Raw genomic sequence first — 72089 nt, forward strand, 5'->3', positions numbered from 1 at the left:
GAGAAATTGGAACTCTTATTCATTGTTGGTGGGACTGTATAATGGTTCAGCCACTATGGAAGTCAGTCTGGCAGTTCCTTAGAAAACTAGATATAGAGTTACCTTTCAATCCAGCAATTGCACTTCTCGGTATATACCTGGAAGATCGGAAAGCAGTGACATGAACAGATATCTGCACGCCAATGTTCATAGCAGCATTATTCACAATTGCCAAGAGTTGGAAACAACCCAAATGTCCTTCAACAAATGAGTGGATAAATAAAATGTGGTATATACACACGATGGAATACTATGGCACTAAGAAGGAACGATGTCGTGAAACATATGACACCATGGATGAACCTGGAAGACATAATGCTGAGTGAAATAAGCCAGGCACAAAAAGACAAATATTATATGCTACCACTAATGTGAACTTTGAAAAATGTAAAACAAATGGTTTATAATGCAGAATGTAGGGGAACTAGCAATAGAGAGTAATTAATGAACGGGGAACAATAATCCAATAAGAACAGATAAGCTATCGTGGGTAAATTTAATGTTCTGGGAATGCCCAGGAATGACTATGGTCTGTTAATTTCTGATGGGTTTAGTAGGAACAAGTTCACAGAACTGTTGCTATATTAGGTTACTTTCTTGGGGTAGAGTAGGAACATGTTGGAAGTAAAGTAGTTAGCTTAGGTTAGTTGTCTTTTTCTTACTCCTTTGTTATAGTCTCTTTGAAATGTTCTTTTATTGTATGTTTTTTTTAATTTTTTTAAATTTTTTTTATTTTTCATAAAGTTGATTTTAAAAAAAAGTTAAAAAAAAAAGGAAAAAAATATGCAGATCCCCCTTGAGGAGCTGGTGGAGAATGCAGAGGTATTGGCCTGCCCCACCGCGAGCGTTGCTAACATGCCCACAGACACAGGGGATTGGTGGTTTGATGGGTTGAGCCCTCTACCACAGGATTTACCCTTGGGAAGACTGTTGCTGCAAAGGAGAGGCTAGGCCTCCCTATAATTGTGCCTAAGAGCCTCCTCCCGAATGCCTCTTTGTTGCTCAGATGTGGCCCTCTCTCTCTAGCTAAGCCAACTTGGCAGGTGAAATCACTGTCCTCCCTGCTATGTGGGATCAGACACCCAGGGGAGTGAATCTGCCTGGCAACGTGGAATATGACTCCCGGGGAGGAATGTAGACCCAGCATTGTGGGATGGAGAACATCTACTTGACCAAAAGGGGGATTTGAATGGAAATGAAATAAACTTCAGTGGCAGAGAGATTCCAAAAGGAGCCGAGAGGTCACTCTGGTGGGCACTCTTACACACAATATAGACAACTCTTTTTAGATTCTAATTAATTGGGGTAGCTGGTGGTGGATACCTGAAACTATGAAACGACAACCCAGAACCCATGAATCTTGAAGACAATTGTATTAAAATGTAGCTTATGAGAGGTGACAATGGGATTGGGGAATCCATAAGGACCACACTCCCCTTGGTCTAGTTTATGGATGGATGAGTAGAAAAATAGGGGAAGGAAAAAAACAAACAAACAAAGGCACCCAGTGTTCTTTTTTACTTTAATTGCTCTTTTTCACTTTAATTGTTGTTCTTGTTATTTGCGTGTGTGTGGTAATGAAGGTGTCAGGGATTGATTTTGGTGATGAATGTACAACTATGTAGTGGTACTGTGAACAGTCAAATGTATGATTTGTTTTGTATGACTGCATGGTATGTGAATACATCTCAATAAAATGAATATTAAAAAAATAAGCAGAGAGATACAACTGTTGGAGAAAATGTGGAGAGAGGGAAGTAACTACTGCTGGCAGGAAGTAGAATGGTGCAGTCCATCTGGAGGTCAGTGTGATGGTTCCATAGGAAGCTAAGTATGGGGTTGCCATATATTTTTGCAACCTTGTTGGTATACACTTGGAAGAACTGAGAGCAGGGACATGAGTGGAAATTTGCACACAGATGTTTACGGTGGCAGTATTCATGAGTTGCAATGGATGGAGGTGACCTAAGGGTACATCAACTGATGAATGTGATGGTGAACTGTGTTGTACACATACAATGGAATATTGGGCAGTTACAAGATGGAATTAAGTTCTGTGGTGTGCAACTAGGTGAATGGACCTTGAGGGCAATATGTTGAGTGCAATAAACCAGAAATGAAAAGAAAAACATTATAAAGCTCCAGTAATGCAGACTAACTATAATGTGCAAAATCTGAGATTCAATCTGACTGAGAGTATATGTTATCAGGGGAAAGCTTATGGTACAGTTTCCTAGATTGTAAGCTCTTGCAGCAGTTACATCTATTTCTGAGTTGTAATGGCTGCTTCTAAATTCTGAGATGCTGAACTCCAAAGAAATGAAGCAAATAAAGTTTCAGTGGCTAAGAGATTTCAAATGGGTTTGCAAGGTCATTCTAGAGGCTATTCTTAAGTGTTATATAGATAGCCCTTTTTATTTTTAGTGTATTTGAGTAGCTACAAGTAAATACCTGAAACTGTTGAACTACAACCCAGTAGCCTTTATTCTTGAACATGATAGTGTAACTATTGCTTACACAGTGTGACCATGTGATTGTGAAAACCTTGTGAGTCACCCTCTCCTTACCCAGTGTATGGGAAGATGAAAAGAATTGGGACAAAAATTAAATGGATACCAGGGGGTGATTGGAGGATTGGATATTTTGCATGCTATTTTTACTTTTATTTTTGTTCTTTTCATTAGAATAATGAAAATGTTCAAAAATTGTTGTGGTGATAAATGCACAATTATATGATATTACTGTGAACAACTGATTGTACACTTTGGATAACTTTATGGTATGTGAATATATCTCAATAAAATTTAATAAAAATATAATAAAACAAAACAAAACAAAAAAGTACTGAAAAAATAGAAAACTGCTGGCAGACTAATCCCATTTTCCCACTCTCATTGGAGTTTTAGTAAGTTTTAGACAAAATAGGCATATTTCATCTCATCTAGACTTGTCTTTCCTCAGTAGTGATAGATGCAAGAAATAGAATTCTCAGACTAAGACTTAAGTTTTTGAGCTTAGCGAGAGAGTTGAGGAGGAGAAGGATATAAAATGAAGGGTAAAATGAAAAGAACTTGGGTGGGGAAGTCACAGAAGGAGGACTGGAAAAGTCTGTAGCTTCATAAATGTAGAAGAGTGGGATGAAAGTCACACACACACACACACACACACACACAAAAAACACTGATGCTCAATATTGTGAGTATATTCCTCTTCCTTCCTCCATCCCCCGTTCTTTCCCCACATGCATTTCAGACTAAATCTGTCTCTCTAATCCTTGCTGTCATTCAGTTTAAAGCTCAGATCAAATTTTGAATGACAGCAAAATGACTGCATTGCATCATTTTTATATAAAGAGCAATTTTTAGAATTTGCCAGACTGAAAGCAGATTGAAATACCGAATTGAATTCCTTTGCTGTGTTTCCCATTAGTGTTAACTTCTTGTAACTGTTTCAATTGATGTGTATCCATGAATATAAACTACATTATGCTGACAGAATATGGTAAAAATAGTTTCAAATTAAAAAAAATGCAAACACTTGCCAGAGACTGGCTTAGTTTTTAATTATCTCCAGAAAAGGGGATTGCAAAGCAAGTTAATATTTTAAAGAGAAATGCTTAAATCACTGATTTAAGTTCTTCTGAAACCACTTTAACAACCTCAATTTCCTGGTAAATAAATACTTAAAGCATTGTACAACTTCAAGGAGTTTCAGATATTATCTATTCCAATCCCCTCATTTTATAGATGAAATTGAGAGCACTTTTAGTGGCAGATCTGGGAGCAGCACGCATGTCTTGACTTCCAGTTCATTGGGTATTTCCACTCTTCCATGCTGTCCATTTAGAGTCTAAATACAATTTTTATTAAAGGAAGTTCATGATTGCCAACAATTCATTTGTTGTTTTGTTTGTTTTTCCATATTATGCTACTTGAAGATAATCTAGCTATATTTCTTGTTAAATGTATGTGATTTAGATTTTTTATTAAATCAGAATTACCTTCTTCCAAATATTCTTAATTACAGAAGTTTTGTCTGTAGATGCATTTTGAAGCTTTGCTATTTCTCATAGCAAGAATTTAGCAAACATTAGTAAAGTGTTTTTTTTTATATTTGCTATCCTGGTATTTTTTTTTCTTTTTTGCATTTCATTATTTACTTAGATGTTTAAGCTCTCACACTAGGTTTTTTTTTTTTTTTATGTGTTCAGTGAGTATCCATTCAGGAGCCACATAAGCATTTATTTTTATTTTTTCAAAGTGAAGTAGCACCCCTACCCCCCATTATATGTTCCAGTTTGCTAATGCTGCAGTTATACTAAATATCAGGAATGGATTGGCTTTTATAAAAGGGGGTTTATTTGCCTACAAATTTACAGTTCTACAGCATAAAAGTGTCCAAACTAAGGCATCATCAAGAAAATACCTTCACTGAAAAATGGTCAATGGCGTCCGGAGAACCTCGGTCAGCTGGGAAGGCAAGTGGCTGGCATCTGCTTGTCTGGGGTTGTGTTCCAGCTCCTGTGTTTCAAAATGGCATCCTACAAAATGTCTCTGGATTTGTCTCTCTTAGCTTCTCCAGAACAAACTCTGGCTAGCATCTCTTAGCATCTCTAAGCATCAGTGTCAGCAAGCTCTAGGCCTGTGTGACTCTTTTTAAAGGACTCCAGTAAACTAATCAAGACCCGCACTGAATGGGCAGGGCCAAATTTCCATGGAAACATTCAATCAAGAGGTCACACCCTAATTAGAAAGATTAATAAATCTGCCCCCACAAGATTGCATTAAAGAATACAGCTTTTGGGGGGACATAATACATCCAAACCAGCACATTATATAAGTATCATACTTATGGTCAAAAAATCAAATATTACACAAATTTTTAAAGTTGAAAAAAATCACCCATAATTCTACTCCCCAGAGATTAACTGCTATTAAAATATACTTTCAGAGTTTCTGCTATACACAAATATGTACATTTCAAAGGGGCTTTCTGGAGACCCATGGAGATCTCTCAAATTGAGATCTGACAGTGGGAGTTTCCAGTATGGGGGATGGGGAAAAAAGCTTGTAAAGTGTTACAAAATTGCATGCATTCGATTGAACCATATGAAATTATTGATAATTCAGCTATTTTTGACCTCCTCAAACTGCAATTTCATATGATTCAACCTAATGTATGTGAAGCCAGAACTTCTAGGCCCATAGAAACTTTCAAGTCTATTTCATTGTACAGAAGAAGAAAAAGGATCAGGAAGGAAGTGTCCAGCCTAAAGTTACACCTAAGTGGTCAGACCAGAGCTGATTCTTTTTCCACTGAACCACGTGTCTACTTTCCATACCTGCTTCTTTAAAACAATAATCTAGGAGCAATGGGGAATGCTTCAAAGCAGATTTCAACTTGCTATCACGAAAATTTCTCTCAATCAAAAAACCAAAATGGAAGAGCTGCATTGGAAGCAGTGAAGTCCCGATGACTGGAGATATGGCCTGGGCTGGAAAGGGCACTAAGACATGGCTTGAGAGGCAGATAAACCATGGAGCTAATGAGGCTTGACATTCAGGGCCCTGCACATGCACAGGCTCCTTCTTAAGGCCATAGGAGGGGCCCTAGCAACGTAGTAACATGGTGATATATTTTTGTAATATTTGCAAAAGTAAGACATTTTAAAATTCTTTTTCTTAATGAGGGTCCCAGAATTGTAAAAGCTTTGGGCCCCACAAAACTGGATTCATTCCTGTGTGGCAGTTTTGAAAAGCACTGGGCAAGAAGACAAGAGGTCTGGGTTCCAATCATGGCACCATTCTGGCCCAAATGGGCAGAATGGCACTTGTCTTGCTTACCTCACGGGGGTAAAAATCACAGATGGTAAGTGTGTTGAAAAATATAAAATGTGAACAAATACAAATAAGTAATAGTCCTCAGATTTTCTATCTGTGATATAGAATAATCATTGCTGCATCTCGTTGTTGAAGGTGACGCATAAAAAAAGATGTCCCCAGTGCATTGTCCTGTTTCCGTTCCCCTCTGTTATACCCTCCTCCAATCCCCTCCCCCAATACTACAGCCACTGGAGCAGTCATTAGTCATTATCCTTTCCAACATCTACATGCTTGTTCACGAGGCTCCCACTGTCTACAAAGTCTGTGTTTGCCTGGAAAAGTCCTTATCCATAAGGCCTAGCTCTGCCAGCCTCCCTCCTCTCAACCCCATGATAACTTCTCTAAGCACTGTTTCGTGATGACCTAACAGATAGGGACATAGATCTGATATAGTCCCTGGGTCCCTAACATCAGATCATAGACACACGGTTCTTGATGTACATGTGATAGGGATCACTGCGTTTGTCCACTTTGTGGGAGCGGGTGTAGCCCAGGATGAGGCTGCCCACAGTGGCAGCAAATAGAAACATGACAAAGAGAATGTACATGTAGGAATTGTCATCACGGCCAGGTAGGCTGGCCCGCTGCTCCTCAATCTGGTTGTCGAGCCCTGGCCCTGGCCCTGGCCCTGGCTGGCGGAGCAAGTTGTTGTGAAGAGTGGCATTGAGAGCCTTGAGCACGGCGTGTAGGCTCTTATACAAGGTCTCGGTCCCATTTGTGGTCTCCATAGCAACAGGGATTGAGGTGGGGGAAGAATCGGAGGATGCTCAAACAGCAGGAAAATTCTCTGGCTCTCAGTTGGCTTTGGGGGTCTCCCTGTGGGCACTCTAAGGCTCCTCAGCTGCTTAGGCTCTTCAGGATGTCTTTGGGTATATCTGGGGTCTCCGTCTTGATTTCAGGAGCCAGGAAGGCCCAGAGCTGCCTCTCGGCACGGCTCCCAAGGGGCGCCGGATTGTTCTCTTGGACACCGCGCGCTAAGCTCTGGGGGCGCCAGGACGCCGCGCACCTTTGCATCCCTCGGGTACTCTCCGCGCCTCGGGCGCCTAGTACAGCCCCACGCGCTCTCGGCTCTCACACTAGGTTTTTACAAGCTGGTGAACACTAACAAATTATTTGTCCCACAGAACTATAACCACACATTCCCAGAGAGTATAAATATATGGTTGAACTAACATTAATACACATCACCATTTTATCAATTGCATAATAAAATAAATCAAGCATCCAAATATTAAGTTACACAGCTCAAAATGCATATAAAATATGAGATGTCTGATGAATCATTAGCAGAAACCTTTCTTTTTTTGCATGAGAGATTGGGAAGAGAGAGAAAAAAAATCTCACATCAAACAAAAATAATGGTTGGTAGCCAACTTCCAATAGATATGGAAAAAATTACAAGAATTTCAGAAATTTTGATTAAGAATTATTGTAGTTACCCTAACAAAGCATCTCTACTTTTCAAAAAATATTTACTAAATTAAAGAGCATATTGTACATGTTCTGCACAAGATAAAAGCAACATTTTACTAAAATATTTTAATAGCCCCCACTCCTGTTCATTTGTCAGGCTTTCCCAGTTAACTTGCACCCCAAAATGTGCAAACATTAAATTAACTGTAAGGCTTTTTTGTCTGGAGACATTAAAGACGTGCTTCTGTACAATGTGAATTTTCAAAACGGAGGTTTTCTCTAATGTCACAAAATGAGATTTATAGATAAAACATTAAAATCCAACAAAATTCCATGGCTGAGCAAACCTGATGTATACCAGTAAAAATGTGGGAGATGTAAACAAAGCTAACAGGCAAATAACAACATAGGCCCTACTTTTAGTGTTTGAAATGACTGAAGGAATAAACCACATAAAGTCTAGTATGTTCATAGTCCCTGGGATTTTAAATTCTGTATGACACTAAAAATATAATACAAGTATTGTGTTGGGTATTTTGGCACCTAATCTCTCTAATTTTTTTATATATTAATTAGATTCTGGCATGGAAATAGATTTAAAGACTTATAACTCAATACTGCAGGATTTCAGGAAAGGTCAATTGTTACAAAAGATAAGCCCATTTTAAAAGCTGACCAGCAATAATCTTTTGCTAAGTTTCCAAATAGGCTGATTGTAACCCAAACATAGAGTTTGTAATTCTGTCAAACTTGTAGCATAGTAAAACTGCTTTTTAATACTCCTCTGGAAGCTTCATTAGACTTATTCATCAACATGTTGGCTTATGTATGACAAATTAGATCCTTCCTCTCTCAAGTTCCACTTCCAAGGCAATAGCATCAGGCACCACAGTTTCACTTAATGCAACAGTTGTTTACTATTGGAGTCTTGGAAGTACAGACACATTTTAGGATGATACTTCTCCAAATACAAAGGTTTCTTGCCATTATATGCTCCATGCTGCTTTTGTCTTATGAACTGTACTGCATCTCCATATTTCATTCCACCTTCAGTCAATGCTAGGGCAACAAGCACTGGAGCTCTCCCAAGACTTGCAACACAATGAACAGCAATGCAGCAACCAGACTCTTCACAAAACTTAATTTTTCCAAGACTTAACCAATCATCAACAATCTGGTTGGATGGTGGTGCACCAGCATCAAAAGGCCAATCAAGAACATGGATGCCTTCTTTCTCCACAAGAGCAGTGTCAGAAGTTGCTTCACATACTCTTACTATTGTGGTAACTCCATACTTATTAAGTTCTGCTATAAATTTGCTTAAGCTTGCATTGGTTGGATTGTGTGTAATAAAGAATCTCATGTTCTTGTATGTGAATTTCACAGGAGCTGGGCGGTTCATTCGAGCCATTTTAATTTAGTTAAAAACACACAAAAGGTTATGAAAGAATTTTAAATATTGAATACAGAAATGCTGTAAAGAAACTGGTCTACTTCAATATACACCACTTGAAATTCTCAGTGCCTTGAGTATGAAGTTGGGAGTAATGGGAAATGAAATGAACCTACCAACAAGAAGCAGTGATTCTTCAATCCAATAATACTGAGGCAATATAAAGAAGTTCACTGAGGTTTACCCCATCCAGGTCAGAACTCTTGTAAAATGCTCTGCAGATTTCAATACAACACTTTTTTGTCCAGGTTAACCACTTTTATTGGGGTTTCTTGGTGGAGTAGTAATGAGTTTCTACAGTTCACTTGTCTGCATAGAGGCCATGCTGGGCTTGGCAGTAATTTCCACTGCCCTTCAGAAACTCCATTAATGTGTGACCAAGAACACCAAAGAAAGGAATATGTTTACTCATTGAATATTGTGGCCTAATAATACAGCCAGTCCCAAGGAGGTGGCAAAACAGGTAGTGATGGTGGCAGCAGCAGCAGCCACAGGGCAGGGGGCAGTGGTGGTCATCACCAGGCTGCAGCAGAGTAGGAGTTGGCAGTGGCACCAGCTCTACCATGCGGTGATAGCCTGGTAATTTAACATCTCAGGAGAGTTAATAAAGCAGTGTCCCTGCACAGATTTTAAGGAAATGTAACTAAGAAAAATGATTTTTAGAAAAGAGCACTTGAAGCTTTTTTACTTTAGATTGTGAAGTTATTTTATTCCCATTATCTGATTTATGGAACATATTTTTAAATTAAAGTTTTTCAATTAATCATTCTCCAAAACACATTAATGGACTGTGCAATTCAAAATGTCAAAATACATAAACACACATAGAAAATAAGCCTATTTTACATTTATAAAAATGGAAATCTTCCTTGAATATTTAATGAAGGTTTCTTTTTTGGGGGTGAGCATGGGATTACTTACACTCTGATCAATTTATATGCTAGCTATCTCTGTTTTTATTCCAGTGTCTCATGAAGCAGGCATGCAGTGTCATGAAGCAAGCATGTAATGTCCTCATGCTTCTTTTTGACTATTCAACATAGATTATGCCCTTGTTCTTTTTTTCTTGTCAAAGTTTACCTTGTGTTCTAGTTTGCCAATGCTGCAGAATGCAAAACACCAGAGATGGATAGGCTTTTATAAAATGAGGGTTTATTTCACTACACAGTTACAGTCTTAAGGCCACAAAGCGTCCAAGGTAACACATCAGTAATCGGGTACCTTCACTGGAGATGGCCAATGGCGTCCGGAAAACTTCTGTTAGCTGGGAAGGCACATGGCTGGCGTCTGCTCCAAAGTTCTGGTTTCAAAATGGCTTTCTCCCGGGATGTTCCTCTCTAGCAAGCTTGCTCCTCTTAAAAACGTCACTCATAGCTGCACTCCGTTCAGTCTCTCTGAGTCAGCATGTTTTATATGGCTCCACTGATCAAGGCCCACCCTGAATGGGTGGGGTCACACCTCCATGGGAGTATCCCACCAAAGTCACCACCCACAGCTGGGTGGGGCACATTCCAAGCAAATCTAACCAGCACCAAAACGTCTGTCCCACAAGACCACAAAGATAATGGCATTTGGGGGACACAATACATTCAAACTGGCACACCTTGTATGTATTCCATTCTTTAGGACCTGTTAAATTATTTGATTATTCTTTCACATATACTATATTCCATTAATTCTCAGATATACATTTTCTTTTCTTTTCTTTTTTTTTTACATTCTAGCATCTCTGAAATAGGGGTGATCTTAAAAATCTTTGGCATTTTACCACAAACCAGATGAGAGTTGTTTGTTCTTGTCTACATGTTGAAATTTGGTCATAGTTGTTCATATGATCATCACTTCCTTTGTAATTTTATCTTCTTGGTACTACATGCACTGTGTTTAAAATATCACCAATAACATTATACTGTGATTCCTTACTAGGTTAAAAATTACTGTATATGTAGAAAGGGACAGAAACAGAGCAGAGAGAATGAATTTGATATTAGTGATTATGGTAGGCAGAATAATGCCTACTCCTTAAAGATGTCTATTTCCTAATCTCCAGAACCTATGAATAGGTTACCTTACATGGCAAAGTGGAATTAAGGTTGCAGATGGAATTAAGGTTGCTAATCAGATGAATTTAATATAGGGAGATTCTCCTGGATTATCTGGGTGGGCCAAGTATGAGCACAAGGGCTCTTAAAAGTAGGAGAAGGAAGCAGAAGGAGAGTCAGAGGGAGAGGGAGTTGTGACTACTGAAGGGAGAACAAGAGAGGTGGTAGTTTGATAACTTGGCCTGACATTGATGGATTTGAATGAAGCCAGAAGCCAAGGAATGCAGGTTGGCTCTAAGAGCTGGAAAAAACAAAGAATTAGATTGTCCCATAGAGCCTCCAAAAAAAAACACAGCCTGCCAACATATTATCACAATGAGACCCATTTCAGACTCCTGATTTCTATAACTATAAGAATATAGGTTTGGATTGCTTTGAGCCACTAAATAAGTAGTAATTAGTTATAGCAGCAATAAGAAATTAGTCTAGTAATATTAGTGATTAATGGAGAAATTACAGCAATTTCTAGTTTTCTTACAAAAGGAAAAACAGAAGTATTATAGAATTTAAGAACTAAAGATACCTACAGGTAGAAGGACCTGCATTGAACTACCTTACATTCTTACTGATATATGTGCAAAATGATTAGTGTTTCTTATTTCTATAATTATATGCAATCCTGAGGCAAATAGAATAGCTATATAAATCAGTAACAATAGTATCAGGCACTGGCTTTCAGTACCTTAAGCTATGAAATGAACAAAGTGAGGATTTTGGTAGCTATAGATTTTAGTAGCTGTAGCATACCAAATAAGGAATAAAATAGCATGTTAAATCCATTGAGAATCACTTAAATGTGTTCATGCAAAGTAGAACTAGAATTTCTGAGTCACTGATGACACCTTGGCCAGGAAAATGTCTTCTTATATTTAAATGAGGTTTGAACAGGTGGATAATGCCATTTACTGCAAGGTGGAGACACAGGGAAGAAATTTACCTTCCTGCCTGAAACAAACAAAAAATGACCAAAATATATAAGACAATGGTTATCAAGACACTGGACATCAGACAATTATTCAGGGCAGTGGTCCCTGAAAGACAATAAACAAGCAAGGTAACCATGCCTCAGTTTGCTGTGTGAAGGAGTTTCTAGGCCATAGTGCAGGGAAGGGGAAGCCAGACAGAGTCTTGTGGAGTCCCTGTGTTGAGGAACTGAGAGTCTTGGGAAACCTATGTGATTATAGTACACAAGAAAGAGCACCTGAGAGGAGAGAGCTTTCATAGAATGAATGCCAGGAACATGAGAGATTTGAAATCACTTCAGAATATATGAATATTAAAGATACTTTTGAGCACCAAAAGAAACCCAGCCAGTTTAAACCAACCCTTAAGCATGGCTTCTTTTATGCATACAAAGACAGAACTCCAGAATATGGAGAAGAATATTGATTGGATCATGTGTGTAAGGAAACTACCTGAAACAGGGTAAATAATCTTCAGAAAATATGAGAAAGAATAGTGGCCCTCACTCAAGACTAGGAATAGTCCCAACAAGTCATACAAAAATCCTCTTAGTTCATGGAGTATTAGGTGGAGTACTCAGAAGGGTTTTGCTCATTAGTTGAGAATAAATGATGCCAAGCTTCACAAATCACTTCCCACCAAACAATTCTTAAAAGCAAGACCTGGAAGGATCAAACCACTTCCAAGCTCTGGCATCCTATAAAGAATTGCCAGGTATGGAAAGAAACAGGAAAACATGCTCATAAAGAGGCAAAAAAAAAAAAAAAAAAACAAACAAACAAGCAATTTAAATTGACCCAAATATTAGATAGTAGCAGACAAGGATATTAAACCAGTTGTTATGATTTTATTGTATATGTGCAAAAAAGTAAGAAGAAGCATGGACTATATTTTTAAAAGACTAAGTAAAAATGTCTAAGGGATGGAAACTACAATGTACAAGATTAAAAACTCAGTTGTTGGGATTAATGACTAGGCATTGGAGATGAAAAGATTAATGAGCTTGAAGACATATCAATAGGAACTTTCCAAAATGAAACAGTGAGAAAAAAAAATCCAGGTAAAGGAAAGGAGAACAGACCATCAGTGAGCTGTGAGGCAATTTCAAACAGCAAAATATATATATAATTCATGTCCATAGAAGAGAGGAGACAAGGAGGATGACAGAAAATATATTTGAGGAAATACTGGCTGAAAAATTTCCAGATTAAATGAAAACTATAAACCCAGAAATCCAAGAAACTCATTGAAGCCCAAACACAAGAACAAGGCACATCAGAGTCAGATTGCTCAAAACCAGTGGTGAAGAAAAAAATCTTTAAAGCAGCTGGAGAATAATGAACAAATTTGGAGGGCTAACACTGTCTGTTTTCAGCATTCATTATAAACTTATAAAATGTGTGATTTTATCCTCAAGATTGATGTATAGACCAATGGAACAGAGTAGAGAATTCAGAGATCAACCTGCACATGGAAAACTGATTTTTTAAGGACAAAATGTCTGATTTAATATTTCTTGTATTTTTTGAAGAAGATACTCCATTTGTAAGTTCAAATTTGGCTGGCCCTTTTTAGTATTTTTGCTCAATATTTTTAACACTTCCATTTTTTTCTTTTTTGTATAGCCTCTGAGCTTCTTCACTCTTTTTTTCTTCTCTCAAATTCTTGTTTGTTAGCAGCATGTTTATATTGTACCTGCTCATATTCTTTTTGTGCTTTTTGTTTTGATGTTTTCTTTTAATTTTTCATTGAAGTAACAATGGAGTTTACTGTTTTGCTACTTTGCCCTGCTGGAGGCTGGTCAATGCAACATTATTCTTCAGACAAAACCTGATGAATGCTACATTTTTCTGGCAAAGATTGGTCAACTTGTTCTTCTGACAAAGTTCAGTCAAATTTTTAAGTTGCTTTCTAAGTCTTTCCTCTTCAGCGAAATAGAGATATTTCAGATGATCTGGATATCAATCTGTGATTTGGGATTCTTGTGAGGTTTGAGCCTTTTTTGTCTTCCATAGCGATTTCTTGTAATTTTGCTGAATCTTCAGTTTTCTTTGAAATGCAAAGCCTTGCCCCTCATGGACAGTCCAAACATACCTTCTGATGGTTAGGAAGCCACATCTTCTGTTCCATGTTTTTATTCCTGAGCCCAAACTGTGACTCTCTTGTCACTCACCCCAAAATTCCCTGCTTGCCACCTTTTTGCCAGCCTTTTAGGTGCCATAGCAGAAAACCTGCATCCCTCTGGGCAACTGAATTTTGACAAAGGTACAAAGTTAAGTCACTGGAAAAAGGATAGCCTTTCAACAAATATTCCTGGGAAATTGGATATCTAAATGCAAGAAAATGCATTCCATACTCCATATGTGAAAATCAACTAAAAATGGACCAAAAATCCAACTCTATGGCCTAAAATTGTAAAAACTATAAAACTGAAAGGAGGGGCTGACAATCTATGGTCTGCAGACTGGCTGCCTGGTTTTGTAAATAAGTTTATTGTAAAACAGTTCCACCTATTCATTTGCATATTGCCTATCGGTGCTTCCATGCCACAACATCAGAGTCCAGTAATGCAACAGAGACTATTATAGCTCACAAAGCCTAAAATATTTACCATATCACATTTGCATAAGTCATTGGCTGGCCCCTGTTTTAAAGGAAAACATAACAAAGAAAATCTTTGTGAATTTGGGATAGACAATGATTTCTTAAATATTATACCCAAAGCATAATCCATAAAAGAAAAAAAAATGGATAAACTGAACTGCACCAAAATTAAAAGCTTCTGCTCTTCAAAAATACTGCCAAGAGAATGAAAAGAAAAGACAGGCTGAGAGAAAACATTTGCAAAGTCTATTTCTGATATAGGATTTGTATCCATTATATATAAAGAACACAGAAAACACAGTAATAAGACAACAGCACAGAAAAAACCTAGGCAAATGATTTGAAAAGATACATCACCTAAAAAGATATACAGATGTCAATTAAGCACATGAAAAGATGCTCAACATCATTATTCATTAGGGAAATGTATATAAAAAGCACAAGGCAATGTCAGTACATGCATATTAGAATCAAGCTAAATTTTAAATGATTGCCCATACTTAGTGTTGGTGAGGATGTGGAGGAACTGGAATCCTAATAATACCCCGCTGGGAAGAGTGTAAAATGGTGCAGTCACTTTGGAAAACAGTTTGGCAGTTTCTTAAAAAGTTAATGTGAATTTATCATATGATCCAGTAGTCCTACCCCGAGGAATTCACCTAAAAGTAAAGAAACTAGAGTACCATAATTGTGCATGAATATTAATATAAGCATTATTAATAATTTTCAAAGAGTGAAACCAACCCAAAGGTCCACCAGCATGACTGGATAAAAAACTGGTACATCCATACAATAGAATGCTACTCAGTACTGGAAAAAGAATGAGCTATTGATACACAAACAAAATAGATGTATCTTGAGATAATTATGCTGAGTGAAATAAAGCAGCCAAAAACAGAATTCATATTGTATATTTCTAGGTATATAAAAGTCAAGAAAATTCAAACCAACTAGAGTGAAAGAAAGCATATTAATGGTTACCTGGGCAGAAGTGGAGGGTAGTGAGGGATGGGAAGGAACATTCACAAAGGGGCATGAGAAAACTTTTGGAAGTGATGTTAACTATCTTATTGTGATGGTTCCACAGGTGAATACATATATCAAAACTTGTCAAATTGCAAACATTAAATATTTGAAGTTTATGGTATGCTATTAGATCCCAATAAAGCTATAAAATATAAATTTTATATCAGTGAATTTCAACAATCTCACTTAAGATACAGTAAATATCTATTTCATGTAAAGTATTTCTATTTCATGTGAAGTGTTATGGAAAATAGAAATTGAAAATGCATATTTCTTTCTTTCTAGTGGTCTGTTTGATATTGTAATGTTGATGAGGCAATAAAAATTACCATTTATTGAAAGTATTGAGAAGCTGGTAAATGTTACATTATCACATTATATTTTCCATACATTTCAAAATGCCCTTTGAAAGAAGCATTCTTGTGATAAAAAGAAAATTTATATTTATAAAGAAAAAGTGATTTACCTGCAGTATATGTCTAATAAAATGCTGAGCTTAAACTTGATTCTACCTAAAAATTAAAATTTTAAATGCTGGACAGGAGGAAGAAGGTGGATTAGGAGAGGCAGGACAAAAAATGTCTCCATGAAAAATAGTAGATAAAAGACAGAAAGTGCTCCAGAATACCATTTCCAGTGATGCAACAGCTGGTCAAGTTCTGCTAAATCCACAGGGACCATGAACTTGGTGAATCTGAGAGTCTACATTCTGAAACAAGTGAGTGAGTCTGCTGGGGAACTGGCAGCCACACCATGGTCTGGATTAGTTTAAAAACCCAAAAGAGCCTGCAGAGCTGGCAGCAAGAGCCACACAGCCCAGCACAATGGGAAGTCCTTCCTGCAAAACACACACATGCCTCAGTAGCTGGCATGGATGATAGCCTTTTGCACACCCGCTGCTAATTGTCCCAGAGTTAGAATGGTGGAAGTCCACAAAAAAGGGAAAATAACCATGCCCCACAGATACACTTTTTCAGCAGGCTGGGAAGGCCCCTGAGCAATGTAGTGGCCCAACAATTCCTTTGCAGACTGTGCTCACCTGTGACATTGTGCTGTATTCCCACATGGAGGGCCTTGGAAGTGGGACTGCACAGAAGTCCCAGGGACCATACACCAATACTAGGGAATTGTGGGTCTGTGGCAGAGAGAAAATGTTGGGAGACTGAACCAAAAGTTTGGACTACTACAACAGCTATAAGTCTCCAGGAACACCTGGGAGATTTGATTATTAAAGCTGCCATCCTTTCCTAACCACTCAGACACACCCCTAGCATTCAGGGTGAGAAGCAACAACTACACATGGAAATTTGGTGCACAAATAGTACTCCCACAAGATACAGACCTTCACCCACTACAAAGACAAAGTTGGGGAGAACTGGCTTGGAGTGAATTGGTGGCTTGCACATGCCACCAGCTGGTTAGTTAAAGTGTACTCCACCAAGCTGTAGTTCTGACAAATTAGAGATATTTGTTGAAAGAAGCCTACATATCCTAAAAGAACCCTATCAAAATTATCAAATGCCAAGAGGCCAAAAACAATTGTAAAGGATATGAAGAAACCAGAAGATATGGACAACCCAAACCCAAACACCCAAATCAAAAGATCAGAGGAGACACAGTACTTGGAGCAATTAATCAAAGAACTAATGACAAACAACCATATCATGGCACAGGATATAAAGGATATGAAGAAGAACCTAGAAGAGCATAAAGAAGAATTCACAAGTGTAAATAAAAAAAAATGATCTTATGGAAATAAAAGAAACTGTTGACGAAATTAAAAAGATCCCAGATACTCACAGGACTAGATGGGAGGAAGCTGAACAGCAAATCAGCAAGTTTGAAGAGGACAGAAAGGAGAGTGAAAGAACAAAAGAAAGACAGGGGGAAAAAAAAAAAAAAATAGATCTCAGGGATATGATGGACAGTGTAAAATGCACAAATATAAGACTCATTGGTGTCCCAGAAGGGGAAGAGAAGGGTAAATGTCCAGGAAGAGTATTCAAAGCAATTGTGGGGGAAAACTTCCCAAACCTTCTAAGCAACATAAATACACAAATCATAGATGCCCAAAGAACTCCAAACAGAATAAATAAAAATAAACCACACAGAGACAGATTCATTTCTGCCATATTTGATCAAATTGTCAAATGCTGAAGAGAAGGAGCAAATACTGAAAGCAGCAAGAGAGAAGCAATCAACCACTTACAAGGCAAACAGCATAATACTAAGCAGTGACTACTCAGTGGTCACCATGGAGGTGAGAAAGCAGTGGTATGACATATTTAAAATTCCAAAAGAGAAAAATTATGAACCAAGAATTCTTTATCCAGGAAAGCTCTCCTACAAATTTGAGGGAGAGCCTAAATTTATCACAAACAAATGCTGTCAGAATTTGCTAACAAGAGACCTGCCCTATTTGAGATACTAAAGGGAGCCCTACTGACAGAGAAACAAAGAAAGGAGAGAGAGGTATGAAGAAAGGTTCAGAACTGAAAAAGATTCAGTATGGATACATTAAGGGACATTAAAAGGGACAGGGGAAAAATATATCTGGCAAACATAATACAAAGGACATGATGGCTGATCCAAGAAATGCCTTCATAGTAATAACATTGAATGTAAATGGAATAAACTCCCCAATTAGAAGATATAGATTGGCAGAATTGATTAAAAAATATGAACCATCAATATGTTGCACACAAGAGGTTCATCTTACACAGTGACACAAAGAAATTGAAAGTGAAAGGAAAGAAAATATTTCATAGAAGCTACAGCCAAAAGAAAGCAGGAGTAGCAATATTAATCCCACATAAAAGAGACTTTAAAGGCAAGGAGGTTATGAGCAACAAAGCAGGCCACTACAACTAATAAAATGGACAATTCAACAAGAAGAAATAACAATCATAAATGTTTATGCACCCAATCAAGTTGCCCCAAAATACATGAGACAAACATTGGCAAAACTAAAGAAATAGATATTTCCACAATAATTGTGGGAGACTTCAATACATCACTCTCTCCTATAGAAAAATCAACCAGACAGAAGACCAATAAAGAAACTGAAAACCTAAACAATCTGATAAATGAATTTGAATTAACAGATATATATAGAACTTTACATCCCAAATCACCTGGATATACATTCTTCTTTAGGGCTCATGGAACTTTCTCCAGAATAGATCATATGCTGGACTATAAAACAAGCTTACACAAATTTTAAAATACTGAAATTATTCAAAGCACATTCTCTGATCTCAATGAAATATAATTGGAAGTCGGTAACCATCAGAGACTTAGAAAATTCAAAAATACTTGGAGGTTAAAGAACACACGCCTATACAGTTAGTGGGTTAAAGAAGAAAAACAAGGTAAATTGTTAAATATATAGAGACAAATGAAAATGAGAATACAACATATCAAAACCTATGGGGTAAGACAGTGACATAGAGAGGAGTGGAAGACTGTTAGTCCCCCCTGGAACAATTCATAAATGACAAAAAACTAGTAAATAACCTGGAATAACTGCTGGGAGACAAACATGACTGTCCACTCATCAGCCACCAACCTGAACTGGCAGGAATGCCTGAGATTTCAGCATAAAATCTGTAAGCAAAACTGCAGACACATGCTGAGAGCCGAGAGCCCCTCCCTCATGGAAGCCTCACAGTGCTAGAGAACAGCACTCTCTCAGCCCAGCTCCAACTAGGGTTTTAATGTTAACTGCTCAATACAGACAGTGAATCCTCAACAAGCAGACAGAGGCTTTTGGGGACAACTGAACTTGGGAGAGTCAGGGGACATATCTGTCTCAGGATGGGGAGCCCAGAGGATCTGTGGGCAGCCAACTTAGCACCTGGCAGTCGGCCTAGTGGCACGGTCCCTGGGCCTTCAGTACATGTCGCGGTGACCGTTCCGCAAGGCGGAGCATCGAGTGGCACCTATGACTCCTGCCTAAAAGGAATTTGCTTCTTGCTGCTGTTTCTTATATTCTTACTGCCTCTTTTTCCCATTTGGTGTCTTTTGGGCTCTGTGGTGGTGAAATGCTCCCACACCTAGCTACATTAATGAGCCAGCAGCTTACCCTGCATTAGTGTCAGCGTAGTGAAAATGCCTGCTCCTTTCTTAGAAGACGATAGGTCACCCTTTCTGCTCACTCCCACTGGCCACCTGTCAACTAGGCAGTAATCCCCCTTCCCCAGCTTTGAAAGAGTTAGCTAGAAGAAACAAAAAAGTAAAGATTAACAGATTCAAAAACATGAACACAAAAAATAGTTATAGATTGCTTGGTACCAAATAACAGGAACTGTTATGCCTGTGCCAAAAACACTGTGTCTTGCTACGCTCCAGGGAGTCTATCCCTGCTAGCCCATTGACCATTGTGTAAGAATAAATAATGTCTGAAATTTAGCCAAACTATTCTAGTATTGTATGCCTAAATGCTAGTGTGTATGTTGTAGAAAATTATACAAATAAAGCTCTGATGCTCTGCTTGGTCGGAGATTTCATCTTCGTACCCAGACACGACAAGGTGTCTGTCTTCTTTCTTCGCCGACTCCAGACCCCCTATCAGGACCCTGACCGTTGCTGAGGCTGGCCCTCGGCAAGGATCAGGTGCTATCTCTGGCTGACGGGTGAACCTGGGAGCTTTTCTGTCCTTTTCATTATATGTGGAGAAAACCTCAGCCATTTTCAGCCTGCAGCGTTTTGCAGTAAAGACAGCCTCAGCCATTTTAAAATCAAAACACTTTGATCAGCAGAGCCAGAGAAACAAAGGACTTATTGATATGCAGATGACCTCTCTGGAGGGGTCATAGCTTCCCAAGAGGAAAGGGAGGGGCCCAGTTCTACTGCCAGCCTTTCTGGAACCATATCCCAAAGCCTGGGGAGGAGCCACAGGCCACACCCTATTACAGAGGCAGTGACAGGCTGACAGGTGCACCTGCTGGGCAGAAAAGCACAGGTTTATCAATCCTCTAAGAAAAACCATCAGGAAAACCAGATACTGAATACTACCACCTTCTGTGACCTCAGCCTGTTCTCATCTGGAAAAACCTGATTGTGGTGGCCTAGGAAGTCAGATGCCTAGACAACAGAAAACTAAAACCTACACTAAGAAAAATGAAGCTATAGCCCAGTCAAAGGAACAAATGTACACTTCAACTGAGATACAGGAATTTAAACTAATGCTAAATCAATTCAAAAAGTTTAGAGAATATTTCGCAAAAGAGACAGAGGCTGTAAAGAAATCACTGGGCATACATAAGGCAGAAATCAAAAGTTCAAAAAAGCAACAAGTAGAATCTATGGAAATGAAAGGCACAACAGAAGAGATGAAAGACTCAATGGAAACATAAAAGAGCAGATCTCAAGAGGCAGAAGAAAACACTCAAGAACTGGAGAACAAAACACTTGAAAGCCCACACACAAAGGAGCAGATGGAGAAAAGAATGAAAAAATATGAGCAACGTCTCTGGGAACTTAAAGATGAAACAAAGTACAAGAATGTACGTATCAATGGTGTTCCAGAAGGAGAGGAGAAGGGAAAAGGGGCAGAGGCAATAATCTGCCCCTTGAAAATTTCCCATGTCTTATGAAAGACATAAAATTACAGATCCAAGCAGTGCAGCATACTCCAAAAAGAATAGATCTCAATAGGCCTACGCCAAGACACTTAACAATCAGATTATCAAATGTCAAAGACAAAGAGAATCCTGAAAGCAGTAAGAGAAAAGCAATCCATCACATACAAAGGAAGCTTAATAAGACTATGTGCAGATCTCTCAGCAGAAACCATGGAAGCAGGAAGGAAGTGGTGTGATATATTTAAGATACTGAAAGAGAAAAACCACCAACCAAGAATCCTATATCCAGCAAAGCTGTCCTTCAAATATGAGGGAGAGCTCAAAATATTTTCCAACAAACAGACAATGAGAGACTTTGTGAACAAGACACCCACCCTACAGGAAATACTAAAGGGAGCACTACAGAGTGATAGGAGAAGACAGGAGTGCACGGTTTGGAACACAATTTTGGGAGATGGTAGCACAGCAATGTAAGTACACTGAACAAAGATAACTATGAATACAGTTGAGAGAGGAAGGTTGGGAGCATGTGAGACACCAGAAGAAAAGAGGAAAGATAAAGAATGGGACTGTGTAACTCAGTGAAATCTAGAGTGCTAACAATTGTGATAAAATGTACACATGTGTTCTTTTACAAGGGAAAACAAGCAAATGTCAATCTTGCAAAGTGTTAAAAATGGGGAGGCATTGGGGGAGGGATGCAATCAACGTAAACTAGACTGTAAGTAACAGAATCATTCTATTATGCTTTCTTTAATGTAACAAAGGCAATATACCAAGAAAAATGCAAATAAGAGGGGGGGATGGGGAGGCATGTTACACATTGGACATTGGTGGTGTTGTCTGACTCTTTACTCTACTTTGATTTAAGGTTACTTTTCCTTTTGCTACTTCCTAGCTGTCATTTTTTTCCTCTTTCTTTTGCCTCTCTACCTTCTTTGACTCTCCCTCCTGCCCTGTGGAAGAAATGTAGATGCCCTTATATCGATAGTGGTGAAGGTGGTGAACACATAATGATGTGATTATACAGAGAACCATTTACTGTTTACTTAGGATGGAATGTATGGTGTGTGAACAAAACCATCTTAAAAAAAAATTGGTTGATGACAAAACCTCAAGGGCAATATACTGAGTGAAATAAGCCAGACACATAGGGACAAATATTGCAGGATCTCACTGATAAGAACTAATTATAATAGGTAAACTCACAGACATGAAATATAAGGTACCAAGTTATAGGACGAGGCTTAAGAATGGCGAGCAGTTGCTTAGTATGAGCAGAATGTTCAACTAGGATGAACTTACATGTTTGAAAATGAACAGAGGTTTCGGTAGCAAGATGTGAGAGTAACTAACAGTGATGAATGGCGCATGAATGAGGTGGAAAGGGGAAGCTCAGAGTCGTATATGTCACCAGAAGGAAAGTCAGAGGTCAAAAGATGGGAATGTATAAAACTGAATCCTATGGTGGGCAATGTCCATGATTAACTGTACAAATATTAGAAAACTCTTCCATGAACCAGAGCAAATGTATGACAATACAACTAGAAGTTAATAATAGAGGGGCATATAGGGAAGAAATATATACCTATTGCAAACTATATACTACAGTTAGTAGTATTTCAACATTCTTTCATAAACAGTAACAAATATACTTTACCAATACTATGAGTCAACAATTGAGGGGGGTTGGTTAAGGATATGGGAGGATTCGAGTTTCCTTTTCTTTTTTTTTTTCCTTTTACCTCTTTCACTTTATTTCTTATCTGGAGTAATGAAAAGTTTCTAAAAATTGAACAAAAATTAAGTGTGGTGATGGATGCACAGCTGTATGAGGGCACCAGGGGCAACTGATTGCACACTTTGGATCTTTGGATAATTGTATGGTTTCTGAACAATCCCAATAAAAATTAAAAAAAAAAAACTATGGGGTGCAGCAAAAACTGTACTGAGGGGAAATTTTTTTAGCTCTAAATGCATACATTAAAAAGGAAGAAAGACCTAAAATTGAACAGCTAATGAAACAACTGAAGAAGCTATAAAATGAACAGCAAACTAATCCTAAAACAAGTAGAAGAAAATAAATAGCAAGGATTAAAGCAAAAATAAATGACATAGAGAACAACAACAACATCAAAGAATAAATAATACCAATAGTTGGTTCTTCAAGAAGATCAAAAAAAATTGACAAGCCCCTGACAAAATCAAAAAGAGAGAAGACCCAAATAAACAAAATAATGAATGAGAGAGGTGACATTACTGTGGATCCAAAAGAAATTAAAAAAAAAAAAAAACTATAAGAAGATACTATGAACAACTGTATGCCAACAAACTAGATAATGTAGATGAAATGTAAAGTTTCCTAGAAACACATGAACAACCCAGACTGACAGAGGAGAAATAGAAGACCTCAGCCAACCAATTACAAGCAAAAATATCCTATCAGTTATCAAAAAGTATCCCACAACTAAATGTCCAGGGCCAGATGGCTTCACAGGGGCATTCTATCAAACATTCCAAAAAGAACTGATGCTAATCTTACTTAAACTCTTTCAAAACATTGAGGGAAATGGAAAACTACTTAACACATTTTATGATGCTAACATCACTCTAATACCAAAAACAGGTAAAGATGCTACAAGAAAGGGAAATTACAAGCCAATCTTCCTAATGAATATAGAAGCAAAAATTCTCAATAAAACACTTTTAAATCAAATCCAAAGATAAATTAAAAAAATCATACACCATGACCATGTGGGGTTCATTCCAGGCATGCAAGGATGGTTCAACATAAGAAAATCAAACAATGTATTACAACACATTAACAAATCAAAAGGGAAAAATCAAATGATCATTTCAATAGATGCTGAAAAGCATTTGACAAAATACAACATCCCTTCTTAATAAAAACACTTCAAAGGGTAGAAATTCAAGGAAACTTCCTCACTATTGTAAAGAGCATATCTGAAAAACCCACTGCCAGCGTAGTTTTCAATGGTGAGAGACTGAAAGCCTTCCTTCTAAGATCAAGAATGAGACAAGGATGCCCACTGTCACCATTGTTATTCAACATTGTGCTATAAGTGCTAGGAAGGGTAATCTGGCAAGACAAACAAATAAAAGGCATCCAAATTGGAAAGGAAGAAGTAAAACTGTCATTATTTGCAGATGATATGATCTTTTATCTGGAAAACCCTGAGAAATCTATGACAAAGCTACTGGAGGTAATAAATTTGGCAAAGTAGTGGATACAAGATTAATGCACATAAGTCAGTTAATGTTGCTATACACTAGAAATGACCAAGCTGAAGAGACACTCAAGGAAAAGATACCATTTTCAATAGCAACTGAAAAAATCAAGTACCTAGGAATAAACTTAACCAAAGATGTAAAAGACCTATACAAAGAAAACTACATAACTCTACTAAAAGAAATAGAAAGAGATCTAAAAAGATGGAAAAATATTCCATGCTCATGGATAGGAAGGCTAAATATCATTAAGATGTCAATTCTACCCGAACTCATCTACAGATTCAATGCATCCCCTATCAAAATTCCAACAACCTACTTTGCAGACTTGGAAAAGCTAGTTATCAAATTTATCTGGAAGGGGAAGATGCCTCAAATTGCTAAAACCATTCTAAAAAAGAAAAACAAAACAGGAGGATTTACACTCTGACTTTGAAGTTTATTATAAAGCCACAGTAGTCAAAATAGTACAGTACTGTCACAAAGATATATATATATATATAGATCAATGGGATCAAACTGAGAATTCAGAGATAAATCCCAAGATCAACAGTAGACTGATCTTTGATAACTGTGACATAATGGTCTTTTCAACAAATGGTGCCTAGAGAGCTGGATACCTATATCCAAAAGAATGAAAGAGGATCCCTACCTCAGACCCTACAGAAAAATTAACTCAAAGTGAATTAAAGAAATCAACATAAGAGACAGTACCATAAAACTCCTAGAAGATAATGTAGGGAAACATCTTCAAGACCTTGTATTAGGTGGTCACTTCCTAGACCTTACACCCAAAGCACAAGCAACAAAAGGAAAAATGGATAAATGGGAACTCCTCAAACTTAAAAGCTTCTGTACCTCAAAGGAATTTGTCAAAAATGTGAAAAGGAAGCCAACTCAATGGGAAAAATATTTGGAAACCATGTCTCTGAAAAAAAGACTGATATCTTGCATATATAAAGAAATCCTACAACTCAATGACAATAGTACAGACAGTCCAATTATAAAATGGGCAAAAGATATGAAAAGGAAGTTCTCTAAAGAGGAAATACAAATGGCCAAGAAACACATGAAGAAACGTTCAGCTTCACTAGCTATTAGAGAGATGCAAATTAAGACTACAATGAGATACCATCTCACACCGTTTAGAATGGCTGCCACTAAACAAAACAGGAAACTACAAATGCTGGAGGGGATATGGAGAAATTGGAACTCTTATTAATTGCTTGTGGGACTGTATAGTGGTACAGCCACTCAGGAGGACAGTCTGGTGGTTAATTAGAGAACTAGATATAAAGTTACCCTTCAATCCAGCAATCGTACGCCTTGGTATATTCCCAGAAGATCTGAAAGCAGGGACACGAACAGATATCTGCATGCCAGTGTTCATAGCAGCAATATTCACAATTGCCAAGAGATGGAAACAACTCAAATGTCCTTCAACAGATGAGTGGATGAATAAAATGTGGAATATACACACAATGGAAAACTATGCAGCAGTAAGAAGGAACAATGTCATGAAACATATGACAACAGGGATGAAACTTGAAAACAATGCTGAGTGAAATAAGCCAGGAACAAAAAGAAAAATACTTTATGTTATCACTAATGTGAGCACTGAAAAATGTAAAATAAATGGTTTGTAATGTAGAATGTAAGGCACCTAGTGATAGACAGCAATTAGTGAAGGGGGAATGATAATCTAATAAGAACAGGTGAGTTATTGTGTGTAAATTTAACATTCTGGGAATGCTCAGGAATGACTTTGGTTTGCTAATTTCTGGTGGGTATGGTAGGAACAAGTTCACAGAAACGTAGTTATCTTAGGTTATCTGTTTTTCTTATTCCTTTCCTGGGTTATAGTCTGTGTATTTTCTTGGGGTAGAACAGGAACACGTTGGAAGTAATTCTAGGGTATTTGTTTTTTCTTATTCCTTTGTTTCGGTTTTGTAATTCTAGGATATTTGTTATTCTAGGCTATTTGTTCTTTCTTATTCCTTTGTTTTGGTTTTGTTTGAAATGTTTTTCTATTGTCTGTTTTTTTTTTTTAATTTTTTGAGAATGTTAATTTAAAAAGAGAAACAATGAAAAAAAAATGCAGAGCCCCCCTGAGGAGCTGGGGGGAAATGCAGGTGTTGGGCTTCCTCACCTGGATGGTTGCTAATGTTCTCACAAACATTGAGGACTGGAGGGTTGATGTGCCGAACCCTCTATCATAGGACTTGCCTTTAAGAAACCTGTTACTGCAAAAGAGATGCTAGGCCTGCTTATAATTGTGCCTAAAAGTCGCCCCCTGGATCCATCTTTGTTGCTCTGATGTGGCTCTCTCTAACTAAGCCACCTTGGCAGGTCATCTCACTGTCCTCCCCCCTACATGGGACCTGACTCCCAGGGGTATAAATCTCCCGGGCAACACAGAATATGACTCCCGGGGATGAATCTGCACCTGGCAGTGTGGGATTGAGAACATCTTCTTGACCAAAAGTGAGATGCGATATGAAATGAAATAAAGCTTCATTGGCTGAGAGATTTCAAATGGAGTCAAGAGGTCACTCTGGCGAACATTCTTATGCACTACATAGATAACACTTTTTAGGTTTTAATGTATTGGAAGAGCTAGAAGTAAACACCTGAAACTATCAAACCCCAACCCAGTGGCCTTGATTCTTGAAGACAATTGTATGACAATGTAACTTACAAGGGGTGACAGGGTGATTTTGAAAACCTTGTGGATCACACTCCTTTTATCCAGTGTATGGATGGATGAGTAGAGAAATGGGAGCAAATTTAAAGGAAAAATAGGGTGGGGGGATGATTTTGGTGTTCTTTTTTCACTTTTTTTTAAATTCTTATTATTGCTTTTTCTGGTACAACGAAAATGTTAAAAAAATGATTGGGTGATCATATGATGGTAATGTGAACAATTGCTTGTATATTTTGGATGATTGCATGGTGTGTTAATAAATCTTAATTTAAAAAGTAAATGAACAATGGGGGGAGGAGAGAAATGAGATATTTGAGATGGTCTAATTTTAACTTTAATTTTATTCTTTGGAGTAATGAAAATGTTCAAAGTTTGATTGCTGTGATGAAAGCACAACTATATGATGATACATGAACAACTGATTGTACACTTTGAATGTATATTATGTAATTATATCTCAATGAAATTGCATTAAAAATTTAAATGTTATTTATAAAACAATTACCTGATTAAGTTTATGCTAAAGATTATTTCTTTTGGAAAATGGAGAGGAAGATGACTACTATTTCTTAAATGTTTATCATGTACCAAGCTCTCTTGGGGATTTTATGTATATTTATTGCATTTAAATGCAATTTATTACAGTAATCCCTTTCAATTTGTTTTTGCTATTTTGCAGTCAAGGAAACTGGGGCTCATAAGGATTAAGGATTTTGCAAATAGTCATGCCATTAGAAGCAGAGCTGGACTAAAACTCAGGTTTTCTTATTGTAAGGAATATTTCTACCTTAATGACAAGAATATAATGACTTTACCTAATTGAAATCTTACTAGATGTGAGACACCCTAAGTACTTTACATACATTAGCTCCACATCATTCACCAAACTACCCTATGGAGTAGCACCATTATTATTATTCCACTGTTATAGATGAGAACATTGAGGCTCAGAGAGGGCAAGTTCATGCAATTAATAAGTAGAAGAACTGGGACTTCAATTCAGGCCCTCTGACTCCATGCTTCACCGGATACCAGATGCTGAGAGTATGAGAACCCCCAAAATATCACCCCTCTTCCCTGTCTGAATTCAAATACAATTAAGAGATAGAGAAGATATAAAACAGATGGAAATCCAAACATCAGCATTACTATAGATAGGGAATATGTAGGAGAAAGCAGTTTATATTTGCAAACAAGTGAGGCTCCTAATGCTGAATCTCAGAATGAGACAGATTTACCACATAGTCACAGGTACTGTTTGATCATCAATTTTCTCCTAGTTTATTTTATGAGGGAATATGACAAAATATGTGTATCACAGCAGACTTGTTTCCAAGAGGTAGAGAATAGAAGGGCTAAAATATTCCAGACTCATCAATCAAAAAAGTCATTACTCCTCTCCTGATGAGGGTTGAGGGTAAGAGGGGAGAGAGACCAGAATTTCACCAGTGGAGCTCCCTTCACATTAAAGGAAACCATGAGGCATGGGAAGGATGTAAATCCTCCCTAACATCGCTGTTAAATTGGATTTACTTTCCTAATGTAAGCATTCAATGACTTTGATTTTATTTCCCCTCCCTTCACAGTTTCATGTGTATTTTATGAAGAAATTGCATTTTTGAAAACATAATTTCTAAGAAAATTTTGAGAAAGAAAGAAAGATAGGTGTGGAAGGGGAGGAGAGGGGAGGGGGGAGGGTGAGAGAGGGAGAGGGAGAGAGAGAGAGGGAGAGAGGGAGAGAGAGAGAGAGAGAGAAAGAGAGAGAGAAATGAATCATGTTTTACAGAACCCAGCACCAATGTAGCCTTTACAGAGGGCCATGGATTGCTACCTTTGTAAGACAGTAGCACCGTGAAAGTATTTTGCTTGCTAATATTTTCACAGAAATAGCTCTAGTCTAATCCATTAACATATATAATCTTTGATTCCCAATTCTTTTCAGTTACATGATTAGTAAGTAATCAGTGATTGATTTTATTTTATCACTGTGATTTTCCTATACAAGGGTTTCAAGACTTGTAGGTAGAACTGGGAATCATATAATATAGCAGATTTTTAGGGAGTTTACAAAGGGCGAGGGCCACCTATATGCAGGTGCCTGAAATTCTATCATCTGTTTTGCACCATGGTTACTTAAAAATTTGATCCTTTTCAGATAGCTCTTATTATGAATGGTTTAATCCTAAAAGTATGCTGAGAATGGGGAAAATATAAAGCTTGAAGTCACGTTTCACCTGTTGGGGACAAAAGGAAGGTTTATCCCTGGTGATGCAAAAGGGCAACAAAGATATATCTTACCTTGCAATTTTGCTGAGGCTGCCCCAGTTGACCTCTCACTGAAATACATTAAAGCAAGCAATTGAAGTTGCAGTCACATTTCAGCACAAAGAAGACATGGTATGAACACTAACGTTTGCTTTCTCTTCTGTTTATAGAATGCTGATATCACCACAAATGGTAAATTACTGAATAGAAGTCACTTTTCCTGCTTCCTAAAATAACAGGACACCCAGATGCAAAATAAAATATTCATTCTCCCATCTGGATATTTTGCATCCATGATGTCAAATATTCAATTGATTCCAAAGTACTGAACTACTGATGATATTTTTCACTTTCCCTCACAATTTTTGGCCACTGGTAATGGAGATGCTGTGTCCAGTTTGATTCCTCAATTACCTCATTAGGCAACCCCTAATTCACTGGGGTTCACCTACTAACAACTTAAATATAATGGTGAGAAGTGTGGACAGTGTGAGTAGACTGCTGGGGTTCAAATCTCCTTTAAGCTGCTTGCAAGCTATGTTACCTTAAGGGAGTTATGTAACCTTACTCGGCTATTTCTGCATCCCTAAAATGAAGATAAAGAACAAACCACAATTAAATTAGCTCAGGTAAATATAAAGTGTCAGGCATAAAGCATTCAATGATGTCACAGAGCTACCTTGGAACTGAGGAGGGGGCAATGACAGTGGGGGCTCCCAAATCCCTAAATTATTTTCTTCCATGTGTTAAAGATGTTAAAGCCAATCTAGAGTAACTTGAATGGTGAGAATGCCAAACCAGGTTGGGGTTGAGATAGGGGGTTGTAGGAACTTTCAATACCATTCAAGCACATGCAGACTTCCAGGGCATGTGATCCCATTCTTTCCCATGTGTTTACAGTGTGAGCAGGGCAGGGGGTCTTCTTTCATTTTGTTTTAAGGAGCTACCTGATTATAAACAGGGATAATAGCTATTGCTAATCTTCCTCACTTAATGCCAGAGGAATTTCCTGTTAATAAGGTCCTTTGTCTTAGACTTTGGATTTAAGATTTTATAACCAAAGTGGAGCAAGAAGGGTATAAATAAGCAAATTTAGCTTTGTACATTCCAGCCAGAAGCAACTTATTCTTCAGAAGTGTACCCTATGGATGCAGCTGTTCATTAAGGGGGTTGCTTTTGTTTAGGGGTCAGCTCTTAGCCAAACTGTGAAAGAAGCATTGTTGATCCTTAGAGTTCCACTGCCTACATTTTCAGTGCTCTTTGGCCCCTGTATAATGCCTCAGCGCCAGGTGTCCAGTGCCTTCATGATGGCCTGTATCTTCCCAATCATGAAGGATAGGAATCTGATAAATTAATTCTCAATAACATGTCAGCAACTGAATTAATTACCTGTCCATGATTTTTTTTAAGCGTGAAATCCTTACTGGTGGGAATTGCAGACACTGTAATGGAACTCAGGGAATGAAGGGGTGTGCACAGAGATTAGGAGTTTCTAATCTTTGTATCTCTATTATTATATTGTAATGTAAGGCTAACCTTACCTTGAGCCTTTTAAAATGCTAATTGCCAGAGAGTTAAACTATTTGAAACTCAAATAATTACAAATACCATTCCTCAAGTGTCAGTGAGCCTCTGGAATTTAGATAACCTGGAAAAAGAAATAATCTAAGGTTCAAAGAAAAACAACTTTGATCTACAAACCTGTCAATCAATTTTGGTGCTGTTTTAGACAAAGTCTCAGTGTGGTTAAGACACCCAAAGCTTATCAGGATCTAGGGAATTGTTCAGCTTCAATCCAAATATCTGCAATCTATTGGAACACGAAGATTTAGGAACCCTCTAACTCAAGTTTTTTGAACCAGAACTCAAAATCTGTCATGAAAATTTCCTTGTACTTTTTTTCTACATAAATTAAATGTGGCATCTTCTTGTGAAAATTTTAATTCCAAGCAACTAAACATAACAGTATGTTCAACATATTTATAACATTATGTATATTTTAGTGCATATTATATGAATATCTTATAAAATAATTACAAATTATTTTCTTGCAAATAGCAACCATTGCGAATTAGGAATCCTTTATACTTCCTTTCTTTTCCTCTGCTTATAAAATTCTGAACACATGCCCCAGACCATTTTTTGCCATGGTCTGAACACCTGTCAAAATAGCTATGATGTGGTTTTAGATTTGTTAGTTATGAACAAAACGAACATCAGTTGGAATGAAAGCACTATATGATTTTATAAGCAACGGGGCTGAAAGTGTTACATTTCAAAAGCATGAGACTAGACGGACAGATCCTGAATTGTTTGAATAGCCTAACTCATTACAGGGGGAATAGATTTAAATCTTAAAAAAAATCTTGTGGGCTACAGACATGTCTTTTTTGAAACTTGAAACGGTGCAAAAGAGTTCCTTTAATATGCATCGTACATCTCTCTCTACTCTTAGATATAGAAACTCACATTCTAAAAGTGTAGTGGAAAACAAACTTCTTTTCTATGGCCCATCTATTGTGCATGTCTGAGGCTATATGATATTCACAATAAGACATGCAAATTCCAGCCCCATGGTGCTTTTCCCTACACTAACAGATATGCCCATAGGTCTGTTGATCTGTCCCCACTTTTAAGGATAATAATGCTCAGAAAAGAATTACACACCAGTGATTTTCACCTTACAATGAATTCAATTCAGTATGTTTGGGAACAATATCTAACATTCTAAATTATATATACAAATGTATGTGTATCATAATATGTTATATCAAAATAAGCATGTTCCTATAAAGGAGATAACTTAAGTTATTTACCATCCTGGCCTTAAGGGAGATAATTTAAGTTAGCCACATGCCTTCGTTAGCAACTCAAAATTAAGGGAAGCAGGCTTGAATGAGAAGTCCATATCTGAACATGAACCATAGAACAGAGGATTTGTTTATTGTGAAAAATTGTTTCACACACTTCTGAAAAAGAGGAAGTTCTTTTATTCTTAAAACTAAAGAAGTCAATTTCCCATATGTCGGAAATAAAGCGGTACCTGTAAGGGAATAAACGCTCTCTCGGTTCTGGAGGAGAAAAGAATTTATTTACGATCTTGCAAGATAGGGCGTCCAGCCAAACACGTGGAAGGCTGGTGCACCAGAGGAAGAGAATGGCGATCTTTAAATCTCCTACTCCTAATTCGCAAGTCCCTCCCCTGTTTCCCCATTGACTGGGTACTACAGAGGTTACAGCCTATCCGAGAACACTAACTAATTCATCTTTTGAGATTTTAATTTGTACAGCCAATCCCAGAGAGCCAACTAGCTCATTATTGAGATTTTGAACTGATCAGCCAATCCCAGAGAGCCAACTAGCTCATTATTGAGATTTTGAACTGATCAGCCTATCCCCCCCAAGTTTTTATTTTTATTTTTATTTTTTTGCTGTGAGTTCCCGCCTCTGATATTACCTCATATCTCTTTACATTCCAGTAACTATGGTTACTTTTCCATATAAGGAGCAGGCAGATTCTCTCTTCTCTTTGTCTGGGGCTTGTTTAAACTGGTTTTGCCTCCATTTCCCTTATTCCATGCTGTCTCTATGTGAAAACGAAACTTCTTCCTTTCTTACAGATTCCCTCCTCTTTCTTTTTAAACACTTTAAGTTTTCACATTTTAGATTCTCAAATTTGCTAAGGGCTTTTTCACATTCCCCATCATAGGGATCTTTCTTATTTTTGATTCTAGTGGTTTTGATGGGTTTTTGAACTAGCCTTTGAGCACACGGGATTATGTAGCACCCAGCTGTTATAAACATTTTGGCTGGAATGATAAGGAAAATTAAAATAGATGTTGCAATTCCTTTCCATTTCTCGAACCAGTTTTCCAACCATTCTGTGAGTGGGTTGTTAATGCTAGAATTCTTTTCTAGTTTCTGAAATAAGGCTGTTAAGCCTTGTAGGGCTTTGGTGATAGTTCCATTAGGTGCGGTATTATTGGGGATGAATGTGCGACAATTTCCCCCAACTATAGCACAGACGCCTCCTTTTTCAGCTAGCATCATGTCTAGGGCCATTCTGTTTTCCCATGCCATTCAGCTAGTGGCATCTAACTGTTCTGCTATTTCTTTAATGACATCCCTGGTATAGTTGATAAATTTTAGCTGATGATTGACATTTTTATTGATGGTGACCCACCAGAATAAGGATGATTTAAATTCTGCAGCTACTTGATTTTTAGCTTTAAACTCATTAGGAACTTTCTGGGGAACCCCTATACTATCTACAAACATTCTTTTATTGAAGGAACTAGGTACATTTTGTACATTTTTCTTTTCTCCTTTGCCTTGGGTTGGTACTTTCTTATTACTTTCAAATGCCAGGGTAAATGAGATAGCCAATTGAACCAGAGCACAGGTTCCTCCCCACCTTTCAGGTAGTGTTGGCCAGAGGATGCCCTTCCCACAGTACCACCAGAGGTCTGCTCGGGGTATAGTTAGGCTGGAGAAGTTGCCAGTACTATCCTTGCTCACATTCCACACCTGTGTACACAAAGCCATGGTACCAAGATCCTGCAACCCTTCTTCCCATCTGGAGAGACAGGCAGAGTGGTTTCCGGGACCAAGGTGAGACGCTGGTATGGCTTTGACACTTCCCTTCTGGACTGGAGGGAAAAGGGAGGACAACATACTACAACTTTCACCAGGAGTAGCATCTTGAAAGAGGAGTGTTATACATTTAAACTCCCTTTCATGCTTTTTCATCCCCAAGGGGAAGGGCATAATCTGAACAGTGGGTTGTTTGGTTGTACAAGCATAACAGTCACTTCTGTTTAGACTCTGGATGGTATGTTTGCCCCATTCTACCCAGGCATTTGTATTTCCATAACCTGTCTCTATTTCTGTGGTTTGCTTTAAGTCTTTGGCCTTAAGTATTCTAATGACCTTGGGGTCAATTTGAACTGGAGAGTTAAATTCCAGCCAAGTTTCCCTTAATGGTTTTTCCTCCAACCTGGGTAAGACCCATCCCTCATACTGTGTGGTCCACCAAGCAGTGTTCCAAGAATAACAGGGGTTAGGTGTCTCATAAGTTATACTCTCAAATGTTCGCCCCCCAACAATCTTGCTTTCTATTTGAACAGTCTGCTTACATAAATGCTTATATTCCTCCCTCAGTTGTTGCTGATGTTTTAGATTTTTACAGCTCATTACTTGACAAACATCAAATTGTACAGTTTGAGACTTTAAGCCTTTGACTACACTTATAACCAGCTTAGCAGAACCTGTTACTCCTTGAATATAGAACATTATGATCAGTATAAGCAATTTCATCATTAAGTTATACACAGAGCACAATGCAAACATAGGGTTTAATCCAGCCCTTCCTCCCTTCTAGTATGCTCTTTCAACTGTTGCCTATTTAAAGTGATCCTTAGGGGATCTGAAGTGGGAGTCACTTTCCAGGATTCAGGTTGAGTTGCTGGATACTTATCGTCTGGTTCAGGCACCGGTCCCTTCACTCGTGTGTAATGAGTCCAGCCTCTTTCTGCCGTTCGGACTGCCGTCTCAGTTGTCACCAAGACTTGATAGGGTCCTTCCCAGATTGGTTGAAGTTTGGATTCTTTCCACGACTGGATCAGAACCCAGCTGCCAGGCTGATGTCGATGGGCAGCAAATTCAAGAGGCGGGGTCTGAGCCAGCAGTCCACGGTGCCTGAGAGATGATAAAGTAGAAGACAAGGCCAGTATATAATTCTTAAGAAAAAGATCCTTTGTGTCTAGGGAGGGGAGCTCTCCAGTCCTCCTGGGGAAAGGCAAACCAAAAAGCATTTCATAAGGGGAAATTCCCAGTTCTTTTCTAGGGGCAGTCCTGATTCTTAGTAGAGCTATAGGTAAGCACTTGATCCAAGGTAACTTTGTTTCCAAAACTAATTTAGAAAGATGTTTCTTTATGGTTTCATTCATTCTTTCCACTCTCCCAGAGGATGGTGGATGCCAGGGAGTGTGGAAGTCCCAAGTGACACCCAGGCTTCTCATGACATTCTGCAATACACGGGAGGTAAAGTGACTGCCATTATCAGAGTCTATATTTTCCACTAACCCATAACGGGGAATGATTTGTTCAAGGATAACTTTAGAAGTTCCCAATGCTGTAGCTGAGGATAGAGGGTAGGCTTCCACCCATCCAGTGAGGTGGTCGACAATTACCAAAATATATTTTAAACGACCGATTGGTGGCATTTCAGCATAATCAACTTGAATGCTCTGGAATGGTCTCAGGCCCGGCTCTCTTCCCCCTTGTACCTGTTTTCTTAAAACCTTTTTATTAATTTTTTGACAAATTATGCACCGCTCACAGATTTGTTTAGCAACTGTATAAAGGCCTACACATCCAAATTGTTTAAGTACTACATCACACATGGCTTGTACCCCCCAATGACTCCCCTGGTGTAGGACTGCTAATATCTCCCTCATTATTTGTTTATTTAACATTTGTCTGCCATCTGGGAGAAACCATTTCCCCTGATCATTTAAGGTTGCTCCTAACTGTTTCAACTCTTTTACTTCTTTGGTAGAGAATGTAGGGACCCCAAATTCCTTAGGGATAGAGGGTATTACGACCATTATTTTTAAAGGGGGGTAGAGAGAGGCCTCCTTAGCCTTTTCATCAGCCAACCTATTGCCTTTTGCCTCAAAAGTAGGTCCCTTCTGATGTCCATTTATATGCACCACTGATATTTCTCTAGGTAAGAGTAGATTGGTTAATACTTGTTTCACCAATTCCCCATGAACCAGTTCTTTTCCTTTGCTATTGATTAATCCCCTTTCTTCCCAGATCTTTCCAAAGGTGTGGACTACCCCAAAGGCATACTTAGAGTCAGTGTATATTGTACCATCCTTTCCTTCTAATAATTTGAGGGCTTGATTTAGTGCATACAACTCACAAGTTTGAGCTGACCATTTATTGGGCAATCGGCTAGCTTCTTTTACTTCACAAGTTATCCCATCTACAACTGCATAGCCATTGTGCCTTTCTCCTTCTAGGACTTTGGAGGATCCATCTATGAACAGTCTTTCCCCTGAGTGCAGGGGAAGATCCCTTAGGTCAGGTCGGACTTGAGTTTGGTATTCAATTAGGTCTAAACAGTCATGCTCAGGGGTCTCTACTTGCTCAGGCCCCTTCCAGAGGAAGGAGGCCGGGTTTAGGCTATGATCTGTTGTTAAGACCAAATCATCTTTTTCCATTAGGATTGCTTCATATTTTAAGAGTCGGGAATCAGTTAACCATTTCCCTGCCCTTTGAGACAGAATAGTTCTCACTTGATGAGGAGTACTAACTACTAATGCCCCTCCAAAGGTTAATTTCCTGCTTTCTTCTACTAAAAGGGCAGTTGCTGCAATGGCTTGAACACACCCAGGCCACCCCCTAGAGACTGGATCTAAAACCTTTGAAAGGAAAGCCACCGGCTTTCTTTGGCCTCCCCAGATTTGGGTTAGGACCCCCAAAGCTGTTCCCTTATCTACTGTAACAAACAGGTGAAAGGGTTTTTCGAGGGAAGGAAGTGCTAGAACAGGAGCTTGCACCAGTGCCTGCTAGAGTTCATTTAAAGCCTTTATTTCCACTTCCTCCCATTCTATCTTGTCAGGCTCTTCCTCTAGTAATTTTTGGTATAGCCCTTTAGTTCGAGATGCAAAAGAATCTATCCACAATCTACAGTACCCTACCAATCCCAAGAATTTTCTTAGCTCTCTTTTTGTTTGAGGAAGAGGCAACTCTACTATGGCCTGGATGGATTTTTCTTTTTCCTTCACTTATGAGGTGGCCTAGGTACTTAACTTCCCTTGCTACAAATTGCAGTTTACTTTTAGATACCCTTAATCCTTGTTCCCCTAAAAAGTTCAGTAGATTTTTTGTAGCTTGAGCCACCACTTGCCTTTCTTTACCTGATATTAATAGATCATCTACATATTGCAGAAGGGTGATTTCAGGTGGGACTGGAAATTTTTCCAGTACCCTCTCTAACTCTTGCCCAAAGAGATTGGGGGACTCCATGAAACCCTGAGGTAAGACCGTCCATCTGTATTGCTGCTTTCGCCCATTGAAGGGATCTTCCCACTCAAAGGCAAACAGGTCTCTACTTTCTGGATCAAGGGGACAGGCCCAGAAGGCATCCTTTAAATCTACTACACTAAACCATTTATGATGGAAGGGAATTTTACTCAGGAGAGTGTAAGGATTAGGAACTACAGGGTGTCGAACCTGGACAATTTTATTAATGGCCCTTAGATCCTGCACCATTCTCCAGCTACCGTCTGGTTTCTGAATGGGGAGAATGGGAGTATTAAAAGAGGACATACAGGTTTCCAAGAGTCCATCTCGAAGGAGACCCTCAATGATGGGTTGGAGTCCCTGTCTTCCTTTAAGAGGAATAGGATATTGTTTCTGGCACACGACCTCCCCTTCCTTTTTTAACTTGATTTTAATTGGGGGAATTTGCAACCCTCCCCTGTTTCCTTCTTTTACCCATACCTCCTCCTTAATGTCTTTTTCATCTTCTTCAGTGAGCATGGCCAAAACCTCAATCCGTCCATTCCTTACCTCTAAATCCAGTCCCATAGGTATTATTAGGTCTCTTCCTAATAAATTACTCCCAGCTTCTGGGATGTGCAACAAGGGAGCTATGATTTGATTATTTTCCCAACAAATGTTAGTAGGTTCAAGAATGGGAACTTTAAATCCCTCCCCTTTTACCCCTGTGACGGTGAGGGAACTGCCAGAGAGCCTGGCCCCCTTTGGAAGATGATTTACAGAGGAGCAAGCTGCTCCAATGTCTACCAAGAATGTAATTTCCTCTTGATATGGGCCCACCTTTAAATTTACTAAAGGCTCCCGGTGGGCTTCTGAGATGAGGAGCCTCTGACTCTCCTAGTCTTCAAAATTCATTAGCGGTATAACTCGACCCTCCTTCTGTAAGTCTGGGCACTCCCTTTTGAAATGGCCAGGTTTTTCACAATGATAACACCCTGCAGAGTTCTGCATTTTCCTTGCTCCTTTTTTTAAATCAGCCCAGCCCCCTCCCCTATCTCGCCTCTGTCTGCATCCCCCATTTCCTGTTTCTAATCTTTTCTTGACCAAGTGGTCAACAGTGGCTATCATGACTTTAGCCTGCTGCTTTTGTTTTTCATCCTCCCTTCTTACAAATACTTTCTGTGCTTCCCTTAATAACTCCTCCAATGGCTTATTCATTCATCCATCTATTTTCTGAATCTTTTTATGAATATCAGGCCAAGATCCCTTCACATAGCTGACCTTTAACATTCCCTGGGCTACAGGGTCTTCAGGGTCCATACCTGAATATTTCCTTACTTGTTCTCTCAATCTTTGTAGATAAGCAGAGGGAGACTCATCTTTCTCTTGATTTACCTCAAAGGCCTTATCCAAATTTTGAGATTTGGGTACCGCCAATTTTATTCCCTCTACAATGAGGTCTCTGAGATCCTTCATTTGTGCCCTATCCTCTTTATCATTATTATCCCAGTCAGGGTCAGTATTTGGAAATTTTTGCTCTGCTGCCATCACCCCTTGCCCTGGCGGGTGTTGCCTTTCCCATTCTTTCATAGCAGCCCCTCTTATCATTCCTCTCTCCTCTTTTGTAAAGAGGATGTTTAATATGGACATAAGTTCAGACCACGTGTATAGGCTAGAGCCTAGGAACTGCTCTATTTGCTCAGCCAGCCCCATTGGGTCCTCTATTAGCGATTTCATCTCCTTCTTAAAATTTCTTACTTCTGCACTCGTTAATGGGGCATTTACATACCCGACTTCCTTTGGCCCCATAGGCACCTCCCTCAAGGGGTAAAGGGATTTAACGGGGTGATGTTCCCTTACTCTCTTTCCTTCAAGAGTTTTTGGAAATGGAAAATTTTGTACATCCTTTTTGCTCTGTGTTAATTCTTTCCTCAACCATTGATGGGTCATATCTGGTGGGGCAGTTGGCGCCGATGGGCCTCCTGATTCCCCTGGAACCTGTGCGGACTTTATTAGGTCCGAAGACTCTAACAATCTCTGCCCTGGGGGAGGAGGGGAATAGTAGGGAGGAGGAAGGCTTAATAAGGGGTCCCAGGGTTTAGATTCTACCAACTCATCTTCCAAGTTTGGGTTTTTATCTTTCACAGGGTAGAGGGGAGTTTTTTTGTTCTTTAGCCAGCACGTGGCATAATCAGACTCCTCCTTAGAAAAGGGTTTCTTCTCATTAACATAAATTACAAGGTTGGCACAGAGCCAGTCCTCCTCTGTCCCATACTTTGGCCAGAATACATCTGGCGGTGAAATGCTTTCTTCAGTCCAAATGTAACAACAATATTTAATCATTTTCTTTTTGTCCTTTCCCTTGGTCCGATCGCTATCGGTCCAATATTTTAACATCCTACCTAGTGGGCTATCTGGAGGGCTGTCCCCGAGGGACTCTATAGGTGCCCCCTTTTCTTCTTCCCCAGCTGGCCAACTGCCTCTATTTCCCATCCTGAGTCTTGTCTGGGCTTCTTTCTCTCAGTTCCTTTCGCTTCGTCCGTCTCTGGCCCTTTCCCTCGCGGGAGAAGGGAACTGCAGATTGAGACTCCGCACTCGCTTCGTGCAGTATGTCGCACGTCTCAGTCACACACAAGCAGCTCCAGACTCATCAGGAATTCCCGACCACCAAGGCAATATATTACTTTCCTTACCTTGGTCCGTGCACGGAGTTGCCTGGTCAAACAGAGGCAAGCCTTTCCTTTTCCCCCTTTTCTCATCCACAACCAGCAGATCCAAGCATCTGATCTCGGGCCCTTTAGCTGCCAGAGATGGGCCCCCAATGGCGGAGTCCGAGACCGCTCAATCAGCGGGGCATGCCTTCCCTTTGTCCACCTCGGGGGTCCCCCTCCGAAGCTTTGGATCCCGGATGAGCCCCCAAGTTGTCGGAAATAAAGCGGTACCTGTAAGGGAATAAACGCTCTCTCGGTTCTGGAGGAGAAAAGAATTTATTTACGATCTTGCAAGATAGGGCATCCAGCCAAACACGTGGAAGGCTGGCGCACCAGAGGAAGAGAATGGCAATCTTTAAATCTCCTACTCCTAATTCGCAAGTCCCTCCCCTGTTTCCCCATTGACTGGGTACTACAGAGGTTACAGCCTATCCGAGAACACTAACTAATTCGTCTTTTGAGATTTTAATTTGTACAGCCAATCCCAGAGAGCCAACTAGCTCATTATTGAGATTTTGAACTGATCAGCCTATCCCCCCCAAGTTTTTATTTTTATTTTTTTTTTTTTTGGCTGTGAGTTCCCGCCTCTGATATTACCTCATATCTCTTTACATTCCAGTAACTATGGTTACTTTTCTATATAAGGAGCAGGCAGATTCTCTCTTCTCTTTGTCTGGGGCTTGTTTAAACTGGTTTTGCCTCCATTTCCCTTATTCCATGCTGTCTCTATGTGAAAACGAAACTTATTCCTTTCTTACACAATATATCATGGGTTTTCACCAAAAAATTTTTCACCAAGTAGAAAACAGTGATGTAAAAATTCAATTTTGTTACAAAATTGTAAAGGGAATGAGAGAGAAAAAGAGATGGTATACAAAAATAAATTTGACTATCAAATAAAGAAAGAAAGTAACTGGTAGTTATTTGCTTTTTTTGCTTTTACTTATTCATTTGTGGACTGAAATAATTACTTCACATTGTATGTTTCTGTGTATGTTTGTATAATTAGTTTTTATAAAATAACACTAGAAGGCATCTTCCAAGAAGTCCTTGGTTGTCCAATCATAAAAACTACAAACTACACTTGTCACCATGCAGCAAGAATTTAAGAAAATAACAGGACACAACAAGCCACCTAAGTGTTTCTCAATATTGAATGAATTTTAGACATCAGACAGGAAGGATAAGGAGAGATTATATATGGGGGAGTGGTGTATAGTAGTTCCCACCCTGCCCATAAGTGATACCAGGTTATATGTGTGTGATTTTTATTATGGATTCATATTTTGAGGTAAAAATTTTACTTCAAAGGGAATATAATCAATCTCACTTCACTAAAAGGCATTTCAAAAGGCAGTTCAGACTTTTGTAAAGTATAATTTCTAATTATCATTTTCCACAACCTTTTTTTTTCTCTGAAATATTTTTGAGATGCCCACATGTAAGACTTGGGCTTAAATTTCTAAGATATACCTGAAATTGATCATAGATTTTTTTTTCCAAAAGTCATTAATCAACTGATACACATCCACTTCTTACATAAAGCTCAATTCTGTATCCCTCCTTCAATGATGCTGTCTTCAAAAGTTATGGTAGATCAAAAACCTAGCTTATAGGTACACAAAGATGTATGCCTTACAAATCTTTTCCCCCTACTGTGGATGATTACTTACTGTGGCAATTCTTATGACTATGGATACCATTTGAAATTCCAAGGGTATCATCTGAAAGCAGAAGTCTTTGCTGCTTATCAAGTGTATATGATAACTATTTGGGTAATTTCTGATATGGTTACTTCTCCCACTACTTTGAAGTGTCACTACTTTTGACTTATCTCTGCATTAAAATCATTCTTCCTTATTGTATATTAGGATAATATAATAACTACATATATATAATATAATAACTATATATATAATATATAATAAATAAATACATATATATAATATATGTATATATATATTTCAGGTTATCTGTTCAGCCAAGTGGTATAAATTCTAAATATAGGGAATGTGAAAGCTGTTAATAAGTTAAGAAATGCTCATTCTAGTCAGTAACCATCACAATTTTTCCCAGTATTTGACTGATCATTGTGGACAGTTAACTCATGCCTGGTTCCTTTGTTGTTTATAATTATTCACGTGCACTTTTAAACCAGAAAATGTCACAGAACTAGTACCATGTCAAAACCACTTTTAACTTGGGAATGCAGTAGACCATTGGTCTACACACTTGATTCATTAGACTAAATATTTTATACATGTTTGAAACATAGTTATATGCTTATTTTGTTTGGAGATTTGAAAATAACTGGAATGATTTTATTTATTACTATAAAATACTTTATTCCTTAAATCTGATTTCCCAGGAAAACTGAGATTGAAAGAATTTTGCAGTGCTAAATTTCTGTTAAAAATAATTAAAAAAATCTAATTTCATACTATACCATTGTTCAGTTCAAGAGACAGAAAAATTATGCTACTTTATCATACTTCATTTTTCAACTTTATAAAAATAAATACCTTCTGAATACCAAGTTTGAAAGAATTAGATTTGTCAGTGTGTGGAAAACCTCTGATAATCCTATCTCTGCCATTTGTTAACTGAGTGGGCTTAACACAAGTTAGCCTCTTTAAGCATCAGTTTCCACATCTATAAAATGATAATAGTTCCTTTATTTATAGGATTTACATAGTAAACATTCAATAAGTGTTACTATTATTATTGCTCTTATTATTATAATGTGACTTTACCAAAATTCAGACAAAAGAAACCAAGCTTCTTGGGTTATTGTGGCTGATTTTTTTGTACTTCATAATTATCTTTAGTACAAACAGGATTTCAAACTTCAAAGTTGTCATGTTCCTAGCATTCATTAGAACTCTATGAAAGTCTTGGTTCTCAAATGGGAATTCCAATATTTAATTTCCTTATAGTTGATTAGCATTTGAAAGAAAAAATACCAGAATTCTAATGGAATTATTGATAATTAGCATACACAAGACTATAACTTGATGACAATATTGCTCTATTCTCTCAGCTATTGAGGGGGCTGATAGAAAATGTCTTATCCATTTGTTGGATTAACTTCTTTGAAAGATTGTGGGCATTCTTTAAACTAGATTTATTAGGAATTTTGTAACAGCTTCCTTGAGATATAATTCACATATAAAATTCACCCTGTATACAATGCAGCAGTTTTTAGTATATTCACAAGTTGTACAAACATCATCTTTATTTAATTTTAGAACATTTCCATCATCCCAGAAAGAAACCTTGTACACATAAGCAGTCACTTACCATTTACCCCTACCCCCAGTCCTCCCCTGGCAATCACTAATCAATTTTATGTCTATATAAATGTGCCTATGCTGGAGAGTTCATATAAATGGAATTATGCATGTGGTCTTTTGCGTCTGGCTTTTTTTACTCAGCATAATATTTTCAAGTTTCATCAATCTTGTAGCATGAATCAGCATTTCATTATTTTTAATGGCCAAATAGTAATCCATCATATAGATATATAACATTTTGAAAGTATTCATCATTTGATGGATATTTGGGTTATTTCCACCTTTTGGCTATTATGAATAATGTTACTGTGAACATTCATGTACAAGTTTTTATATATGCACATATGTTTTCAATTCTTTGGGATAAATACCTAGTAGTGGAATTTCTGGGTCACATGGTAACACTACTTTTAATTTTTGAGGAACTGCTACACTGTATTGCACAGTGGTTGTACCATTTTACATTCTCACCAACAATGGATGAGAGTTCCAATTTCTCTACATCATGGCCAATACTTGTTACTTTCTTTCTCTGACAATAGTCATCCTCATGGTGAGAAATGATATCTCAATGTAGTTTTGAATTGCATTAAACTGAGGGCTAATGATATTGGATGCCTTTTCATGTACTTGTTGGCTATTTGTTTATCTTCTTTGGAGAAATGTCTATTCATATCTATCATGCATTTTGTAATTGAGTTACTTGTCTTTTTGTTGTTGATTTGTAAGAACTGATTATATATTCTGGACAAAATCACTTATCAGACATATGATTGGCAAATATTTTCTCCCATATTTGGGTTATCTTTTTACTTTTTTATATTGTTCTTTGAATAATTGAAGTTTTGGTTTCTGAAAAACTCCAATTTATCTTTATGATTTTGTTTTGTTGCTTGTGATTTTGGTGTCATTCCTAAAAATCCCTTGTTAAATCCCAGGAAGATTGACATTTACATATTCTTCTAAGAGTTTTATAGTTTAATTCTTACATTTAGGTCTGTGATCCTGTTTTAGTTAATTTTTATATGGTGTGAATTAGGTGTCAAAATTCTTTTGAATGTGGATATCACCATTTGTTGAAAAGACTAGGCCTTCATTATTGAATTGTCTTGCCACCCTCATTAGGAATCAATTGACAATAAATACATGGGTGTATTTCTGCACTCTCAATTCTACTGAATTGATCTGTACATCTATGCTTATGCCAGTACCACACTATATTGCTTAGCACAGCTTTGTGGTAAATTTTGAAATTGGGAAGTATGAGTCCTCCAACCTTGATCTGTGTTTGCAAGATAATTTTGGCTATTTTCTACCCTTTGAATTCCCGTATGAGAAATTAATATCAGCTTTCCAATTTCTGCCAAAAAGAAGACCACTGGTATTTTGATAGCAATTGCATTACACTTGTAATCAATTTAGGAAGTGTTGCCATCTTCAGTCTTCCAATTCATGAAAATGGGGTATTTTTCCATTTATTTATGTTTTGTAGTTTTCAGTGTATAAGACTTTCACTTCCTTGGTTATATATATTCTTAAATATTTTATACACTTTGATTGTATAGTAAATGAGATTATTTTCCTAATTTAAATTTTTGAATTTTTCATGGAGAGTGTATGTAAATGCAATTTATATTCATATATTGATTTTTATCCTGCAGCATTGCTGAACTCATTTATTAATTCTAAGAATGTTTCTTATGGATTCCTTAGAACTTTCTCTTTATAAGATCAAGTCATCTGCAAAAGGAGATAGATTTAATTCTTTCTTCCAAATCTAGATGCCCTTTATTTCTATCAATTACCTAATTGCACTAGCTGGAACCTCTAATACTATATTGCATAGAAGTGGAAGAACAACATCCTTTTATTCTTCCTGAACTTAAAGGGAAAGCATTCAGGCTTTCACCATTTAATATGATGTTAACTGTAGGTGTTTTGTAGATGGCCATTATTTGGTTGGTACCTTCTACTATTTTGTTGAGTGCTTTTATCATTAAATGATGTAGATTTTTCCACGAGCCTTTTATGATGGCCATTTTTTCCTTTATTCTATTAATATGTTGTCTTGCATGGTTTGATTTTAGGGTATTAAGCCAACCTTGCATTCCTAAGATAGATAATTGTCATGATCTATAATTCTTTTAATATGTTGCTGGATGTGGTTGCTAATATTTTGTTGAGTTGTTTTGCGTCATTACTCAAAGAATAGTAGTCTGTCCCTTTCCTGTCTTCTGATGTCTTTATCTCTGTCTTACTTTTCTAGGCTGCTATGACAAATAACTTACAATGGATTGACTTAAACAACAGGAATTTATTGGCTCATGAATTTGAGGCTAGAGAAAGTCCAAAATCAAGATATTTTAAAGGCTTGCTTTTCCTCCAAAATCTATAGCATTCTGGTTCTTGTTGCTGGTAATCCTTGAGGTTCCTTGGCTTGTATCTCTGCCTACTGATACATAGCAAAGTACTCTACTGTGACTTCTGGATTCTTTGTATAAGGTGTCCAGTAATATAAATTAAGGCCCATGTTGATTCAGTTGGCCACACATTAACTAAAATAATATCTTATTTTCAAATGAGTTCACACCCACAAGAATACAAATTAAGATTAAGGATATGCTTTTCCTGTGGTACATAACTCAATCTACGTCAATCTGGTTTTGGTATCAGGGTAATACTGGTGTCTTAGAATAAATTAGGAAGGCTTCTTGCCTCTTTTAATTCTTGGAAAAATTTGTGAAGGATTTGTGGTCATTCTTTTGTAATGGTTTGGTATAATTCACAAGTGAAGTCATCTGGGCCTCCATCTTTCTTTGTGGGAAGTGTTTATTACTAATTTGATCTCTTTACTTCTCATACATCCTTTTGAATGTTTTATTTCTTCTTGAGTCAGTTTCAAAGTTTGTCTTTCTATAAATATATCCATTTCATCTAATTATCTAATTTGGGGGGCATGCAATTTAGTATAGCATTTCCATATTGTGATTTTTTTCTGTAAGGTTTGTAATGACATGCCTTCTTTCATTCCTGATTTTACTAATAGGAACCTTCCCTTTCTCTCACTCTATTTTTTTGTTTGTTCAGTCTAGATAAAGGATTTTCAACTTTGATGATCTTTGCAAAGAACCAACTTTTTGTTTAGTTGACGTCTCTATTGTTTTTCTATTCTCCATTTATTTATTTATATTCTAATATTCATTATTAACTTCTTTTTGCTTATAATGTATTCAGTGTGCTTTTCTTTTCCTAGTTTCTTAAGGGGATAGCATAGGTTATAGATTTGACATCTTTCTTTTGTTTTTAGTACAGGCATTTATAGCTATATATTTCACTCTAAGCACTGCTATACCTGCATGACATAAATTTTGGTATGTTGTGTTTTCACTTTCATTCTTCTCAGAGTATTGTCTAGTTTCCTTTGTGATTTCTTTGCTTACACATTAATTTTTACATACTTCTGAGTTTCACAAATTTCCTTCTGTTTTTGATTTTTAATTTCATTCCACTGTAGCAGGAGAACATATTTTGCATTACTTCAATCCTTTGAAATGTATACAGACTTTGTTTATGGCTTAACATGTTTTATTCTGGATAAAGTTCTATGTGCTCTTACGAAGAATGTGTATTCTGCAGCTGTTGGGTGGGGTATTCTATAGTTGTGTGTTTGTTCTATTTGGTTTGTAGTGTTGATCAAGTCTTTTGTTGGTGTTGATATTCTATCAATCTAGTTGTTCTATTACTGAAAGTATTTATTTTGTAACTATTATTGTTGAGTTATCTATTTTTCCCTTCAATTCTCTCAGAATCTGCCTCATGTATTTTGGCATCTGTTGTTGGTTGCATATGTATTAGTAATTGTTATGTTTTCCTGATGGATTTATGCTTTTTTCATTATAAAATATTCTCTTTATATCTAGAAATATTGGAGGAGGGTAAGTTCTATTTTGTCTGATATTAGTATGGCAGCTCTAGCTCTGCTTTGGTTACTATTTGCAATTTTCTATCTTTTTACTTTTAATCTATGTGTGCTTTTATAATCTAATGTGTGTCTCTTGTAGAAACCTACAGTGTGGACCTGGATTTATTTTATCCATTTTGTCAATTTCTGCCTATGATTGGAGTGTTTTTTATTTAAATTTAATGGAACTACTTATAAGACAGGATTTATGTATGCAATTTTGTGAATTGCATTTTATAGGTTTTATTCTTTTTCCTTCATCTACTCCAGGATTATTGCCTTGTTTTTTGTAAAATAGATATTTTATAGTGTATTATTTTAATTTCCTTTTATTTATTTTGCTATTTTGACATATTCTTAATGGTTATCCTGAGTATAACAGTTATTCTTATAACTTAAAACATGTTTTTAGATTAAAAGCAAATAAATATCCATAGTATACAAAAACATTGCTGCAATATACTATATTGCTGCATACAGTTTTTTCCACCATTCTTTGTGCTAATATTATCATACAACATACCTCTTTTTACATTATAAATCCATCAGCACAGTTTTGTAATATTGTTTCATGTGGTAGCATTTCACATCAGATAGAAGAAAAAAAGAGTTACAAACAAAAATACATTTCAAAGCAGGGCAAGATGGAAGAGTGGTGAGGTGTGGGATTTAGATACTACTCTAGAGCAGCTGGAAAATAGCCAGGAACTGTATGGAGCATCCATTTCTGGGACTTCTGTGACTGGTCAAGCATTGTACACAATTCTGGAATGGGTGGGATGGCTGATATCACAGCAAAGAACTGGAAGCATTCCCATCAAGGGGGCTGGTGCCCCTTTCCCCCCAGGAATGTCAAATGGTATTGGAGCTGGTTCCCTGAGGGAAAGAGAAGAAATCTGTGCTGGGAGCACGGAAAGTGGCTCAACCTGATATCAATTGCAGAATTAACAAAATTGGACTGCTGAATAAACACTCCAAGCACAGATAAACCAAGAGCAGGCAAAAAGGAACCAAGATGAATTGGTCCAGCAGAAGGGAGGTAGGGCTAACAGCTACAACAACAACAAAAATATGCACAGGCTTTTGGAGTTGGAGGTGTTCAGAAAACTGGAAAAGTTCTGTGATCCAAGAAAATGGGGCACATAGAAATGGGTACCAAGTCAGGCTTTTGCTTTCAAACCCAGGTAGCTGGGGTCTGGCTCTGAAAAGTTTCCTCCTCCTCCTCCTTCTCCTCCTCCTCCTATTCATCTTCTTCTTCTTCTTCTTCTTCTTCTTCTCCTTCATCTTCTTTTCTTATTTTCTTTTCTTGCTCTTAACTCTTTATCTTTTTAATTTTCAATAGCCCATCAGAGCTCCTGCTTCAGCATTGCCCCAGGCAATAGCAGAATTAAAGTTGTTCGAGAGTAACTATTCAGGTGAGAAACAAAATAGCCTGAAGTGTGTATCTTTGAATACTCTAAACTGCAACTGACAAAACTTGGTGGCTAGAAAAATGCCCTTGAAAAGGGACATCTCTTTTTTCTTTTTCTTTTTTTTTTCTTTTTTGAAATAACTATTCTAAGTAGCTCATTACAGAAAGACTCAGGTATTTGTAATTGACCACTGGACACAGGCAAGGGCAGAGCAAAGATAGGTCTGAGAGACAAAGAAATGAGTCTAGTGGGGGAGACAATTCCCAAAGGGCATAGCTTCCCCAAGAAAAGGGGAGGTGGGGCCCAGCTCCAGTAGCAGCCCTCCTTCAGGGACCTCAGACCCCAGGGGCTGGAAAACAGAAACCAGCTTGACTCAACCACCACCCTGGCAGGGACAAGGTCTGTGGAGAATTAAATGTATGTGTGGCACCTCTTTACACTGATGGGGTACTGTGGTCTGACAAGCACCACCTGCTGGAAAAGATAGGCAAACTCGGAGTCTAGAGGACCTGCAGGAGCATCTCATTCTCAGGGAAATTCCATACCCTCTTCCTGGGACCTGGGCCTGTCTGGACTGGGAAAATCTATGGGGGTTGATCATATCTTGGGAGACCATCCACAAAATATTACCTATTGGCAGGGCAAGAACCAGAAAAACATGACGTGAAAATTCTGATCAAATAAACAGAAGCCATGTTAGAAGTCTAGAGGAATTTGAACTGAATGCCAAATAACACATAAAGAACAAAGCCAACCATCAAGAAAACCCTAGCTAAAAGAGTGAAAATGAGTTCCAGAATAAACTAATGAAGAATATCAGATACCTAGACAGCTAAAAGTAACAAGCCATACTAGTAAATATGAAAATATTGACCAGAAAAAGAATCAAATTAACACTTCAACTGAGATACAGGAATTGAAACAAATAAAGTTGTTCAAACAAAACTCCTAAATCAAATGAATGAGCTGAAGGAAAATATGGCAAAAGAGATGAAGGATATAAAGAAGACACAGGAAGACCACACAGAAGAATTCATAAGCTTGAAAAAACAAATGGCAAAACTTATGTGAGTGAAAGGCACAATAAAAGAGATGAAAAACACAATGGAGTCATACAACAGTAGATTTGAAGTGGCAGAAGATAGGATCAGTGAACTGGAAGACAGGGCATTTGAAATCATAAACACAAAAGAACAGATAGGGAAAAGAATGGAAAAATGCAAGTACGGTCTTAGGAAACTGAATGACAACCTGAAATACACAAATATACATGTGATGGGTTTCCCAAAAGGAGAAGAGAATGGAAAAGGGACAGAAAGAGTAGTAGAAGAAATAATCACTGAAAATTTTCCCAACTCTTATGAGACATAAAGTTACAGGTTCAAGAAGTGCAGCATACCCCAAAGAGAATAGATCCCAATAGACCTACTCCAAGACACGTGCTGATCAGACTGTGCAATATCAGAGACAAAGATAGAATTCTGAAAGCAGCAAGACAAAAGAGATCAATCACATACAAGAGAAGCTCAATGAGATTATGTACAGATTTCTCCACAGAAACAATGGAGGTGAGAAGGCAGTCATATGATATATTTAAGATACTGACAGGAAGCTAAATATAGAATTGTCATATAATCAAGCAACTCCATTACTAGGTATATACTCAGAGAAACTGAAAGCTAAGACACAAACTCACATTTGTAAACCAATGTTTATAGCAACATTATTTGTGATTGCCAAGAGACAGAAACAGCCCAAAAGTACATCAGTTGATGAGTGGATAAACAAACTGTGGTATATACACACAATGGAATATTACACAACTTTAAGATAGAACAAAGTCATGGAACATATAATAACTTGGATAAAACCTTGAGGATGTTATGTTCAGCAAATTTAGGCAGAAACAAAAAAACAAATAATGTATGGCCTCAGTAATATGAGCTCAGTAATATGAGACAACTTTAATGAGCAAACTTTGAGAGTTAAAACTGAGATGACAGGTTATCAAGAGGTAGAAAGGGAGCAGAGATAGGATATTTGATGCTGAAGGAGTATATAATGTTCAACAGGATGATTTGTATAGGTCCAGAAATGGATAACATAATACTCTGTGATGGTAGCACAATATTGTAAGTACACTAAACAAACATGTCTCTGAGTAAAGGTGGAAGAGGAGGGTTAGGGACAGGTAGGACACCAGAAGTAAAGATAGACAATATAGACTGGAACTGTATAACTCAGTGAAACCAAAAGTGGTCAATGATGGCGACTAAATGTACAAATATAAAAATGTTTTTACATGTGTGAGAACAAATGAATACAACCTTGAAAAGTGCTGAAAAGGGGATGATATTCAGGAAAAATAAAATCAATGCAAACTGGAGTCTATGGTTAACAGTAACATGGCAATATGCTTCCATTAAATGTAACAAAGGCAATATACCAAAGCTAAATGTATATGGGAGGGGGATATAAAGAAGGGGTATGGGATTCTTGGTAGTGGTGTTGTTGTCTGACCATATTATTGTATTGTATTTTAATATTTTTATCTTTTTATTATTCTTTTTAAATATTTTTTGGAGTTATGAATATGTTCAATTGCTGATAGTGTTAATGAAGGCAACTATATGATTATACTGAAAAGAATTGATTATACACCATGGATGATTTTATTGCATGTGAATATATCTCTATAAAATGGCAGGGAAAAATATAAACAGAAGGATACAAGTGCCAGGGAAACATGCAGAATGGGTTATACCTATTTACTGTTGGTGGGTGTTTCTGTTTGCTAATGCTGCTGTTTTACTAACCACCAGAAATGGATTGGCTTTTATAAAGGGGGTTTGTTTGGTTACAAAGTTACAGTCTTAAGGTCATAAAGTGTCCAAGGTAAGGCATCAACAATAGGGTACCTTCACTGGAGAAAAGCCACTGGCATCCAAAAAACTTCTTTTAAGTGGTGTTCTGGTTTGCTAATGCTGCTGTTTTGCAAAACACCAGAAATGGATTAGCTTTTATAAAGGGGGTTTATTTGGTAACAATGTTACAGTCTTAAGGCCGTAAAGTGTCCAAGGTAAGGCATCAATAATCAGGTACCTTCACTGAAGGATGGCCATTGGGATCCAGAAAACCTCTGCTAGCTTGAAAGGCACATGGCTGGTGTCTGCTTGCTCCCATGTTGTGTTTCAAAATGGTATCCTCCAAAACGATGCTCTTGGGGCATTTTGTCCTCTCTTAGCTGCAGCTCCTCTTCAAAATGTCACTCTCAGTTGCTCTAAGGTCCTTTCATCTGTGAATTCCTTTATATGACTCCAGCGATACAATTAACACCTACCCTGAATGGGCAGAGTAGCACCTCCATGGAAATTATCCAACATTTGAATCACAGTTGATTGAGTCACATCTCCATGGAAACACTCAATCAAAGATTCCAATCTAATCAACACTAATACATCTGCCCCCACAAGATTACATCAAAGAATATGGTTTTTGGTGGGATATAATATATCCAAACTAGCACATTCCACCCCCTGGACACCAAAAGACATATTCTTTCCAAATAGAAAATACATGAATCCCATCACGACATCATAGAAACTTAAGTAATTTCAGTAACAATAGGTAAGTACAAGATCCCATCAAAATCAGTTACTGGTGTGGTCTGTCCTAAAGCAAAATTACCCTCTGGGTCTGGACCTGTGAATCTTAGAACAAGTTATCTGCTCCCAATATTCAAAGGAGGGACAGTCATATGATAAACATCCTCATTGCCATAAGGAGAAACTGAAAGGAAAACAGGGTTTAAGGGACCAAGACAGTTCCTAAAACCTTCAGGGCATACTTAATTAGATTTCAAATCTGAGAGCCATTTGGAGAATGATGTTTTATCCTTGGGGCTTGAGAGAGCTAGAGTCCAAATCTTTCCAAAGTTTATGTGGCAGCCCTTTGCTATGCAAACACTGGGGTGATTGCTCCAACATATCCAAACTTTGGGGAGACCACTCTCTTGGCCTTACCCTCCTTAAACATCAGGGTGCCACCTGGACTCTGCCTTTCTGGGACAAAGGCTCTCCCATCTCTGAACAGTGGGGTGGCAGCCAGGCTCTCCCCAATCACCAGGGAATGTGATCCACCCTCTCTGGGGCCTGGGGTGGCAGCAATCTTCCTGAACTTTGAGGATGAAGGCCTGTCATCTACTTCTGTGGCAAACTTACCCTTTCCACATGTGTGGGTTGCTCTGCTCACTCTGCCTGAGACCTCTTGACTCCAGACCTCAATCCCCATGGCTCTGTCTTCGAAGAAATTTTTTCCTTCAGTTTGTTCCTTTGCCATCTCATCCAGTCCAGACCAGCAACGGGTCTGTTTATACAGATTTTGCAAAAATTATGTAGGCTCAGCATGCAGTTTACAGGGATCAAAACCATCAGGTAATAGGATTTTCCACAAGTCACTTCTGGATAACTCCACATCTGATCTTGGCTTGTACTGAAATTGCGGTCAGATTCCATGTTTGGTTAAATTTTCATGTGGGGCTGCAACCACCGGGGTTTCACTTTCTGGAAGCCCAGAATCTTCCAAATCATCATTTTCTGGTTTCTTTTTACCCAGGGGTTCATTTCTCATCTTATCTCTGTCCTGTTGCATTTTACTATAAGCTGCAATGAGAACCTAGGCCACATTATTGCTATGTAGTGCTGAAATCTCTTCCACTAAGTGTCCCAGGTCATCATTTTCAAATTCTCCCTTCCATCTGACACCAGGACACAATTTTGTCAAACTCTCTGCCACATTAAAATAAGGATCACCTTCCTTCCAGTTTGCAATGCCATATACATCATTTCTGCTCAAGGCCTCATCAGAAGTATCTTTAGAGTCCATATTTCCACAAACAGTCTCTCCAAAGCAATTTAGGCCCTTTCTATCAAGCTCTTCATAATTCTTCCAGAATTTTCCCCTTATCCATTTAAAAAGCCATTCTAAAATGTTTGGTATTTGCAAGCTCAGCAGCACCACCACCCCTCTTCTCTGGTACCAAAATCTATTCCAGTTTGCAAATGCTTCAATTTTATAAAACACCAGAAATGGATTGGCTCTTATAAAGGGGGTTTATTTGGTTATAAAGTTAGAGTCTTAAGGCCATGAAATGTCCAAGGTAAGGTATCAGCAATCAGGTACCTTCACTGAAGGATGGCCATTGGTGTCCAGAAAACCTCTGTTAGCTTGGAAGTCATGTGGCTGGTTTCCACTTGCTCCCAGGTGGCATTTCAAAATGGCATTCTCCAAAATGTTGCTCTTGGGGTGTTCTGTCCTCTCTTAGCTGCAGCTGCCCTTCAAAATGTCACTCTCATGTGCTCTAAGGTTCCTCTCTCTGTGAATACCTTTATACAACTCCAGTGATCCAATAAATACTTCCCCAAAAGGGGAGGGTAACACCTCCATGGAAATTATCCAATCAAAAGTTTGTTTCACTCACAGTTGATTGAGTCACATCTCCATGCAAACACTCAAAGATTCCAATCTAATCAACACTAACACATCTGCCCCCACAAGATTGCATCAAAGTATCTGGCATTTGGCAGGACATAATATATCCAGACTAGCATTGATGGGAAGGCACGTGGCTGACATCTGCTTGATTCCAGGTTGTGTTTCAAAATGGTGTTCTCCAAAATGTCAGCTTTCAACAGCCATCTTTAAAATATCTCTAAGCTGCATCTTCTCCTTCTGCCTGTGAGAAAATTTTATAGGACTCCAATGGTTCAATTAAGACCCACCCTGAAAAGGTGAGGTAACACCTCCAAGGAAATTACCCAATCAAAGTCTCACCAATAGTTGATTGAGTTACATCTCCAAGGAAACAATCAAAGCATTCCAACCCAATCAACACTAATATGTCTGCCCCCACAAGATTACATCAAAGAAAATGTCATTTGGGGGGACATGGTACATCAAAACCAGCACAATCCACCCCATGAAATCCAAAATGACATGATCTTTCTATAAACAAAACAGATTCATCCCATCACAATATCACAAAAACTTAAATCATTTCAGTAACAATAGGTAAGTACAAGATCCCATCAAGATAAATCACAGGCATGATCTTGTCCTAAAGTAAATTCCCCTCTAGTTGTGGACCTGTGAAACTTAGAACAAATTATCTGATGCCAATATACAAATGAGGGACAGTTATAGGATAAACATTCCCATTGCCATAAGGAGAAACTGAAGGGAAAATAGGGTTTAAGGGACCAAAACAGTTCCTAAAACTCATAGGGCAAACTCCATAAGATTTCAAAGTCTGAGAGTCATTTACAGAATGATGTTGTATCCTTTAGGCTTGAGAGAGTGGGAGTCCAACCCTTTCCAAGGCATTTCTAGCAGCCCTTTTCTCTCCAAACACTGGGGTGAGTGCGCCAACATATCCACACATTCAGGAGACTACCTTTTTCATGGCTCCACCCTCCTCAAGCACATCAGGGTGCCACCTGGACTCTGCATCACCAGGTCAAAGGTTCTTCCCTCTCAAACAATGGGGTTGTGGCCAGACTTTCCCCAATCCCTGGGGAATCTGCTCCACCCTCTCTGAGGCCCGGGGTAGCAGCACTGTTCCTGAGCATAGAGGCAGAAGGCCTGCACTCTGTGTCCAGGTCAAACTCGCCCTTTCCACATGTGTGAGCTGCTCTGCACTCCCTTCCCCAGACCTCTTGACTCCAGACCTCAACCTCTATGGCTCTGTCTTTGAAGAAATATTTCTTTCAATTTCTTCCTTCTTTGTCCCCCCAAGTTCAGACTGGAAATGACTCCATAAATACAGATCTCACAAATAGGCTTGGCATGAAGTTTACAGGGGTCAAAACTATCAGACAATAGGACTTTCCACAAATCCTTTCTGGATAACTCCACCTCCAATCTTGGCTTGTACTGAAATGGTGGTCAGGTTCCATGTTTGGTTAAATCCTCACATGAGGCTGTAGCTTCTCAGGTCTCACTTTTTGGAAGCCTAGAATTTTCAAAACTATCAGTTTCTGGTTTCTTTGAACCCAAGGGTTCATTGCTCAGCTGATCTCTGTCCTCTCACATTTTACTATAAGCTGCAAGGAGAAGCCAGGCTATATCCTCTACATGTAGTCTGGAGATCTCCTCAGCTTAGTATCCCAGCTTATCACTTTCAAATTACACCTTCCATCTGACACCAGGACTCAATTTTGCCAAATACTCTGCCACTTTAAAACAAGGATGACCTTTCTTCCAGCTTGTAATAACACATTCATCATTTCTGCTCAAGACTTCAGCAGAAGTATCTTTAGAGTCCATAATTCCACAAACAGTCTCTTCAAAGCAATTTAGGTCTTTTCTATCATGCTCCTCACAATTCTTCCAGAATTTTCCCCTTATCCCTTTAGAAAGCCATTCCAACGTGCTTGGTATTTGTAAGCTCAGCAGCACCTGACTTCTCTGATACCAAAATATTTATCATTTTGCTAATGCTGTCATTTTGCAAAACACCAGAAATGGATTGGCTTTTTTAATTTTTTTTAAATTCAATTTTATTGAGATATATTCACATGCCATACAATCATCCAAAGTGTACAATCAATTGCTCATAGTACCATCATATATTTTTGCATTCATCACTCCAATCTATTTTTTGAACATTTTCCTTGTACCAGAAAAAGTGAAAATAAGAATAAAAAATTAAAGTAAAAAAGAACACCCAAATCATCCCCCCTCCTACTCAATTTTTCATTTAGTTTTTTGTCCCCATTTTTCAAATTATCCATTGATACAATGGATAAAAGGAGTGTGATCCACAAGGCTTTCACAATCATACTGTCATCCCTTGTAAGCTACATTGCTATACAATCCTCTTCAAGGGTCAAGGCTACTAGGTTGCAATCTGATAGTTTCAGGTATTTACTTCTAGCTATTCCAATGCAACAAAACCTAAAAAGGATTATCTATATAGTGCATAAGAATGCCCAACAGAGTGACATCTCGATTCCTTTTGGAATCTCTCAGTCACTGAAACTTTATTTGGTTTCATTTCACACCCCCCTTTTGGTCAAGGAGATGTTCTCAATCCCATGATGTCAGGTCCAGATTCATCCGCGGGAGTCATATCCCACATTGCCAGGGAGATTTACAACCCTGGGTGTCAGATCCCATGTAGTGGAGAGGTGAGTGAGTTCACCCACTGAGATGGCTTAGCTGGAGAGAGAGGGCCACATCTGAGCAACAAAGAGGTACTCAGGGGGAGACTCTTAGGCACAACTATAAGCATACTTAGCCTCTCTTTTGCAGTAATGAGCTTCCTAAGTGCAAGTCCCATGATAGAGGGTTTGGCTCATCAATCTGCCAGTCCTCAATATTTGTGAGAACAACAGCATCAATCCAGGTGAGGAAGCCCAACACCTCTGCACTTTCCCCCAGCTCCTCAGGGGGTCCCTGCATATATATTTTTATTTTCTGTCCAAATTACTTTTGGATGTGCTATTTCACACTAACCTATGCAAACCTACCAGGTCTCATTGCCTCTTAAAATTTCCATGTAATTAGGGTGTTTGAGCAAACTATATGAGTTCAACTGTTTAGGAAATACAGATCTTGATCTTCCCTTTGTCTCACATGGAATTTGAAGTTTTAAAACACAGTTAGTATTGTCCTTTACCATTTGGCCCAATTTTTCATAGTCCTAACCACATCAGCTTCATTCATATATCTAGTTGAAGCCTGGACAGTTTTTCAGCTTTTTTAAGTTGATATATGTGCTAATACTGACATTCATATGTGCTGAGTTCTAGCTCTGAGTTTCAGGTGTCACACAGATACCCAATGTTCCAGGGATTGATTGGGTCATCCACAAAGGGATCAGCAAATCACAATATGGAGATAGCCATCATAATTCAACAATAGCTCCATTAGCTGTGTTAGCTGTGTTAGCAAATCTATACTTAGCTTCCTGAGGAACTAACACATTGTCTTCCAGAGTGGTTGCAGCATTCTACATTTGCAGCAACAGTGAATAACTGTGCCTCTTTCACCACATCCTCTCCAGCAGTTGTAATTTTCTGTTTTTTTGGATAATGGCCATTCTGGTAAGTGAGGTGATATCTCATTGTGGTTTTGATTTGCATTCCCCTGATAACCAGTAAAGTGGAGCATTTTTTCTATGTTTTTGAGCCATTTGTATTTCCTCTTCACAAAAGTGTCTGTCCATGTCTTTTGCCCATTTTTAAGTTGGGTTGTTTGTCTTTCTGTTGTTGAGTTGTAGGATCACTTTATACATTTGGGATGTTAAACCCTTATCAGATATGTGGTTTCCAAATATTGTCTTCCATTGTGTAGGCTTCCCTTTTATGTTTCTGACAAATTTCTTTGATTTTTAAAAGTGTTTAATTTTGAGAAGATCCCATTTGTCTATTTGTTCTTTGGTTGCTTGAGCTTTGGGTGTAAGGTCTAGGAAACCACTTCCTATCACAAGATCTTTAAGAAATTGCCCCACATTGTCTTCTAAGAGTCTTATGGTCTTAGTGATAATGTTTAGTTCTTTGATCCATTTTGAGGCAATTTTTGTATATGGTGTGAGATATGGGTCCTCTTTCATTCTTTTGGAAATGGATATCCACTTCTCCAAACACCATTTACAGAAGAGGCTGCTCTGTCCCAGTTGATTTGGCTTGACTGCCTTATCAAAGATCAATTGTCCATAGATTGAGAGTCTATTTTTGAACACTCAATTCAATTCAATTGGTTCATATATTTACCCTTATGCCAGTACCATGCTGTTTTGAGCACTGTAGCTTTGTAATATGCTTCATAGTCTGGTACTGTGAGACCTCCCACTTCATTCCTATTTCTCAAGTTATTTTTGGCTATCTTGGGCACCTTTCCCTTCCAAATACGTTTGGTTATTGGTTTTCTATTTCTGCAAAGTAAGCTGTTGGCATTTTAATTGGTACTGCATTGAATCTATAAATCAGTTGAGGTACAGTTGACATCTTATTTTTATTTAGTCTTCCAATCCATGAGCATGGTATATTCTATTTTTTTAGGCCCTGTTCAATTTCTTTCAGCAGTTTCTTGTAATTTTCTCTGCATATGTCTTGTTTGGCCTTCATTAAGTTTATTCCTAAATACTTGTTTCTTTAAGTAGTTTTTTTTCATGATGTCTTCCTCTTGTTGCAAATTACTTTTGTATAAGAATACTACATATTTTTGTGTGTTGATCTTGTAGCCTGTCATTTTTCTGTATTCATTAATTAGTTCTAATAGCTTTGCTGTGGATTTTTCTGGATTTCCTACATATAAAATCATGTCATCTGAAAAGAGGTAAAGTTTTACTTCTTCCTTTACAATTTGGATGCTTTTTATTTCTCTTTTCTTACCTAATTGCTCTAGCTAGAACTTCCAGCACAATGTTGTATAACAATGGTGACATTGGGCATCCTTGTCTTGTTCCTAATCTTAGGGGAAATGCTTTCTTTCTCTCCCCATTGAGTACAATGTTAGCTGTGGGTTTTTCATATATTGCCTTTATCACATTGAAAAACTTGCCTTCTATTCCTATCCTTTGGAGTGTTGTCATCAAGAAAAGATGTTGAATTTTGTCAAATGCCTTTTTTTCATCAATTGGGATGATCATGTGGTTCTTCTGCTTTGATTTATTGATGTGGTGTATTACATTCATTTATTTTCTTTTGTTGAACCAGCCTTGCATACCTGGAATATACTCCACCTTGTCAAGGTGTATAATTCTTTTAATTTTCTCCTGCATTTGATTTGTGAGTATTTTGTTGAGGATTTTTGCATCTGTATTTATTAAAGAGATTGGTCTATAATTTTCTTTTTTTGCTGTAGTATCCTTGATTTTGGCATTAGGGTGATTTTCACTTCATAGAATGAGTTGGGTAGCTTCCCCTCCTCTTCAATTTGTTCCAAGAGTTTGAGCAGGATTTGTACTAACTCTTTCTTGAAAGCTTGGTAGAATTCACATTTGAAGCCATCTGGTCCTGGGCTTTTCTTTTTGGAAGCTTTTTGATAACTGACTCAATCTCTTTACTTGTGATTGGTTTGTTGAGGTCATCTATTTCTTCTCGAGTCAATGTTGGTTGTTTATGCTTTTCTAGGAAGTTGTCCATTTCATCTATGTTGACTGCTTTGTTAGCTTATAGTTTCTCTTAGTATTTTCTCATTATCTCCTTTGTTTCTGCAGGGTCAGTGGTTGTGTTTTCTTTCCCATTTCTGATTCTATTTATTTGCATCTGTGATCTTTTTTTCTTTCATTAGCCTAGCTATGGGTCCATCAAGTTTGTTGATTTTCTCAAAGAACCAACTTCTCAGTTTGTTTATTCTCTCCATGTTTTTCCTGTTCTCAGTTTCACTTAATTATGCTCCAGTCACTGCCACATCCTTTTTTCTGTTTGCCTTGGGATTAGTTTGCTGTTCTTTCTCTTGTTTGTTCAGGTGAACAGCTAATTTATCAATTTTGCTCTCTCTTCTCTTTTAATATAGGTATTTAGGACAATAAATTTCATGTGCTGCACTGCCTTTGCTTCATCCCATAAGGTTTGATATGTTGTGTTTTCTTTGTCATCTGCCTTGATATGTTTACTAATTTCTATTGTAATTTCTTCCTTTACCCACTTGTTTTCTAAGAGTGTGTTGTTTAGTCTCTATATATTTGTAAATTTACAACCTTCTGTCTGTTATTTGCTTCCAACCTCATTCTGTTATGATCCGAGAAAGTGATTTTTATAATATCAATATTTTTAAATGTGTTGAGACTTGCTTTGTGACCCAACATGTTTTCTATCCTAGAAAATGCTCCATGAGCAATTCAGAAAAACATGCATCCTGCTGTTGTGGTGTGTAGTGTTCTATAAATGTCTGACAAGTCTAGTCCATTTATCATACAATTCAACATCTCCATTTAATTAGTGATCCTCTGTCTAGATGTTCTATCCATTGATGACAGTGGTGTATTGAAGTCGCCAACTATTATTGTGGAGTTATCTTCTTCTCCTTTCAGTGTTCTCAGTGATTGCCTCATGAATTTGGGGGCACTCTGGCTTGGTGCATGAATAGTTATGATTGTTATGTTTTCTTGATGAATTGATCCTTTTTTGATATATAGTATCCTTCCTTATCTCTTTTAATTGTTTTACTTTTAAAGTCTACTTTGTCTGATATTAATATAGTTTCTCCCACTTTTCTCTGCTGCTCACATGAAATGTCTTTTTCCAACCTTTCACTTTCAGCCTATTTTTGTCCTTGTGTCTAAAGTGAGTTTCTTGTAGACACCATATAGATGGGTCCTGTTTTCTGATCCATTCTGCCAGTCTGTGTCTTTTTATTTGGGAGTTTAATCCATTAACCTTTAGTGTTATTACTGTAAGGGCAGTAATTTCCTCTACCATTTTGTCTTTTGGATTTTATATGTCATGTATTATTTTTTCCTCTCTCTCCCTTTACACTTCCTGATAGTCTTCATTTCTACACTCTTCTCCAAATATCTCTCTCCTGTCTTTTCCTATCAGCCTGTAGCACTCCCTTTAGTATTTCTTGTAGTGCCAGTCTCATATTCACAAACTCTCTTAGTGTCTGTTTTTCTGAAAATATTGTAATCTCCCCCTCATTTTTGATGACAGTTTTGCTGGATATAGATTTCTTGGATGACAATTCTTCTCTTTCAATATCTGAAATATATCATACCACTGTCTTCTTGCCTCCATGGTTCCTGCAGAGAAATCTGTACATAGTCTTATTGAGCTTCCCTTGTATTTGATGGATTGCTTTTCTCTTGCTGCTTTCAGAATTCTCTCTTTGTCTTTGACATTGCACAATCTGATCAGTAAGTGTCTTGGAGTAGGTCTATTGGGATCTATTCTGTTTGGGGTATGGTATACTTCTTGAATCTGTAATATTCTGTCTTTCATAAGATTTGGGAAATTTTTGGTGAATATTTCTTCTATTATTCTTTCTGCCCCCTTTCTCCTCTCTTCTATGTTACACCCATAACATGTATATTCATGTGCTTCATGCTGTCACTTAGTTCCTAAGATCTTGCTCATATTTTTCCATTTTTTTCTCCATCTGTTCTTTTGTGTGCATGAATTCAAATGTCTTGTCTTCCAATTCACTGATCCTTTCTTCTGGCTGTTCAAATCTACTGTTGTATCCCTCCATTGTCTTTTTTATCTCCATTATGTCCTTCATTCCCATAAGTTCTGCCATTTGTTTTTTCAAGCTTATGAATTCTTCTTTATGGTCATCTAGTGTCTTCCTTATATCCTTCATCTCTTTTGCTATATCATCCCTCAGTTCTTTGACTTGATATTTGAAATGATTTAGGAGATTTGTTTGACCATCTTTAATTTGTTCTTCCTTCCTTTCATTTAATTGATTTACCATTAGTTGCCTCAACTCCTGTATCTCAGTTGAACTAGTAGTTTGTTCCTTTTCCTGTCCATATTTTCATGCTTACTAGTATAGCTCATTATCTTAAGCTGTCCAGGCATCTGACTTTCTTGATTAGTTTATTCTGGAGTTCATTTTCACTCTTTTACCTAGGTTTTCTTTTTGGTTGGCTTTGCTGTCTAGCCTTTGGGATACAGTTCTGCTTATTCTATGCCTCTAACTTAGGTTCTATTTAGTTGATCAGAGTTTTTCAACTCTTGTTTTTCTGTTCCTTGCCCTGCCTCTATGTAGTCACTTTGTGTGAGGGTCTCCTCAGATATGGTCGACACCAGTCAGGTTTCCCCAGTCCAGAGAGGCCCAGGTCTCAGAAGAAGGATATGGATTTTCCTTGAGAATTAGACCCTCCTGTGAGGCCTTTAGATTCTGTACTTTTCCTATGCTGTCCAGGAGGTGGTGCTTGCTAACACACAGCTCCCCCACCAGTGTAAGGAGGTATGGAGACTTTATTTCTCTCAGTGACCCTGACCGTGTCTGGGACATGGCTGACTGAAGTTCATTTCTGAATTCCAGCTCCTGGGAACTGAGTTCCCAGAAGGAGTGCTGCCACTAGTGCTGGATCACACCCTCTTTTTCTTGGGGAAGTTATGGCCTTTAGTGAATTGTCTCCCCACTACACTTATTGCTTTGTCTATCAGAGCACTCTTAGTTCTGCTCTTGCCTGGGCCCAAATTGCAAGTCTTTGAGGCTCTCTGTAATGGGCTATTTGGTATAGTTATTTACAAAATGAGAGAAGAATATTAAGAAAAAGAAAAAAAAAGGAAAAAAAAGGTCCAGTGTATTCTATTTAAAGAAAAACATTTTAATTCCATCCTTGCAGTTCTGAAGGGCTATTGAAATGCAAAAAGACAAGGAGTTGGAGAGCAACTGAGGAGGAAACAAGGAAACAGAGAAACCATCTTTTCAGAAAAGGGCCCTGGACCCCTAAGTTTGCATATGTGCCTGATTCTGCATAAGCCCAGCCCTTCTGCATATTATAATCACCCCCAATTCCAAACATTTCTGTTTTTGTTTTTGTTTGTTTGTTTGTTGCTGTTTTTCTAGCCCTATCTCCTCTCTGCGGGGCTGTCTATTCCCAGATTCTCCAGTGTCTGGTCTCATTTTATCTGTGTTTGGAGTTTTTGTTTAGCAGTCTGAGTTTGTTAATCAGTTCTGCAACTGCAGTTCTCCCTCCTGGTTCCCAGCACCAACGGCCCCTCTTCTCTCTGGAAACCAGCTGCAAAACAGTCTGTTGTGCCTGGCAGGGAGGGGTTTGGGCCCCTTGTCCATGAGAAGTTACAGACTTCACTGAACTCAGCTGCTGTATGTGCTCAAGACTGTTGCATGACACGTATCCAAACTCAGATTCCCTGAGGCGTCCATTCCACACAGTTCCTGCCTATCCCTGGATTGGCTTTTATAAAAGAGGTTTATTTGGTTACACTGTTACAGTCTTAAGGCCATAAAGTGTCCAAGGTAAGTCATCAACAGTAGGGTACCTTCACTAGAGAAAAGCCATTGGCATCCAGAAAACCTCTGTTAGCTGGGAAGGTATGTGTCTGGAGTCTGCTTGTTCCCAGGTTGCATTTCAAAATGGCATTCTCCAAAATGTCAGCTTTCAATGGCCATCTTCAAAATGTCTGTCACCTGCAGCTTCTCCTTCTGTCTGTGAATACTTTTATAGGACTCCAGTGATTCAATTAAGACCCACCCAGAATGTTTGAGATAACCCCTCCATGGAAATTATCCAATCAAAGGTCTTCCCTGCAGTTGATTCACATCTCCATGGAAATAATCAAAGGATTCTAACCCAGTCAACACTAATATGTCTTCCCCCACAAGATTGCATCAAAGAACATGGCAGTTTTGGGGACATAATACATCCAAACCAGCACAGTGGGGAAGTAGTATGTTGTAGCCTCTCTGGAGAACAGTGTGGTGGTTCCACAAAAAGCTAAGTATGTGGTTGCCATAAAGTCCTGCAACCTCATGTTAGGTATATACTTTAAAGATCTGAAAGCAGGGACAGGAATGAACATTTGCACATTGGTGTTCATGGCAGCAGTATTCAAGATCTGTAATGGATTGCTGTGGCCTCAGCATACATCAACTGATGAACAGAATGGTGAACTGTAGTGTATGCATAAAATAGAATATTGAGCAGCTTCCAGAAGGAATGAAACTGTGGGACACACCAGGTGAATGGATTTTGAGGACAGAATTTTGAGTGAAGTATGCCAGAAATGAGAAATCAAATATTATAATGCTTCACTAATATGGACTACCTATTATGTGTAAACTTTGAGAATTGAATCTTATAACACAGGTTTTCAGGGTAATGCTTATTGAAATGGCCCCTGGATTGTAAGCTCTTACAGCATTCACATTTATTGTTGAGTTGTAATGGTTATCTCTAAATTCTGAGACATTGAGCTCTTTGTGTACAACCTGGACTGTCTCTGCAACTTTGGGTATCTGTGTGACAGCTGAAATGCAGAGCTAGAATTTGGCAGCTATGAATGTTAGTTTTATCTCCTACAGCAACTGTTAAAATATCTGAAAAAGTGTTCAGACTTCAATTAGAGATATGAAAGAAGCAGATCTGGTTAAGAATAAGGCAAATTAGGCCAAAGGGTAAGAGACGATATGGACTCTGTTTTAAAACTTCAACTTCTGTGAAACCAAGGGAAGACATGTTTATTTGGTGCAGGATCTATATTTTCTGTAGCCCACTAAATAATTTAACTTGTGCAATCAAAAGTTTATTCAAACACCATAATTACATGGAATTTGAATAGGAAATGTGATCTGGTAGGTTTGTACAGTTTAGTGTGAAATCCCTACACATCCCTGATAATTTGGGCAGAGAATAAAAGTGTATTTTCAGGGCCCCCATGAGGAACTAGGGAAAAATACAGAAATATTGTAGTTCCCCACCTGGGTTATAACTGATATTCTTATAAACATTGAGGACTACCAATTTAGTAGGCTGAGCCCTTGATCTTAGGGCTTGCCCTCATGAACCTTGCTACTGCAAAAGAGAGGATAAGCCTACTTATAATTGTGCCTAAGTGTCTTCCCCAGAGAAACTTTGTTGCCCAGAAGTAGCCTCTCTCTCTATCTAAGCCCACTTGGCAGGTGAACCCAATGCCCTACCCCCTATGTAGGACATGATTCCCAGGGGTATAAATTTCCCTGGAAATATGGGACATGACTCCTGGGAATGAGCTTGGACCTGGAATCAAGGAATTGAGAAAATATGCTTGAAAAAAGTATCAAGAAATGAAGCAAAAAAAAAGTTTCAGTGGCTTATAGATTTCAAATCAATTTGTCGGGTCACTCTGGAGAGCATTTTTATGTGATATACAGATATTACTTTTTAATTTTTAGTGTATTAGAATGGCTAGAAGCCTTCTAATACTGTCAAACTGCAACCCAGTAGCCTTGATTCTTTTAGATGATTGAATAACTATGTAGCTTACATGATGTGACTATGTAATTATGAAAACCATGTGATTCACACTGCCTTTATCCAGTGTATGGAGAGATGAGTAGAAAAATAGGGATGAAAATTAAATGAATAATAGGGGGTATAGGGGTATGGGATATTTTGGGTGTTCTTTCTCACTTTTATTTTTATTCGTATTTTTTTGGAGTAATGAAAATGTTTAGCAACTGATTGTGGTGAGGAATGTACAACTATATGATGGTACTAGAACAGTTATACACTTTGGATGATTGTGTGGTATGTGAATATATCTCAGTAAAACTGAATTGAAATGCATTTATTTATTTTTATTCATCTATATGGTTACCTTTACTTGTGATATTCATTTCTGCAGGTGGATTTGAGTTCATCTAGCATTCTTTACTCTTAGCATGATGGACTTCCTTTGGTATTTATTGCAAGGAAGATTTGATAATGATGTATTGTAACTTTTTTTTTTTTTTTGTTAATCTGAGAATCTCTTAATTTCTCTGCTGTTGAAGCACTGTTTTGCTAGATTTTGGTCAACTGTCTTTGTTCTAGTATGGTAATTGTGTCATCCCACTTTCATCTGGCCTTCATGGTTTCTAATTAGAAGTCAGTTGTTATATTTAAGACTCCCTTATATGTAAGAGTTACTTTTCTCTTGCTGTTTCCAAGACTCCATTTCTTTACCTTCTGAAAAATTGTCTATGATGTGTACAAGTGTAGATCTCTTTAAATTTATTCTACTGGGAAATGGTTGACCTTCATGGATATGGAGATTACTCTTTTCATCAAATTTAGGAAACTGGTAGCTATTATTTCTTCAAATATAATTTCTGCCACTATATCTTTTCTCCTCCTGGAATTCCCATTATTCATATGTTCATGTGCTTTATGGTGTCCCAAAGATCTCTGAGGCAATTCTAATTTTCTTTATGTTTCCTTATTTCCATTTCATAGTATAACCAAAATTGCCCTATCTTCAATTTCCCTGACTCTTTCCTCTGGCAGCTAAAATCTGCTCTAGAGTCTAGTGAATAATTCCAGTGAATATTTCATTTCAGTTATAGCATTCAACTGCAGAATTATTATTTGGTTCTGTTTCATAATTTCTGTCTATTTATTGATATTCTGTATATAGTGAGACATAATTATCATGCAATTATTTAATTTTTAGATGAAGTTATCTTTAGTTCATTGAATATATTTTTATATCTGATAGGCCTTTGGCTAGTAATTACAATATCTGGCTTTTCTCAGGGACAATTTCTATTGACTGTTTTTTTTTTTTTTTCCTGTCTATAGGACATTCAATTTTTTTGCACTTTTTATTGTTAAATATAACATATGCCAAACCTTTCAAAGTATGATTTAACAAGTAATTAGAGAGCAAATTTCAAAGAATGTTATGGGTTAGAGTTCTGCAATTTCATTTATTTCCTTGTGAAACACAACATATATACAGAAAGGTGATAACTTTCAAAGTACAGTTTAATGAGTAGCTAGAGAGCAAATTTCAAAGAATATGGGTTACAGTTCTACCATTTTAGTTATTTCTTTCTAGCTATTCTAATATCCTAGCATCTAAAAAACATTTATATAAAGATTCAGTATTCATAATTCTTTGTTAAATTTTATCTTCTCTGTTGCTACACCTTCCTCTCATTCAATCACTTTCTTAATTTTAAGGGATGTCTGAGCAGTGACAAGCCTAACTTGTTCATATGGAAGAAGGGTGTCAACATTATGGGGAAGGGGGCTGTATGTGATTGAGGCTGTTGCCTCTGGGTTTTGGAACTTATCTGGCATAGGGACGCTCTGAAGGATTTAAGTTTCTGAAGAATAGACTTATAGAGTCTCAGATAGGGACAAGTGAATTCATCAGGGTTGTCAGGACTACTGATTGTTAGAGCTTCACATACTTTGGCCATGTGGGATGCCTAGCTAAAGTGTGCATAAAAGTAATCTCCAGGATAGACTCTTGACTCTATTTGAAATCTCTCAGCCACTGAAACCTTATTTTGTTACCATTCTTTTCTGCCTTTTGTTCAAAAATACATTTTTAATCCCTCAATATCAGGGCCAGACTTACTCCTGGGAGTTGAGTCCTACATTGCAAAGGAGATTCACCCCCCTGGGTGTCATGTCACAAGAAGGGGGGAGGTTAATGAATTTATGTACAGAGTTGGGCTTAGAGAGAAAAAGGACACATTTGAGCAACAAAATAGGTTCTTTGGAGGTGTCTCTTAGGCATAATTATAGGTAGGCTTACACTTCCTTTTACAATCATAAGTTTCACAAGAGCAAGCCTCAAGATATTGAGCTTGGCTTATTAACTAAGGACATCCAAATTTCACTTAGTATATATTCTATCCAAGGTAAACAATGTCTCACATTATCTCCACTTAGTTGTACAACCATCATCCCTCTGAATTTTAAACAATTGTCATAATACAAAACACTCCAAAGTCCTTTCAGCACCTCATTATTCATCCTTAGTATTATTGTAGTAATGGTAAGATATCCCTATTAAATATAGTTCATAATATGTGATGGGAAGCTTTTTTTTCCCCATATACCACTCTGTTGTTTTCTGCTTGTACAAGTGTCATACCTTAGAAGTATATTAGTCAAACACCTATTTATATTTGTAGGCTACTCAGTGAGATATATGCCTTTAAACACCCTCTTTTGACCATGCTCATCTACAATGCAGTACTGATAAATATAATTCCATTAACAAAAATATCATCACCCCTGTCCATTCGCATGCCATTAAGTTCATCCTCATTAACATATATATACATATTAGGTTATCATTCCTCCCTCACTAGATTTGTTGATCTCCAGGTCCCATATATTCTACATTAAAAGACAGTGATTTTACATTGTTCAGGGATTTCATAGCTGTGGTAACATCTAATATCTCTCCTTTTGTGTCTGACTTATTTCACACAGTATTATGTATTCAAGGTTTATCCATGTTTTCATAGGGTTCAGGACATCATTCCTTCTTACTGCTGTATAGTATTCCATCATATGTATGTAACACATTTTCTTCATCCACTCATCTACTGAAGGACACTTGGATTGTTTCCATCTCTTGGCAATTGTGAACAATGCTGCTATGAACATCAGTGAACAAATGTCTGTTCATGTCACTGCTTTCAGATATTCTGGTATATACTATGAAGTGAAATTGTCAGATCATAGGATAAACTGATATCTAGTTTTCTGAGGATCTGCCAAACTGTCTTCCACAGTGGCTGTACATTATACATTCCCACCAGCAATAAATAAGAGTTCCAATTACCATATCCTTTTCAGCCTTTGTAGTTTTCTGTTTGTTTAATGGCAGTCATTTTTACTGGCATGAGATGGTATCTCATTGTGGTTTGGTTTGCATTTCCCTAATAACTAGATAAGATGAACAATTTTTCATGTGTTTTTTAGCCCTTTGTATTTCCTCTTTGGAAAAATATCTTTTCATATCTTTTGCCCACTGTATAATTGGGCTGTTTGTACTATTGTCATTGAGTTATAGGATTTCTTTATATATGTAGGCTATCAGTCTCTTATCAAACCTGTTTTCCAAATGTTTTCTCCAATTGTGTTGGCTGCCTCATCACTTTTTACAATGTCCTCTGAGGTACAGAATCCTCTTATTTTGAGGAGTACCCATTCACCTATTGTTTCTTTCATTGCTTGTGCTTTGCATGTAGGGTCAAAGAAGCTACCTCTTAATACTAGGTGAGATGGTTAGGTTCATGGGTCAACTGGGCCAGGTGGTGGTGCCCAGATGCCTGGTCAAGCAAGCACTGGCCTGTTACTGCAGGGACATTTGTGCCTGTTTAATAAACCAGAAGGTGGGTCTATTAAATCATCAGTCAATTGACTCTGTCTGTCATTGATTACATCAATGAAGGGTGTGTCATCCACAATGAGAGAATTCCATCAGATGGATTTGATCCAATCAGTTGAAGACTTTTTCATTTTTTTCTAATTAACTTTTATAAAATTAACTATACCAAAAAATTGTTTTAAAAAAGATATACAATAAAAAAACATTTCAAACAAACCATAACAAGGGAGTAAGAAAAAGACAGCTAACCTAAAATAACTACTTTACTTCCAACATGTTCCTACTCTACCCCAAGAAAATAACCTAATATAGCAACATTTCTGTGAACTTGTTCCTACCATACCCATCAGAAATTAAAAAAAACATAGTCATTCCTGGGCATTCCCAGAACCTTAAATTTACCCACAATAGCTTATCTGTTCTTATTGGGTTATCATTCTCCTTTCATTAATTGCTCCTTATCCCTAGTTCTCCTACATTCTACATTATAAACCATTTATTTTAGGAGTGTGTTGTTTAACCTCCAGGTGTTTGTTAATTTTGTAAGTCACTGATGGTTATTGACTTCTAATTGCATTCAATTGTGGTCAGAGAATGTGCTTTGAATAATTTCAAATTTTTAAAAATTTTTGAGGCTTGTTTTATGTCCCAGCATATGATCTATTCTAGAGAAAGTTCCATTATCACTAGAGAAGAATGTATATCCTGGTGATTTGGGATGTAATGATCTATATATGTCTATTAAATCAAATTCATGTATCAGATTCTTTAGGCTTTCAATTTCCTTATTGGTCTTCTTTCTGGTTGATCTATCTAAAGGAAAGAGTGATGTGTTGAAGTCTCCCACAATTATTGTGGAAACATCCATTGCTTCCTTTAGTTTTTCTGGTGTTTGTCTCATGTATTTCATGACAACATGATTGGGCACATCAACATTTATGATTGTTATTTCTTCTTGTTGAATTGCCCCTTTTGTTAGTATCCAGTGGCCTTCTTTGTCTCTCATGACATCCTTGAATTTAAAGTCTATTTTATCTGAGATTAATATTCCTACTCCTGCTTTCTTTTAGCTGTAGCTTGCATAAAATAGTTTTTCCATCCTTTCACTTAAAATTTCTTTGTGTCCCTGTGTCTAAGATGAGTCTCTTGTATGCAATATATTGATGGTTCACATTTTTTTATCCATTCTGCCAATCTATATCTTTTAATTTTTGAGTTTAATCCATTTACATTTAACATTATTACCATGAAGGCATTTCTTGCAGCCACCCTATCTTTGGTTTATGCTTGTCAGATATATTTTTCCCCTTCTCTCCTATTTTCCTTTAATGAACCAATATTGAATCTCTTTAGTACTGAACCTTTCTCTATAGCTCTCTCTCTTTGTTTCTCTGTCAGTAGGGCTCCCTTTAATATCTGAAGTAGATCAGACTTTTATTAGCAAAATCTCTCAGCATTTGTTTCTCTGTGAAAAATTTAAGCTCTCCCTCAAATTTGTAGGAGAGCTTTGCTGGATAAAGTATTATTGGCTGGAAATTTTTCTCTCTCAGAATTATAAATATGTCATGACACTGCCTTCTTGCCTCCATGGTGGTCACTGAGTAGTCACTACTTAGTCTTATGTTGTTTCCTTTGTATGTGGAGAATTGTTTTTCTCTTGCTGCTTTCAGAACTTGCTCCTTCTCTTCAGTATTTGACAGTCTGATCAGAATATGTCTTGGAGTGGGTTTATTTGGATTTATTCTATTTGGAGTTCACTGGGCATTTACGCTTTGTGTATTTATATTGTGTAGAAGGTTTGGGACGTTTTCCCCAACAATTTCTTTGAATACTCTTTCTAGACCTTCACCCTTCTCTTCCCCTTCTGGGACACCAATGAGTCTTATATTTGGACATTTTATTTTATCTGTCATATCCCTGAGGTCCATTTTGATTTTTTTTGATTTTTTCCCCATTCTTTCTTTTGTTCTTTCATTTTCCATTTTGTGGTCCTCAAAGTCGCTGATTTATTGTTCATCTTCCTCTAGTCTTGTACTATGATTATCCAGAATCTTTTTAATTTGGTCAACAGTTTCCTTTATTTCCATAGGATCATCTATTTTTTTATTTACTCTTGCAATTTCTTCTTTATGCTCTTCTAGGGTCTTCTTCATGATCTTTATATCCTGTGCCATGCTCTCATTGTTTGTCTTTAGTTCCTTGATTAATTGCTCCAAGTACTGTGTCTCCTCTGATCTTTTGATATGGGTGTTTGGGTTTGGGTTGTCCATATCACCTGGTTTTCTCATATGCTTTAAAATTTTCTGTTGTTTTTGGCCTCCTGGCATTTGTTTTACTTGATAGGGTTCTTTTAGGATATGTAGGATTATTCAAAGACTAATATCTAATTTGTCAGATCGACAGCTTGGTGGCATGCACTTTAACTAACCAGCAGATAGCATCCATGAGTCACCTATTCCCCTCAAGTCAGTTGTCCCCAACTTTGCCTTTGTGGTGTGTGGGGGTTTGATTCTTGTGGGGTCCAATTGGTGCACCAAGTTTGGATGTGTTGTTGGTGCTGTCTGCCCTGAATGTGGGGCATGTGTCTGAACAGTTAGGAAGGGAAGGCAGCTTTAATAA

The 72089-nt window shown here is 37.7% G+C and overlaps 1 protein-coding gene and 1 pseudogene across 1 annotated transcript; both read right to left on the reverse strand.

The window, feature by feature from the left end:
• Positions 1–6331: 6331 nt before the first annotated feature.
• Positions 6332–6649, reverse strand: LOC119523812 (potassium voltage-gated channel subfamily E member 3-like). The gene has a single exon (XM_037822610.1). It carries the CDS (start codon positions 6647–6649, stop codon positions 6332–6334), a length of 318 nt encoding a protein of 105 aa, XP_037678538.1.
• A 6716-nt stretch (positions 6650–13365) lies between these two features.
• On the reverse strand, positions 13366–14073 carry LOC119522354 (annotated as a pseudogene).
• Positions 14074–72089: the final 58016 nt, after the last annotated feature.

This window comes from Choloepus didactylus, chromosome X (assembly GCF_015220235.1).
Source record: "Choloepus didactylus isolate mChoDid1 chromosome X, mChoDid1.pri, whole genome shotgun sequence".
NCBI classification, from domain to species: Eukaryota; Metazoa; Chordata; class Mammalia; order Pilosa; family Megalonychidae; genus Choloepus; species Choloepus didactylus.

Bases quoted from the DNA above. Each gene is read 5' to 3' on its own strand.
- LOC119523812 (XM_037822610.1), bottom strand. From the start codon at position 6,649: ATGGAGACCACAAATGGGACCGAGACCTTGTATAAGAGCCTACACGCC.